Source organism: Ovis aries, chromosome 18 (assembly GCF_016772045.2).
Source record: "Ovis aries strain OAR_USU_Benz2616 breed Rambouillet chromosome 18, ARS-UI_Ramb_v3.0, whole genome shotgun sequence".
In the NCBI taxonomy this organism is placed as follows: domain Eukaryota; kingdom Metazoa; phylum Chordata; class Mammalia; order Artiodactyla; family Bovidae; genus Ovis; species Ovis aries.
Genome location: NC_056071.1, coordinates 23,623,339 through 23,695,427, shown reverse-complemented (window position 1 = coordinate 23,695,427; position 72,089 = coordinate 23,623,339). Strand labels below are relative to the sequence as shown.

The following is a 72,089-nucleotide window of genomic DNA, read 5'->3' as shown; positions in this document are numbered from 1 at the left end:
TTTTAATTTCATGGCTGCAGTCACCATCTGCAGTGATTTTGGATGCCAAAAAAATAAAGTCTGACACTGTTTCCACTGTTTCCCCATCTATTTCCCATGAAGTGATTGGGACCAGATGCCATGATCTTCATTTTCTGAATGTTGAGCTTTAAGCCAACTTTTCGCTCTCCTCTTTCACTTTCATCAAGAGGCTTTTTAGCTCCTCTTCACTTTCTGCCATAAGGGTGGTGTCATCTGCATATCTGAGGTTATTGATATTTCTCCCGGCAATCTTGATTCCAGCTTGTGCTTCTTCCAGCCCAGTGTTTCTCATGATGTACTCTGCATAGAAGTTAAATAAGCAGGGTGACAATATACAGCCTTGATGTACTCCTTTTCCTATTTGGAACCAGTCTGTTGTTCCATGTCTAGTTCTAACTGTTGCTTCCTGACCTGCATACAGATTTCTCAAGAGGCAGGTCAGGTGGTCTGGTATTCCCATCTCTTTCAGAATTTTCCACAGTTTATTGTGATCCACACAGTCAAAGGTTTTGGCATAGTCAATAAAGCAGAAATAGATGTTTTTCTGGAACTCTCTTGCTTTTTTCATGATAAGATTGCCGGGAGAAATATCAATAACCTTAGATATGCAGATGACACCACCCTTATGGCAGAAAGTGAAGAGGAGCTAAAAGCCTCTTGATGAAAGTGAAAGAGGAGAGTGAAAAAGTTGGCTTAAAGCTCAACATTCAGAACACGAAGATCATGGCATCCACTCCTGTCACTTCCTGGGAAATAGATGGGGAAACAGTGGAAACAGTGTCAGACTTTATTTTTTTGGCCTCCAAAATCACTGCAGATGGTGACTGCAGCCATGAAATTAAAAGACGCTTACTCCTTGGAAGAAAAGTCATGACCAACCTAGATAATATATTCAAAAGCAGAGACATTACTTTGCCAACTAAGGTCAGTCTAGTCAAGGCTATGGTTTTTCCTGTGGTCATGTATGGATGCCAGAGTTGGACTGTGAAGAAGGCTGAGCGCCAAAGAATTGATGGTTTTGAACTGTGGTGTTGGAGAAGACTCTTGAGAGTCCCTTGGACTGCAAGGAGATCCAACCAGTCCATTCTGAAGGAGATCAACCCTGGGATTTCTTTGGAAGGAATGATGCTAAAGCTGAAACTCCAGTACTTTGGCCACCTCATGCGAAGAGTTGACTCATTGGAAAAGACTCTGATGCTTGGAGGGATTGTGGGCAGGAGGAGAAGGGGACGACCAAGGATGAGATCGCTGGATGGCATCACGGACTCAATGGATGTGAGTCTGAGTGAACTCCGGGAGTTGGTGATGGACAGGGAGGCCTGGCGTGCTGTGATTCATGGGGTCGCAAAGAGTTGGACATGACTGAGCGCCTGAACTGAACTGATGGATCATCTGTTTGATAGATATCAACATATATATGTCAATTCCAAACTCTTAATTTACCCGGACTGTATCTGGAGGTCAGGGTCTCTGCAGGGGCAAGAGGCACTCTGCCTGCTGCCCACTCCAGTCCCCGGACACTCCAGCATAGGTAGTCCAAGCAACAGGCTCCGGGAATGTGACACCAGCTCATGGCACTATGGCCTGAGGGGAGTAGAGGCAGCATTTAAAAAATGTTTTTATTCTATTATTTGAATTGAGGTATATTGGTGAATTACATTCTTGTGGTTTTTTTTTTTCCCTCGTTTTCAGTCTAATGCAAATTGATTCGCTTCTACATAGATGTATCTATGGGTTTTGGGGGTTATTTTTCCATAGAGGTCATTACAGAGAGTTGTGTAAGTTTCCTTGTGTTACACAGTGGGTCGTGGTGACTTATTTTCTAGATAGTAGTGTGCATGTTGGTCTGAAACAACTCATTTCTCCCTGACCCACATCATTCTTCCTTGGTTACTAGAAGTTTCTTTCCAAAGTCTGAGAGGTTGTGTCTCTTTGGGAAAGAAGTTCATTTGAATCCGTCTTTAAATTACACCTGGAAGTGATATCATATATTTGCCTCTCCCTGACTCCTCTACTTCACTCGGAATGATCATCTCTACTTTCTTTTCTATGGCTGAATTTGGCATTATTTCCTACTTCTTTATGGTTGAGAAATACTGCATGGTGTCCATCATCTGTATCCATTCATCTGTATTTTCTACCATTAGCTTGCTTCCCGGACTTGGCTATTGTACCTTGTGGGGCCAAGATTGCAAGGGTACCAGTGTCTTTCAAATTTTGGAATTGCTCCAGAAGCCTGCCCTGGCATGGGACTGCTGGGCCCTATTGTTGTGGAATATCTACTACAGTTACAGGTTTCTGTGCGTATTGGAGAAAAGTATTTCTGTGTCTAAGGCATGCAAGAACGGAAGAAAGGAAGGCAGGAGATCATCCTTGTGGATCATCTAAATCATGCATATATTTGTGTTTGTATCTCATAATCCCTTTTGTGTAGTAAATTACTTTGCCTGTATCTCTTTCATTTCACCTAGAAGGAACATCATCTGGTCTTTGCTTCACTGTTGCTGACTTTATTTAGAGTATGAGCCTCAAAAGCCCATCCTTGCGGGAAACATTGGAATAATTGCAGTGGTGGGTCCATGTCTGAGTAGTGGCCTGCTGTACACTGTGCACTGCATTTCTGTACGATTTAGCCTGTTGATGGACTTCTTCTTGGGTCTGTGTCTTGAGTACTGGAGGTACCACTGCAGTGAAGGTTGGAGTACACGTGTCATTTTGAATGACGTTTTTTCCGTAGTATATGCCCAGGTGTAGGGATTAAAATCTTAGGCTTAGCTCTCTCGAAATTTTCTGTTTGGCTGATGGGGCTGCCCTTTCTAGTGGCTGTTGCTAATGTCCATTCCCGTGGAGCGTGTAGGGAGCGTTCCATGATCTCCTGGCTCTCTTCCCCATTTACTGTTTGCAGACAGGATGGACATTCTGTCAGGTGGGATTTGATTTCCTGTCGTCATTTTGGTTGGCATTTCTCCTGTAATAATTAGGAATGCTGAGCATATTGCCGTGTGTGTGTGTGTGTGTGTGTGTGTGTTTTCCCTTGTTGTGTGAGGAAAATCTACCTGTTGCAGTTGGCTGCTTGAAAGTTGGTTGTGTTTGGAATTTATTTATGCAATACCAGTAACAGGACCTTTTCTGAGGACAGTTGTCAGTCACAGAGCCCTAGGCCTTGTGAACAGGAGTGGAGATGCCAAGAAGTACCGGTTACTGGCAAGTTGCAGTTACAGGAAATGACCACAAGGCGGCAGCACTTCTTCATACCAACTCTGAAACAACCAGAGTTTTAGGAATAGTTGGCTTCCTGGGCTGTGCATTAGAGAGGGATGTGGCTGAGCAAACACCCAGGGGTTTAAATATCACTACTTCTTCCCCCTAAAGCTTTACCCCTCCTTTCCAGACTCATGACTACCTGGGGCACTGCTCCCTGCCGAGGTGCCTAGGAGGCTGCACCCTCAGGAAGGAGCCCTCAGCTGGGGTCCCAGTGCCAGGGCCCTGGATACTTGGCGACTTTATCCTGGTCCTCAAGGCCAGAGGGTCAGACCACCATCGTTGGGGTGCACTAGGGATTCTGGTCCCACCCAGAGAAAACCAGACAGTACAGGTTTAAGAGGAGTCTCAATGCAGCGCACCCTGCCAGGCTGTATCGGCCCCACCCAAGTCCAGCTCTGGGACTCAAGCCTACTCAGATTCCAGGGATCAGATAGCATCCCAAGTCAGGGAGGCTGGAGGGACTAAACTAGGCATAACTTTTCTTTCCTTTAATCTCAAGCCAATGGTATGTTGAAGTATAGTTGATTTGCAGTTTTGTGCTCATCCTCAGTGTAAAAGGCACTGATTCAGTTATGACATATACTTACAGCATATTTGCACTTAAAAAAATTTTTTTTGCCATAGAGGTTATTGAACAAGGTGGAGTAAATTTCTCAGTGCTAAACATCAGATCCTTGTGGAGTATCTGTTAGAGATACAGATGTGCAAGATATGAAGGAGATAGTCCTTTTGGATTATCTATTACAGCTACAGATTTCTATGTGTATGTTAGAGATAAACCTTTCTTTGTACATGGAAGGAAAGACGAAAGAAAAGGAGGAAGGTAGGAGATAATCCCTGTGAATTACCTAGTAAAGATTTCTGTGGGTATGTTAGAGATTTCAGTGCATATGTGGAAGGAAGGAAGGAGATAATTCTTGTGGATTATGTATTATAAATACTGATTTCTGTGTATATGTTAGTGCTGACCTCCTAATTCATGCCTGGTCTTTTCCTTTTTTGGAAAGCTTTGTGTTTTAAACTTAGTGTCTCTTGTTGTGTGGTAAATTCTTCCCCTGTATATCTTTTTTTTTTTTTTTTTTTTTTGTGAAGAAGGGACATCATCAGCTATATTTTTTCTATGTTGCTGTCTACACTCAATATATGATCCTTTAATTAACATCCATCTTTATCTGGACTAATGGCATAATTTCATGGTGCTTTTTCATGTCTGAGCAAAAGCCTAAGGTATATGTACCACATTTCTTTCAGTTTTAATCTTTCAATGGAGTGTTTCTTTGGTCTGTTTTTTTCACTGCTGGGAGTAGCCCTGCAGTGAACGCTGGGGTGCGTGTGCCATTTGAATGATGCTTTTTTGTATTATAGGCTCAGGTGTGGGTATTAAGATCCTAGGCTTAGCTGTCTTGCAATTTTCATTGTTGCCTGTGGAGGCTGTCCTTTCTAGGGGCTGTTGCCAATGTCCATTCCCATGGAACATGTACAGGGGGATTCCATCATTTCCTAGTTCTCTCCATTTCCTGTTTGCTTGCAGTCAGGATAACCATTCTCTCGGGTGGAATTTGATTACTTGTCATCTTGATTGGTATTCTTTCTGTAATAATTAGGGATGCTGCGCATCTTGTCCTGTGACTGTTTGGTTTTTTTCTTTTTTTTCCTTAAAGGATGTGAGGAAAATTTACCTGTTACAACTGGCTTCTTGAAGGTTGGTTGTGTTTGGAATTCATGTCTGCAATACCCACTGTAGGACCTTTGCTGAAGGCAGTTGCCATTCTAGCCCCACACGTGTGTGTGCAGGCTAACTCGCTGTAGTCGTGTCCTACTTTGTGCAAGCCCGTGGGCTGTAGCCTGTGAGGCTCCTCTGACCATGGGATTCTCCAGACAGGAATACTGGAGTGTGTTTCCATGCCTTCCAGGGGATTTTCCCCACGGGACTTGTGAATTGGAGATGCCAGTAAGCACCTGTGGTCAAGTTGTAATCATAGGAAATGTCCACAAGGCGGCAGTACTTCTTCACGCCAACTCTGGTTCCATCTGCAACCAGATTCTTAGGGAAAGTAGGCTTCCTGGATGGTGAATTAGAGTGGAATGTGCCTGAGCAAACACCCAAGGGCCTGAGTCTCACTACTTCTTGCCCCTAAAGCTTCACCCCTCCCCTCCAGACTCATCAGTACTTGGGGAATGGCTCCCTGCTGAGGTGCCTAGGAGGCTGCCCTCTCAGGAAGGAAGCTTCAGCTGGGGACCCCAGCACCAGGAGACCTGGTACCCGGTGAGGTTACCCTGGTCCTCAAGACCAGAGGGTCAGGCCACCATCGTTGGGGTGCACTAGGGATTCTTGTCCCAGCTAGAGTAAAGCAGACAATAGAGGCTTAAGAGGAGTCTCCATGAAGAGCACCTTGGAGGGTTGTCTTGATCCCACCCCAGTCTGGCCCTAGGACTCTGGTCTACTCAGCTTCCGGTGATAGGATAGCAGCCCAAGTCATGGTGGTCAGAGGGAATAAACTAGGCATCACTGTTCTTTCCTTTAATCTCATACTATGAGATGATGCTATGCTGAAGTACACTCGATTTGCAGTGTTGTGCTTGTCCTAAACGTGCAATGGACTGATTCCATTATATATATATATACACACACACAGCATATTTGTACTTAAAAAAAATTCTTTTGCCATAAGGATTATTGAACAAGTTGAGTAAGTTTCTCTGTGTTGAACACCAGGTGCCTGTGGAACATTTATTAAACCTTTTTCTGTTCATGTGCAAGGAATGAAGGAAGGAGATTATCCTTGTGATTCTACTTGTGGATTATCTATTACAGCTGTAGATTTCTATGTATATGTTAGAGATAAGTATTTCTGTGTTTATGTGCATGGAAGGAAGGATGGAAGGAAGGAAGGCAGGAGATAATTTTTGTGGATTACCTAATATAGATACTGATTTCTGTGGGTATGTTAGAGATAAAGATTACTGTGCATATGTCAAAGGAAGGAGATAATGATTTTGGATTATCTATTACAGATTCTCTGTATATGTTAGAAATAGAAGTTTCTGTGTACATTTGGAAAGAAGGAAAGAGATAATCCTTCTGGATTAGCTATTACAGATACAGATTTCTGTGTATATGTTAGCCCTGACCTTCTAATTCCTACTTGCTCTTTCACTTTTTCTTGGAGACTTCGAATTGTGTTTGAATTCTGAGTCACTTACTGTGTTGTAAATTTGTTCCTTTGTATCTCTTTTAAAATTTTGCCTACAAGGGACATCATATGCTATTTTTTATTCTCTGTCTGGCTGACTTCACTTAGTCTACAATCCTCCAGGGCCCATTCCTGTGACAGTTAGTTGCATAATTGAATAATTCCAGTGGCCATTTTTCATGGCTGATAATAGTCCATTGTATATACACACCACATCTTTAGCCTTCAATCTGTCAAAAGACATCTTGCTGGTTCTGTCTTGGCTGTTGTAACTAGTGCAGTAGTGAACGCTGGGGGTGCATGTGACACTTTGAATGATAGTTTTCTCGGATACAGGCCCAGGTATGGGTATGTCTGATCATGGGCTGAACTCTCTTGGAATTTTATTTTCAGGCCTACAGAGGCTGTTCTAGTGGCTGACCATGTAAGGGAGTTCCTCTTCTCCCATCTCTCTCCTGCGTGTAATATTTGTAATCGTGTGAGAGTGCCCATTCTGGCAGGTGGGATGCGATTTCTTGTCGTTTTGACTGACATCTTATTTAGGGATGTAGAGCATCTTGTCCTGTGGCCATTTTTTTTTTCTTTTCATTAAAGGGTGTGAGGAAAATTTACCTGTTACAGTTGGCTTCTCGAAAGTCAGTTGTGTTTGGAATTTATTTCTGCAATACCTGCCCCAGGACCTTTCTAGACGGTGGCTGTCATTAACAGCCCCACAGGCCTTGTGAACTGGAGGTGCTCATAAGCACCAGAGCTCAAGTTGTAGTTATAGGAAATGTCCACAAGGCGGCAGCACTTTTCATGCCCAATTCTGCTTCCTTGGGCAGTCTGATCCTTAGGGATCAGATCATGCGTGTGAATTACAATGGAATGGAGAAGGCAATGGCAACCCACTCCAGTACTCTCGCCTGGAGAGTCCCATGGATGGAGGAGCCTGGTAGGCTGCAGTCCATGGGGTCTCTAAGAGTCGGGTATGACTGAGTGACTTCACTTTCACTTTTCACTTTCATGCATTGGAGAAGGAAATCGCGGCCTACTCCAGTATTCTTGCAGAGCCTTGGTGGGCTGCTGTCTATGGGGTCACACAGAGTCGGACACGACTGAAGCGACTTAGCAGCAACAGCAGCAGCAGCAGCAGTGTCTGAGCCAGCACCCAACGGCTGGTGTCTCACTACTTCTTCCCCCTAAAGCTCCACACCTCCCCTCTAGACCCATCCATACCTGGGCCAGGGCACCTGGTGAGGTGCCTAGGAGGCTGTGCTCTCAAGAAGGAGGCTTGAATTGGGGTCCCCAGCACAAATTAGACTTGGTCTAGGTTACTTTTCCAGAGTTTGAGGCCAGATGGTCAGGTGACCATCCTTTGGTTTAACTAGGGACTCTGGTCCCAGCCAGAGCAAACCAGACAATACTCAATTAAGGACACTCTGCCCAGTTGTTTGGCCCTACTACAGGGCAGTCGTGGGTTCCAAGGCTGCTCAGAATCCAGGGATGGGATAGCAGCCCAAGTCAGGAAGGTGGGAGGAAATTAACTAGACACTGATCTTCTTTCCTTTTCTTTAATGCTAATGCTATAAGGGAATATAGTTGATTTGCCATTTTTTGCTTGTCATCAGTATACAATCGCCTGATTCTGTTATGACTTATGTTTATGTACAGCATATCTGTTCTTTTTTGGATTGTTTTGCCCTAGAGGTTATTGTAGAATTTCCAGCAAAGTTCCCTGTGCTGAACATTAGGTGTTTTTTGAGTATCTGTTGGATATACAAATTTCTGTGCAAATGTGGATGGATTGAAGGAAGGAGATAATCCTTGCAAATTGTCTATTACAGATACAGATTTCTCTGTATATGTTAGAGATGCAGATTTTGTGTTTATGTGGGTGGGAGGAGCAAGGAAGGAGATATTCCTTGTGGATTATCTACTGAAGATACTGATTTATGTGTATATGAGGAAGGAAGGAGGTAATCCTTGTGGATTTTCTATTACAGATTTCTGTGTATATGTTAGAGATACAGATTCTTTGTGTATGTGGAAGGAATGAAGGAAGGTAGGTAGGAGATATTCCTTGTGGATTATCTATTACAGATTCATGTTCCTATTTATATGTTAGTCCAGATTTTCTAATTCATCCTCAGCCCTTCACTTTTTTTTGGGAGGGGGGACACTTTGTGTTTGAATTCTCAGTCTCTTTTTATGTTGTAAATTAGTTCCATTGCATCTCTTTTTTCATTTTGCATAGAAGGGAGATAGTGTACTATTGTCTTTCCTTGACTGGTTGACGTGGTTAGTGTTAAGATTCTTCAAGGTCCATCCCTGTGGTGACCACGGGCATAGTTTCATAATTTCAGTGGTGTTCTTCATGGTCCATTTTATCCATGCACTGCCTCTTTAAGCTTTAATCTATCAGTGGACATTTTCTGGGTCTGTGTTTTGCTGTTGTAAGTAGGGCTGCAGTGAATGTTGAGGTGCATGTGTCTTTTTGAACGGTGGTTTTTCGGATATAAGCCCATATAGAGGTATGTTGGATTCTAGGCTTAGTTTTCTGAAGATCTTTTTCTAGCATGTGGCGGCTGTACTTTCTAGGGCTGTTGGCAATCTCCGTTCCCACTGACTGTGTCAAGTAGGTTCCATCACTACCCAGCTCTCCCACACGTGTATTGTTGCAGACTTGTGAGGATGGCCGTTCTGGTGGGTTGGATTTGATTTCTTGTTGTCATTTTGATTGGCATTTCTCCTGTAATAATTAGGTACAATGAGAATATTACCCTGTGACAGTTTGGGACTTTTTTCCTTACAGGTGTGAGGAAAACTGACCTTGTGCCATTGGCTTCTTGAAAGTCGGCTGTGGTTGCAATTTATTTCTGCAGTATTCACTGCAGGACTTTTCCTGAGGGTGAGCGTGTCTGTGTGCTAAGTCGCTTCAGTCGGGTCCCACTATTTGTGACCCTGTGGACCATAGTCCACCAGACTCCTCTGTCCATGGGATTATCTAGGCAAGAATACCAGAGTGGGGTGCCATACCCTCCTCCACTGGATCTTCCTGACCCAGGGGTCAAACCAGTATCTTTATGTCTCCTGCACTGGCAGGCAGTTCTTTACCACTGGCGCCATCTGGGAAGCCCTCAGTTCACTTCAGCCACTCAGTCGTGTCCGACTCTGCGACCCCATGAATTGCAGCACGCCAGGCCTCCCTGTCCATCACCAACTCCCGGAGTTCACTCAGACTCGCGTCCATCGAATTGGTGATGCCATCCAGCCATCTCATCCTCGGTCGTCCCCTTCTCCTGCCCCCAATCCCTCCCAGCATCAGAGTCTTTTCCAATGAGTCAACTCTTCGCATGAGGTGGCCAAAGTACTGGAGTTTCAGCTTCAGCATCATTCCTTCCAAAGAAATCCCAGGGTTGATCTCCTTCAGAATGGATTAGTTGGATCTCCCTGCAGTCCAAGGGACTCTCAAGAGTCTTCTCCAACACCACAGTTCAAAAGCATCAATTCTTTGGCGCTCAGCCTTCTTCACAGTCCAACTCTCACATCCATACATGACCACAGGAAAAACCATAGCCTTGACTAGACGGACCTTAGTCGGCAAAGTAATGTCTCTGCTTTTGAATATATTATCTAGGTTGGTCATAACTTTTCTTCCAAGGAGTAAGCGTCTTTTAATTTCATGGCTGCAATCACCATCTGCAGTAATTTTAAAAAAATAAAGTCTGACACTGTTTCCACTGTTTCTCCATCTATTTCCCATGGAGTGATGGGACCAGATGCCATGATCTTCGTTTTCTGAATGTTGAGCTTTAGGCCAACTTTTTCGCTCTCCTCTTTCACTTTCATCAAGAGGCTTTTTAGCTCCTCTTCACTTTCTGCCATAAGGGTGGTGTCATCTGTACATCTGAGGTTATTGGTATTTCTCCCAGCAATCTTGATTCCAGCTTGTGTTTCTTCCAGCCCAGCGTTTCTCATGATGTACTCTGCATATAAGTTAAATAAGCAGGGTGACAATAGAATCCTAAAAAGTCATTAACAACTCACCTTGTCATACAGAAAGAGGTTAAGCTGTAACACCAGGGCAAACTGTTAAACCTCAAGTGGAATGGTCACACTGAAGCCTGAGATGTGGGAAGTGTCTGTTGACGTGGTGGTCTCACTGTGTGCCTCCTTGGCTGTGTCTGTATTGGCTCAAGGAACAGCTTTCATTGGTCCCACCAGAAGCCTTCCCTTTGAAGGGAGCAGTGCACATCTTTAAAACTGCTAAAAAATCCAAAAATGAGCCCATCGCCTTGAGTAACATGATAATGAATGTCCCTGTAGTTAGACTAAGAAGAAAGGAAATAACTAAATATTTCATAAATCATTATCTGTGAAAAAGATCGTCAAGTTGGGATTTCAAACCTAATTTATTTTACGCATCTGAAAATTAAAGATTCATCCTGAATGCTCCTCATTGTTAATTATTAAAGAAATGCAAATCAAAACTTCGATGAGGTACCACCTCAAACTGGTCAGAATGCCCATCATTTAAAACTCTCCAAGTAACGAGTGTTGCGGAGGGTGTGGAGAAAAGGGAACCCTCCTACACAGTTGGTGGGAATGTAAATTGGTGTAGTCACTGTAGAGAACAGTATGGCGCTTCCTCAAAAAAACTAAAAATAGTTACCATGTGATCTAGCAATCCCAATTCAAGCCATACATCCAGACAAAGCCATAATTCGAAAAGATACATACAGTATTCTAAAAGAATTTGTGCATACCAGCTGCGGATCTGACGAGAAACCTTACTCTCACATCTGAGATGTCGAATTTGTTTTCACATATTGGCTGCTATGTTTAGACCCTTGGTTCATACTCCATGTAACCCCAGAGTGTCATAATTAAATCCAATTTGAATTTTAGTCTTATTTTTTGGATGTGGTTTCCCTCCAGCAGCATAGGAGCATTCCCTTTTCTCCAGGTCCTGTTTCCTTCTATGGCCTGTTACTTGTTGATATGAATGTCAATTTCATTCTAGCTCAGTTTGAACAAAGAAGCAAAAAAATCAAGGGGCCTAAGTTTTCTGTTTTCTTCATGGAGGATGAAACTGTTAGAAGACTAAGTCCCTGTAGCTTATATGCTCTTTGAACCACTAATTGTTTGCAGGAGTTTGATTTTTATTTTCAAGTGTGACCTTTTATTCATATAATAACAAATAACAGAATTAGAAGAAAGTAATTTGAAATTATGGCTTGCTTCTACCTAGAAAATCTGAACCAAAGGAACAATGGAAACTGTAAAATCATGTTTCCAAACTTTTAAGAATATTTTAGGTTTGCAAATAACTAGTATGCTTGGAATTAAACCAGTGTATTTTTATTCTGATAAAGAATGTACTTTTCCAGAAGACTTCCAGTGTGGCTGCTTCCTGCTGAAAACCTGGGATACTGGAATCAGGCCACTTCCTGTCTGTTTGTACAGGACACGGGGAGGCACTGTAAGAAATTCCTGGATCTCCCCTGGGTCCTGACCATCATGTGGCCACAGAAGTTGGTAGCATTCAGTTTCCTGATGTGTGTGAAGTGTGGAGCCCAGTGATGATTTCTTCTTCAAGAAATGTACATCCTAGTTCCCACATGAAGGTGAGCCCCCTGTCCAACCATGAGAGACCCTGCATGGGTGTGACCTGTGCCTCCTGGGAGACCAGCCCTAGACTAGTTTGAACCTGACCAAGTTCCGTCTACATGGTAGGTTTAGACCTCTTTAAGTCTCTTGAGAGTCCCTTGGACTGCAAGGAGATCCAACCAGTCCATTCTGAAGGAGATCAGCCCTGGGATTTCTTTGGAAGGAATGATGCTAAAGCTGAAGCTCCAGTACTTTGGCCACCTCATGCGAAGAGTTGACTCATTGGAAAAGACTCTGATGCTGGGAGGGATTGGGGGCAGGAGGAGAAGGGGACAACCGAGGATGAGATGGCTGGATGGCATCACTGACTCGATGGACGCGAGTCTGAGTGAACTCCAGGATATCGTGATGGACGGGGAGGCCTGGTGTGCTGCGATTCATGGGGTCGCAAAGAGTCAGACACAACTGAGTGACTGAACTGAACTGAACTGAAGTCCTGTCTACACTGATTATGTTTAATGAGACCGTGTGCTTTCTGCAGTGAGGACATTTAGACCTGACTATTTTTGGAAGGAATGATGCTAAAGCTGAAACTCCAGTACTTTGGCCACCTCATGTGAAGAGTTGACTCATTAGAAAAGACTCTGATGCTGGGAGGGATTGGGGGCAGGAGGAAAAGGGGATGACAGAGGATGAGATGGCTGGATGGCATCACTGACTCAATGGATGTGAGTTTGAGTGAACTCCAGGAGTTGGTGATGGACAGGGAGGCCTGGAGTGCTGCGATTCATGGGGTCGCAGAGAGTCGGACACGACTGAGTGACTGAACTGAACTGATTCTGTCTGCACTGGGGCATGGGGACCCGGGTGCAGGCCTGGCCTGGCCTCTGTCTGGGAAACTCCGTGCCTGCGTCTGAGCATCAGTGCTTAGATGTCTGGGCTCTGGGGCTGGGTGGGCTTCTCTGGGAACCGTGCTCTCCCTCTGAGTGGGCTTCCCTGGCCCTCCCAGGGGTCAGTGCTGCGGTCGGGCTCCTAGTCTGTCCCCTGCCAGATTCACCTTCCCTGGGGCTCCTGGAGACCCCTCATGTGGCTACCTGGTAATCATTCCAATGTTCCAGCACATTCAGGTTGAGTAGGGAGACAGGTTCACCTGGTGAATTGGTTCCAGGGCACAGGGATCAAGCAAAAAGTCAATGGGCAGCAGGTGAAGCTGCTGCTGTGATCTCCTTCGAGTCGACACTCTCCTTCGAAGAGAACAGAGCTGCCCCTCATCTCTCAGCCCAGCTCTCCGTGTTTTCTCAGCACCTCAGCGGGACCAGAAAGACAGAGCCTGTCAGAACCAAGGTAGAGTGTTCACCTCTAGCACGAGCTTTCAAACAAGGGACCATATGATTATGGTACCAAAGTGAAAACAGGAGGGGCCTGACTTCTCAGGAACAATTGTGGGGGAGGAGATGGACCCTACACTTCTTTCTAGGATCCCAGGAGGCCCCAGGATCCTGGCTTGTTCACACACTGAGGGCCCGCCAACCACAGCCACGGTGTCCTGACTGAGGGGATGTGTGACCCCAGTTTGGAGGTCTGGGCACTGTGTGGGTCTCACCCCATCCACATGGGCAAGGAATCTGTACCCAGAGACCCCATATCTGTTCTTTACTTGCAGTGTGTCTTGTCTCAGAGATTCCCAGCCAATGAATTGAGGGTGCTGCCGTGATTAACCTGTGGTCCTTTTTCTTCTCTTCACCTTGTCACATTCACACGAGGTTAGGCACCTCTGAGTGGGTTGCTGCTGTGTTCTGCAGAATGAAAAGCTTTGGTGGTGTCATATTAATATCATAGCAGAGCACATGTCTAATTCGTAGGTCACCACTGTCTAGTTTCCCCTTCACTAAGCTCGGGTAATTTAACTTTTATTTTAGAGTGGGGTAGAATTTATTTCCATTATTTCATTGGTTTTAGGTGTACAGGAATTTGATTCGATTTTACATGGACGTACATCTATTCCTTTTCCTTTTTGTTCCTAATATAGGTTATTACAGTTTTCTCAGTAGAGTTCACTGTTCTATACAGTAGATTCTGTTTGATTATCAGTTTGATAGCTATTAGTATGTATATTTTCATCTGAAACTCTTAATTTATTCCTTTCTTTTAACTTTCTTTTAAAAAATTTATTTTAATTGGAGGCTAGTTACTTTACAATATTGTGGTGGTTTTTGCCACACATTGACATGAATCAGCCACGGGTGTACATGTGTCCCCCATCTTGAGCTCCCCTCCCACCTCCCTCCCATCCCATCCCTCAGGGTTGTCCCAGCGCACCGGCTTTGAGTGCCCTGTTTCATGCATCGAACTTGGACTGGTCAGGTATTTCACATATGGTAATATACATGTTTCAATGCTATTCTCTCCAATCATCCCACCCTCACCTTCTCCCACAGAGTCCGAAAGACTGTTATTTATGTCTCTTTTGCTGTCCTGCATATAGGGTCATCATTATCACCTTTCCAAGTTCCATATATATGCGTTAATGTACCGTATTTGGTGTTTTTCTTGCACTTACTTCACTCTCTATAATAGGCTCCAGTTTCATCCACCTCATTAGAACTGATTCAAATGCATTCTTTTTAATAGCTGAGTAATTAACTTTCTTTTGATAATCACAATTTGGTTTTCTCAATCTGTGAGTCCATTGTTTCGTAAAAGTGTTTCCTGGTATGAATTTATAGATTCCAACTGTCTGCAGTGTCTTATAATACTTGTCTTTTTCTCTCTGACTTGCCTCCCTTAGTATGAAAATTTCTCAGTCCAGCCATGCTGCTGCCAGTATGATTATTTTTTCTCTTTTCTGGCTAAGCAGTATCTCGCTGTATAAATGCATCACGCAGTCTTCATTTTTCTGTCAATAGTCATTTTTTGTGGGTTCTATGTCTTGGCTACTGTAAATAGCGCTACGGTGAAAACTGAGCGCATGTAGTTTGAATGATGAATTTCTCTGGATCTAAGCCTGGGATGGGATTGCAGGATCATGCGATACCTCCACGCTGTTTTCCACAGGGGCTTCACCATTATATTCACACCAACATTGTAGGAGGACCCTTTTTCTGTACATCCTGTGCAGTATTGATTTTTTGTAGATGTTTTTGAGGATGGCCGTTGTGACCAATGTGAGGGGATACTTCATTGTAATTTTGATTTGCATTGATAATTCTTGATGTGGAGTATCTTTCCATGTGCTTTCATCATTTTACACCTTGAATCTGGCTTGCTGAAACTTGGCCCTGTTTGGAATTCTTTTCTGATGATTTACCTTAGGACACTTCTTGAGGGCAGCTGTCATTTTCAGCCCTTTTTGACTTTTGAGAGCATATCAGCACCTGTTTTACTGCGTATCTGTTATTCTGAACCAGCTGATTGCTCTCTGCCCCTTTATTTTTGGTAAGGTAAGTTTGTTTTGTAAGTCTCTGAGGCTGATTCTCTTTTGTAAAAAGTTCATTTGTATCCATTTTTAGATTCCACCAGAAATGGTGTCCTATGATAACTATCTTTCCCTGTCTTACTTCACCTAGTGTGATCATCTCAGATTTCTTCCCTGTAACTGGAAATGGCATTATCTCATCCCTCTTTATTTCTGAGTATTATTGCATTGTGCATATGTACCCCATCTCTGTGTCCATTCATCTGTCCGTGTACATTTAAGTTGCTTCCCTGTATTTACTATTGTACCTTGTGTTGCCATGATCATTGGGGTGCAGGTATCTTTAAAAAATATTTTTTTTTCTGGATCTAAGCCTAGGTCTGGGATTTCTGGGTAACTTGGTACTTCTATTTTCAGTTTTTTAGAGAGCCTCCATAGTGTTCTCCCTTGTGGATGTACCCATTTACATTCCCATCCACACTGTCAGAGGGCTTTCTTCTCTCCACACCTGCTGCAGAATTTACTGCTGTAGGTATTTTGAGATGGTCATTCTAATCGTTGTGAAGTGTTACCTCATTGGACCATTGAGTTACCTTTCTCTAGGAACTAATGATTCTGACCATCTCTTTTTGTACTTTATGGCTATCTCTATACCTTCTGTGGCGAAATGCATATTTAGATCTTTGGCAACTTTTCACTGGATTCTTTATTTTTTGATATTGAGCTTTATGAGTTGTTTGTATGTGTGGAGAGAAATTCCCTGTGAGTATCGACATTTGCTAGAATTTCCTCCATTCTAGGTTGTCTTTTTCTCTCACTGATGATTTCCTTTGCTGTGCAAATGCTTTTAAGGTCTATTAGGTCCCATTTGTTTATTTTTGTTTTATTTGTCCTGATTCTAAGGGGTGAATCAAGACAGAACCTTGCTGCACTTCATGTCACAGCGTGTTCTGCTCTTTTCCTTAGGGGTTCCATTGTATCTGTCCTTTTATTTAGCCCTTTATTTGCAGTTTATTTTTGTGTACGATGGTAGGTTGCAGTCTAATTTCATTCTCATCTTCATTGCTGCGGAACCTGCCTGGTGTCCTCCACAGTGGGCGCTCCGTTTCCATCCTCAGCATCAGTGTGGGAGGGTTCCCTGTGCTCTACGCCCTCTCCAGGATTTTATTGTCTGTAGAGTTTCTGCCCATGGCCATTGTGAGTAGTGTGAGGTTGTACCTCATTGAAGTTTTGTTTTGCATTTCTCTCATATTTAGCAATACTGGCATTTTTTCATGTGATTTTTTTAACAGTGTGAGTAAAACTTATTCAAATTGGCTTCTTGAATGCCTTCCCTATTTTGAATATTGACCTTGTTTAGGACATTTCTTGAGGGCAGGTGTTTTTTTATTTATAACCCCTCAGGCTAAAGCTCAACATTCAGAAAATGAAGATTATGGCATCCGGTCCCATTGCTTCATGGGAAATAGATGGGGAAACAGTGGAAACAGTGTCAGACTTTATTTTTTTGGCCTCCAAAATCACTGCAGATGGTGATTGCAGCCATGAAATTAAAAGACACTTACTCCTTGGAAGAAAAGTTATAATCAACCTAGATAGCATATTCAAAAGCAGAGACATTACTTTGCCAACTAAGGTCCGTCTAGTCAAGGCTATGGTTTTTCCTGTGGTCATGTACGGATGTGAGAGTTGGACTGTGAAGAAGGCTGAGCGCGGAAGAATTGATGCTTTTGAACTATGGTGTTGGAGAAGACTCTTGAGAGTCCCTTGGACTGCAAGGAGATCCAACCAGTCCATTCTGAAGGAGATCAGCCCTGGGATTTCTTTGGAAGGAATGATGCTGAAGCTGAAACTCCAGAACTTTGGCCACCTCATGAGAAGAGTTGACTCATTGGAAAAGACTCTGACGCTGGGAGGGGTTGGGGGCAGGAGGAGAAGGGGACGACCGAGGATGAGATGGCTGGATGGCATCACTGACTCGATGGACGTGAGTCTGAGTGAACTCCGGGAGTTGGTGATGGACAGAGAGGCCTGGCGTGCTGTGATTCATGGGGTCGCAGAGAGTCGGACACGACTGAGTGACTGAACTGAACTGAGGCTTTGTGAATGTTAAGCGCCGATGAGCATTGGTTTTACAGTTGTTATGGGAAATAGCCACCAGGGGGCAGCATGTCTTAATGCCTAATTCGAGTTACTGGGGGAATCAGACCTTAGGGAAAGTCCTGTTCCTGGTTTGTCAATTAGAGAGGAATGTGCCATAAGAAACACTTATAGCTTGTGTCCCATTCCTTCTTCCTTCCTTACGCTGTCCCCTGGACACATCCAAGTTTCTGCAGCACCACTCTGGGGAGGGTGCTTTCATCTACAGGTGGTGCGATCCTAAGGAAGGAGGCTGAAGTTAGGAACCCCACCACCAGGAGACATGGAGCCCACAGGGCTTTTCAAAGCTCTTCCAGCCCAGAGCCTCCACATCCTTTGGGTGCAGTAGGCATAGTTTCACTGCAGGAGGACCCTCCTGGAACTGGAGGTTGTGGGCCTGTGCAGAAAACAGGCTCACCAGGGCCATGCGGCAGGGCTCATTGGCTGGTACATCCTCCTCAGCTCCATCAGCCCCGTGACAGCCCATCCTTGGGAAACCAGCCTGCCCAGGCTTCAGGGCTGTGACAGCAGCCCAGGTCACCAAGGCCTGAGGGGAACAGAGTTGACACTCACTCTTTATAACTTGTATTTATTGGTGTATAGGTGACTTACAATGTTGTAGGGTTTGTTTTTAGTTTTCGGTGGACAGCAACATGATTCACTTATGCGTGGATGTGTACATGTCCTTTATTGGGTTCTCTTCCCATATAGTTTATTGTGTGCTATTGCGTGCACAGCAGTGAGGGGTCCTCGTTGATTATCTCATAGAGAGTAGTGTGTGTATGTTCATCTCCACCAGCTCATTTCTCACTGCCCAACACATTTCCCGTTTGGTAACCATAAGGTGCTTTGCTATGTTGTGGGCTTCCCTGGTGGCTCAGCTGGTAAAGAATCTGCAGTGTGGGAGACCTGAGTTCGATCCCTGGGTTGGGAAGATCTCCTAGAGAAGGGAAAGGACCCACTCCATATTCCGGCCTGGAGAATTCCATGGACTGTATAGTCCATGGAGTGGCAAAGAGTTGGACACGACTGAGTGACTTTCCCTTGCTATGTTATAGGGCCATTTCTGCTTGTAAAGAAGTTCATTTGTATCCATTTTTAGAATCCAGCTCCAAGAGATATCGTATGATACTTGCCTTCCTTTGTCTCACTTCACTTAGTATCCTCTCTACTTCCTTCCTTGTTTCTGGACATGACATAATGTCACCCTCTTATGACCGAGTAATAATGCTCCGTGTGCGTGTACCCCATCTGGTTTATCCATTCATCCGTCCTTATCCACTCAGGTTGCTTCCAAGTCTTGGCTGTTGCACATAGTGCTGCCAAGAACATTGGGTGCACCTGTCTCTTAAAATAATGGTTTTCTCTGGATCTGCGCCCAGTAATGGGATTGCTGGGTCCTACAGAAGTTCTCTGTTTAGTTTTTTAACGAACCATTACCTGTTCTCCTTCATGAACATATTGACTTTTATTCTCACCAAACAGGTAGGCGGTTTCTGTTTTCTACATACCCTCTCCAGAATTTATTGCTGTAGGCTTTTGGTTCTGACCATTCTGACCCTTGTGAGGCATAATACATCGTACTTCTGAGTTGCAGGTCTCTAATGCTTACAGATGCTGAGCATCTTTCCATGTATTTCATGGCCACGTCTATGCTTTCTTTGGAGAAATGTCCATTTAAATCTTGTGCCCCTGTTTGATTGCATTTTCTTTGATATTGAGGTGCATAAACTATATGTTTGGAGATAAATTCCTCCTGGGTGTTTGTTTTTTTTTTTGCAAACATTAGATTTTGAGCGTTGTCTTTTTGTTGTCTTTATGGTTTCCTCTGCTCTGCCATCATTTCTAAAAATTTTAATTGGAGGCTAATTACTTTATTGTGGTGGTTTTTGCCATGCATTCACATGAATCAGCCATGGGTGTACACGCGTTCCCCATCCTGACCCTCCCTCCCCATCCTATCCCTCAGGGTCATCCCAGTGCACCAGCCCTGAGCACCCTGCCTCATGTATCAAACCTGGACTGGCGATCTATTTCACATATGATAATATACATATTTCAATGCTGTTCTCTCAAATCATCCCACCCTCGCCTTCTCCCACAGGGTCCAAAAGTCTGTTCTTTACACCTGTGTCTCTTTTGCTGTCTCGCATATAGGGTCATCGTTACCATCTTTCTAAATTCTATATATATGCATTAATACACTGTACTGGTGTTTTTCTTTCTGGCTTACTTCACTCTGTATAATAGGCTCCAGTTTTATCCACCTCATTAGAACTGACTCAAATGCATTCTTTTAAATGGCTGAGTAATACTCCACTGTGTGTATGCACCACAGCTTTCTTATCCATTCGTCTGCCAGTGGACATCTAGGTTGCTTCTACATCCTGGCTATTGTAAACAGTGCTGTGATGAACATTGGGGTACACGTGTCTCTTTCAATTCTGGTTTCCTTGCTGTGTATGCCCAGCAGTGGGATTGCTGGGTCGTATGTCTGCCATCATTATTAAGGGGGAATTCGGTCCCAGTTATTTATTTTTATTTTTCATGATTCTAAGAGGTGAGTCAAACTAGAACTTGCTGCGTCCTATGTCAAAGTGTGCTCTACCTTTTTCCTCAAGAGTTTCATATTCTCTGTCCGTTGGGTCTTTAATCTATTTGCAGTTTATTTTTGTGTATGCTGTTAGGGAGTATTCTAATCTGACTCTCATTTCTTGAAAACCTGTGCACTGTTCTCCATGTGGCTGTTGCTGGTCTACCTTTTCACTGGCAGTCTAGGAGGGTTCCCTTTTTCTCACAGTTTCTCCAGCATTTATTGTTTCTCCAGTTTTGGACAGTGGCTGTTGTGAACCATATCAGGATATGCCTCATCATAGTTTTGATCTGCATTCCTCTAATAAATAGCAATGTTGACATCTTTTCATGTTATATTTTTTAGACAGTATGAGTTAAACTTATCTCTTCAATTGGCCACTTGGATGCCTGCCTTGTTCCCATCTACACAGATGTATGTGTGATTTGTTGGTTTTTTTTCTTTATAGGTTAATACAGATTGTGGAGGAAGTTTCCTTGTGTGACACAGTAGGTCCTGGTGACTGATCTTATAAATAGGGTTGTGCATGTATTAGTCTGAAGAAGCTCATTTCTCCCTGCTCCACATCTTTATATCTTGGTGATGGGAAGTTTCTAAGTCTGTGATTCTGTGTCTCCAGGCAATAAGTTCATCTGTATCCATCTTTAGATCACACCTAGAAGTGATATCGTACAATATTTGTCTGTCCTTGTCTCCCTTACCTGGAACGATCATCTCTACTTTCTTTCCTGAGGCTGGACTTGGCATTACTTCCAGCTTCTTTAGAGTTGAGAAACACTGCACTGTGTACAAGCTCCCCATCATATGTTTCCATTCATGTGCTTCTACAATCATCTTGCTTTCCTGTCTTACCTAGTGGGGCCAAAATCACAGGGTTGCCTGTCTCGATTAAAATGTTGGTTGTCTCCACCTGGCTGCCTCGATGCGAAGATGTCTCGCTGTCCAAATGTGAAGATGCAAGCCTGCTCAGGGATGGGAGAGAAGCCCAGGTCAGGGAGGAGGGAGGGAGGAAGCTCGGCATTGCCTTTTCTTTAATCTCATGTCTATGCTTTGTTGGAGTACAGTCGGTTTGGAGTTTTGTGTTTGTCTGCAGGGTACTGCCCCCTGCATCGCCTGTGCCATATGCTCACAGCATATCTGTTCATTTTGGATTCTGTTGCCGTAGATGTTATTGCAGAAGGTAGACCAAGTTCCCTGTGCTGAACATCAGATCCTTCTTGAAGATACAGATTTCTGTGTATGTGTGGAAGGAAGATAGGTAATGATTTTAGATTGTCTGTTACAGATACAGATATCTCTGTACATGTTTGAGATACAAATTTCTGTGTATATTTGGAAGGAAGGAAGGAAAGAAGAAAAGAGATAATCCGTGTGGATTCTCTATTACAGATACAGATTTCTGTTAGACCTGACCTCCCAATTCATCCTTGCTCTTTCACATTTTCTTGGAACCCTTTGTTTGTGTTTGAATTCTCAGAGTCTCTTTTTGAATAATAAGTGTGTTCCTTTGTATCTCACTTTTTATTTTGCCCAGAGGGACTTTAGATGCTATTTTCTTTATCTTTTTGGCCGACTCCACTTATCTATGATTCTCCATCGTTGTGACAATTAGTGGCATAATTTCAAAATTTCAGCGGTGATTTTTCATAGCTGAGTAATACTCCACTGTATATATGTACCACATCCTCTTTAACTTTTAATCCATCAGGCGACCCCTTGCTGGTCCTGTGTCCTGGCTACTGGTAAGTGGTGCTGCACTGAACGTTGGGGTGCACGTGACTTTTTCAGTGATGGATTTCTCAGGATATAGGCCAGGTGGGGTATGTCGGGTCATGGGCTGAGCTATTTTGCAGTTTTATTCACAGGACAGCCTGTGAAGGGATTTTGTCAATGTCCATTCCCACTGACTGTGCAGGGGGTTTCCTCTCTGCCCAGCTCTCTGCTGCATCTATTCTTAGTGGACTTGTGAGGATGGCTATTCTGATAAGTGTGATTTGATTTCTTGGTGTCTTTTAGTTTTTTGGTTACATTTATGTGCAAGGAGATCCAACCAGTCCATTCTGAAGGAGATTAGCCCTGGGATTTCTTTGGAAGGAATGATGCTAAAGCTGAAACTCCAGAACTTTGGCCACCTCATGCGAAGAGTTGACTCATTGGAAAAGACTCTGATGTTGGAAGGGATTGGGGGCAGGAGGAGAAGGGGACGACCAAGGATGAGATGGCTGGATGGCATCACTGACTCGATGGATGTGAGTCTGAGTGAACTCTGGGAGTTGGTGATGGACAGGGAGGCCTGGCGTGCTGTGATTCATGGGGTCACAAGGAGTCAGACACGACTGAGCGACTGAACTGAACTGATGTTTATTAAGAACTGTTACAAACTCTTGTTGTCTTTTAGATTGGGATTCCTCCTGTAATAATTAGGGATGTTGAGCAACTTGTCCTGTGGCCCATTGTTTTTTTTCTCTTAAAGAGTGTGAAGAAAATTTACCTGTTTGTTCCATTAAAGTGCTGGACTCAATATGACAGCAAATTTGGAAAACTCAGTAGTGGCCACAGAACTGGAAAGGTCAGTTTTCATTCCAATCCCAAATGACGACAATGCCAAAGAATGTTCAAACTACCACACAATTGCACTATTTTCACATGCCAGCAAAGTAATGCTCAAAATCATTCAAGCTAGGCTTCAACAGTACATGAACTGAGAAATTCTAGATGTATAAGCTGGATTTAGAAAAGGCAGATGAACCAAAGATCAAATTGCTGACAGCCATTGGATCATAGAGATTTGCAAATTTGCTGTCATATTGAGTGTAGCACTTTAACAGAATCATCTTTTAGGATTTGAAATAGCTCGGCTGGATTTCAATCACCTCCACGAGCTTTGTTCAGACGTTCAGTCGTTTCCAACTCTGCAACCCCATGGACTGCAGCACACCTGGCTTCCCTGTCCTTCACCATCTCCCAGAGTTTGCTCAAACTCCTGTCCATCGAGTTGGTGATGCCATCTAGCCATCTCGTCCTCTGTCATCCCCTTCTCCTCCTGCCTTCAATCTTTCCCAGCATCAGGGTCTTTTCTAATGAGTCGGCTCTTCACAGCAGGTGGCCAAAGTATTGGCGCTTCAGCTTCAGCAATTTCGTTCCAATGAATATTCAGGATTGACTTCCTTTAGGACTGACTCGTTTGATCTCCTTGCTGTCCAAGGGGCTCTCAAGAGTCTTCTTCAACACCACAGTTCAATTGCATCAGTTCTTTGGCGCTCAGCCTTCTTTAAGGTCCATCTCTCACATCCATACATGACTACTGGAAAATGTATAGCTTTGACTATATGGACCTTATCTATTAGAGACAGACATTTTTGTGTATGTTAGAGATACAGATTTCTGTGTATATGTGGAAGAAAGGGAGGGAGGGAGATAATCCTTGGGTTTATCTATTGCAGATTCACATTTCTATATTTATGTTAGTACAAAATATAGAGGCTGCACTCTCAGGAAGGAGGCTTCAGCTTGGGGAGTCTACCCTGTATCCTCGGGGCCAGAGGGTCAGGCCACCAACGTTGGGGTGCACTAGGGATTCTGGTCCCAGCCAGAAGAAAACAGATAGTACAGGTCTAAGAGACCCTAACACTATGAAGTGTGTCTCTGTGAAGGGCACCCTGCCGGGCCATCTCACCCCACTGCAGGCCAGCCCTGGGACTCAGGCTTCCTCAGGTCCAGGGATAGGATAAGAGCCCATGTCTCAGAGGTCAGAGGGAATAAAGCAGGCATTACTTTTCTTTCCTTTTCCTTAGTCTCATTCCAGTGCTCTGTTGAAGTCTAGTCAATGTGCAGTTTTGTGCTTGCCCTCAGCATACAACGAACTGATTCAGTTATGACAGATACATTCAGCATATGTAGCTGTTTTGGTTTGATTTTTTTTTCCATAGAGTTCTTTGAACAAGGTCCAGTAAAGTTCTCTATTCTGATCATCAGGTCCCTGCAGACTATTTATTAGAGATACAGATTTTTTGTACACGTGCAAGGAACCAAGGAAGTAAATAGTCCTTGTAGATTATCTATTCCAGCAACGGATTTCTATGTCTGTGCTAGAGATAAATACTTCTGTGTATATGTGAAAGGAAGGAAGAAAGAAACCAAGGAAGGAAGGCTGGAAGTAAGCCCTGTGGATTAGCTCATACAGATACAGGTTTCTGGATATATGGTAGATACACAGACTTCAGTGCCTATGTGAAAGGAAGATAGGAAGGACGGAAAGAAGGAAGGAGGAGATAATCCTTGTGGATTATGGAGACACAGATTTCTGTGTACGTTAGTACTGAACTCCTAATTCATCCCTGGCCCTTTCCTTTTTCTTTTTTTTAAAACTACTTTGAGTTGGTATTCTCAGAGTCTCTTTTTGTAAAATTAGTTCCCCCGTATCTCTCTTTTATTTTAAATTTTGTGTAGAAGGGTAAGTTCAGTCACTCAATTGTGTCAGACTCTTTGGGACCCCTGGACTGCAGCACACCAGGCCTCCTTGTCCATCACCAGCTCCTGGAGTTTACTCAAACTCATGTCCATTGAGTCAGTGATCCCATCCAACCATCTCATTCTCGGTCGTCCCCTTCTCCTCCCACCTTCAATCTTTCCTAGCATCAGGGTCTTTTCCAAGGAGTCAGTTCTTCGCATCAGGTGGCCAAAGTATTGGAGTTTCAGCATCTGTCCTTCCAATGAATATTCAGGACTGATTTCCTTTAGGATGGACTGGTTGGATCTCCTTGCAGTCCAAGGAACTCTCAAGTGTCTTCTCCAACACCACAGTTCGAAAGCATCAATTCTTCAGTGCTCAGCTTTCTTTATAGTTCAACTCTCACATCCATACATGACTACTGGAAAAACCATAGCTTTGACTAGATGGACCTTTGTTGGCAAAGTGATGTCTCTGCTTTTTAATATACTGTTTAGGTTGGTCATAACTTTTCTTCCAAGGAGCAAGCATCTTTTAATTTCAAGGCTGCAGTCACCATCTGCTCTGATTTTGGAGCCCAAAATGATAAAACCTGTCACTGTTTCCACTGTTTCCCATCTATTTCCCAGGAAGTGATGGGATCAAATACCATGATCTTCGTTTTCTGAATGTTGACTTTTAAGCCAACTTCTTCACTCTCCTCTTTCACTTTCATCAAGAGGCTTTAGTTCCTCTTCATTTTCTGCCGTAAGGGTGGTGTCATCTGCATATCTGAGGTTATTGATATTTCTCCCGGCAATCTTGGTTCCAGCTTGTTCTTCATCCAGCCCAGCGTTTCTCATGATGTACTCTGCATAGAAGTTAAATAAGCAGGGTGACAATATACACCCTTGATGTACTCCTTTCCCTATTTGGAACCAGTCTGTTGTTCCATGTCCAGTTCTAACTGTTGTTTCCTGACCTGCATACAGGTTTCTCAAGAGGCAGGTCAGATTCCCATCTCTTTCAGAATTTTCCACAGTTTGTTGTGATCCTCACAGTCAAAGGCTTTGGCATAGTCAATAAATCACATAGTTTTCTGGAACTCTTGCTTTTCAATGATCCAGTGGATGTTGGCAATTTGATCTCTGGTTCCTCTGCCTTTTCTAGATCCAGCTTGAACATCTAGAAGTTCACGGTTCACATACTGCTGAAGCCTGGCTTGGAGAATTTTGGGCATTACTTTGCTAGCATGTGAGATGAGTACAATTGTGCAGTAGTTTGAGCATTCTTTGGCATTGCCTTTCTTTGGGATTGGAATGAAAACTGACCTTTTCCAGTCCTGTGGCTACTGCTGAGTTTTCCAAATTTGCTGGCATATTGAGTGCAACACTTTCACAGCATCATCTTTCAGGATTTGAAATAGCTCAACTGGAATTCCATCACCTCCACTTTCTTTGTTCATAGTGATGCTTCCTAAGTCCCATTTGACTTCACATTCCAGCATCTCTGGCCCTAGCTGAGTGATCACACCATCGTGATTATCTGGGTTGTGAAGATCTGTTTTGTACAGTTCTTCTGTGTATTCTTGCCACCTCTTTGTAATATCAACTGCTTCTGTTAGGTCCCTACCATTTCTGTCCTTCATTGTGCCCATCTTTGCATGACATGTTCCCTTGGTATCTCTAATTTTCTTGAAGAGATCTCTAGTCTTTTCCGTTCTATTGTTTTCATCTATTTCTTTGCATTGATCGCTGAGGAAGGCTTTCTTATCTCTCCTTGCTATTCTTTGGAACTCTGTATTCAAATGGGTATATTTTTCCTTTTCTCCTTTGACTTTCACTTCTCTTTTCATAGCTGTTTATAAGGCCTCCTCAGACAACCATTTGGCCTTTTTGCACTTCTTTTTCTTGGGGATGGTCTTGATCACTGTCTCCTGTACAATGTCATGAACCTCCTTCTGTGGTTCTTCAGGCACTCTGTCTATCAGTTCTAATCCCTTGAATCTATTTGCCACTTTCACTGTATAATCATAAGGGATTTGATTTAGGTCATACCTGAATGTTGTTCAATTTAAATCTAAATTTTGCAATAAGGATTTCATGATCTGAGCCAGTCAGCTCCTGGTCTTGTTTTTGCTGACTGTATAGAGCTTTTCCATCTTTGGCTGTTAAGGATGTAATCAATCTGATTTTTACTGTTGGCCATCTGGTGATGTCCATGTGTAGAGTTTTCTCTTGTATTGTTGGAAGAGAGTGTTTGCTATGACCAGTGCAGTAGAATGGTTATCATCTGCTATTTTCTTCCTCTCTTTCTGACTTCATTTAGTGTATGGTCCTCCAAGGTCTACTGTTATGGCAACCAGGGGCGTAATTTCATAATTCCAGGAGCAGTTTTTAATGGCTGAGTAATAGTCCATTGATATATATACTACGCCTTCTTTAAGCTTTCATATCTCAGTGGATGTTTTCCTAGGTCTGCACTTGGTTGTTGTAAGTGGTGCTGGAGTGAAAGTAGCGTGCTCGTCTTTTTGAATGATGGCTTTAGTTTTGGAATATAAGCACAGGTGAGGGTATGTCAGATTCTAGGCTTAGCTTTTTGAAAGACTTTTCTCTAGTATGTAAAGGCTGGCCTTCGTAGAGGCTATTTGCAACGTCCATTCCACTGACCTTGTTGGAAGGGGATTCCATCATCTGCTGACGCTCTCCCACATTTATTGTTTGTAGAATTGTGAGGATGACCATCGTGATGGGTGGGATTTGATATCTTGTTGTTTTAATTGGCATTTCTTCTATAATAATTAGGGATGCTGAACATCATGTCCGGTGGTCATTCGGATTGTTTTTTGCATTTTTTACCTTAAAAGGGTGTGAGGAATATTTATGTGTTGCAACTGCCTTCTGGAAGGGCAGTTGTTTTTGGAATTTATTTCTGTAGTGCCCATCCCAGGAACTTTCCCCAGGGCAGCTGTCATTAATAGCTCTCCAGGTCTTAGTTGGAGGTGACAGTGAGCCCTACTGATCAAGTTGTAGTTACAAGAAATGTCCATAAGGTGGCAGTACTTCTTCATGCCCAACACTGGCTCCTTTGACAGCCAGAACCTTAGGGAATGTTGGCTTCCTGAGCTGCAAATTAAAGGGCAATGTGCCTGAGCCAACACCCAAGGGCTTGTATCTCAGTACTTCTTCCCCCTAAAGCTTCACCCCTCCCCTCCAGGCTCATTCCAACCTGGGCCACAGCCCCTGCTGAGGGGCCTAGGAGGCTGCACTTTCAGGAAGGAGGCTTGAATTGGTGACCCCAGCACCGGGAGACTTGGAGGCTAGGTGACTTCTCCAAGGTCCTAGAAGTCAGAGGGCTGAATTATCATCGTTTGGTTTACTAGGGATTCTGGTGCCCATCAGGGCAAATAAGACAGAACAGGTTAAAGAGAGGACTCAATTCAGGATGCTCTGCTGGGCTGTTGGACCCCATTCTTGGCCAATCGTGGGTTCCGAAGCTGCTCAGACTCCAAGAATGGGATAGCAGCCCAAGTCCGGGAGGTCAGAGAAATAAGCTAGGCATTGATTTTCTTTCCTTTTCTCACTGCTAAGTGGGAATATAGTTGATTTGCCCTTTTGTTCTTGGCAGTATATAGCCATTTGATTGAGTTATGGTATATATTTACATATAGAATCGGTTCTTTTTTGAATTGTTTGCCATATAGCTTATTGCAGAATTTCGAGCAAAGTTTCCTGGCCTGAACATTGGGCGTTTGTGGAGTACCAGTTAGATATACGTACATGTGTCAACACGGAAGGAAAGAGAGAAGGGGGTAATCCTTGTGGATTATCTATCAGAAATACAGATTTCTGTGTGTACATTAGTTCAGTTCAGTTGCTCAGTCGTGTCCGACTCTTTGCGACCCCATGAATCGCAGAATGCTAGGCCTCCCTGTCCATCACCAACTCCCGGAGTTCACTCAGACTCACGTCCATCAAGTCGGTGATGCCATCCAGCCATCCCATCCTCTGTCATCCCCTTCTCCTCCTGCCCCCAATCCCTCCCAGCATCAGAGTCTTTTCCAATGAGTCAACTCTTCGCATGAGGTGGCCAAAGTACTGGAGCTTCAGCTTTAGCATCATTCCTTCCAAAGAAATCCCAGGGCTGATCTCCTTCAGAATGGACTGGTTGGATCTCCTTGCAGTCCAAGGGACTCTCAAGAGTCTTCTCCAACACCACAGTTCAAAAGCACCAATTCTTCGGTGCTCAGCCTTCTTCACAGTCCAAATCTCACATCCATACATGACCACTGGGAAAACCATAGCCTTGACTAGATGGACCTTTGTTGGCAAAGTAATGTCTCTGCTTTTGAATATGCTATCTAGGTTGGTCATAACTTTTCTTCCAAGGAGTAAGCATCTTTTAATTTCATGGCTGCAGTCACCATCTGCAGTGATTTTGGAGCCCCTAAAAATAAAGTCTGACATTGTTTCCACTGTTTCCCCATCTATTTCCCAGGAAGTGATGGGACCAGATGCCATGATCTTAGTTTTCTGAATGTTGACTTTTAAGCCAACTTTTTCACTCTCCTCTTTCACTTTCATCAAGAGGCTTTTGAGTTCCTCTTCACTTTCTGCCATAAGGGTGGTGTCATCTGCATATCTGAGGTTACTGATATTTCTCCTGGCAATCTTGATTCCAGCTTGTGTTTCTTCCAGTCCAGCGTTTCTCATGATGTACTCTGCATATGAGTTAAATAAGCAGGGTAACAATATACAGCCTTGATGTACTCGTTTTCCTATTTGGAACCAGTCTGTTGTTCCATGTCCAGTTCTAACTGTTGCTTCCTGACCTGCATACAGATTTCTCAACAGGCAGGTCAGGTGTTCTGGTATTTCCATCTCTCTCAGAATTTTCCACAGTTTATTGTGATCCACACAGTCAAAGGCTTTGGCATAGTCAATAAAGCAGAAATAGATGTTTTTCTGGAACTCTCTTGCTTTTTCCATGACCAAGCGGATGTTGGCAATTTGATCTCTGGTTCCTCTGCCCCTTCTAAAACCAGCTTGAACATCAGGGAGTTCACGGTTCACGTGTTGCTGAAGCCTGACTTGGAGAATTTTGAGCGTTACTTTAGTAGCATGTGAGATGAGTGCAATTGTGTGGCAGTTTGAGCATTCTTTGGCATTGCCTTTACCGAACTCCTAATTCATCCCTGGACCTCTGCATCTTTTTTGGAATCCTTTGCCTGTGCTTGAATCTCAGAGTCTCTTTGTGTTGTAAATTACTTCCTCTGTATCTCTCTCTCTCTTAAACATTTTCTCTAGAAGGGACATGATCTGCTATTTTCTTCATCTGATGCTGACTTCGTATAGTGAGTTCTCCTCCATAGCCTATCCATGTGGGGACCATTGGCATAAATTCATAATTTCAGTTGTGGTTTTTGAAGTATGAGTAATAGCCCATTAAACATATATATCACATTTCTTTAAGATTAAGTCTGTAGAACTTTTCTTGGGTCTGTGTTTTGGCAATTAGAGGTACCACTGCAGTGAACATTGGGGTTCATGTGTCATTTTGAGTGATGGTTTTTTCATAATAATGGCAAAGGTGTGGGTATTCAAATCCGTGATTTAGCTCTCTGGAAGTTTATTGTTCTGACCTCTGGAGCCTGTATATTCAAGTTGTTGCCAAAGTCTATTCCCTGGGGACATGAAGAGGGGGTTCCATCATCTCCCTTCAAGAAGCCAGTGGAAACAGGTAAATTTTGCTCTCACCCTTTAAGGGAATAAAGAAAAAAAAAACACATAAAAACCAATCAGTGAGAAAACAGGATGTTCAGCAACCCTAATTATGACAGGAGGAATGGCAATCAAAATGACAAATAAGCAAATCCAATCTGCAGCCTGGCCATCCTGACTATCTGCAAACAGTAAATGATGGAGAGAACAGGGAGGTGATGGAATCCCCCCCCCCGCAAGTGCTATGGGAGTGGGTATTGGCAATAGACCCTAGAAATGACAGCCTCTACAGGCCAGAACTAAAAATTTCAAGAGATGTAAGCCTAGGATTTTAATATACACATGTGGGCCTCTGTTATGAGAAACCATCACTCAGAATGACACATGCACCCCAACATTCACTGCACTGAAGCATAAAACAGCCAGAACAGAGACCAAGATGAAGCCCATGGACAAATCAAATCTTTCAGAAATGTGTGCATATACACAGTGGGCTTATTACTCAGACTTGAAAAACTGGCACGAAAATCACCAAAATAGGCCAATGGTTTCCCCTAGATGGGGCCTTTGAACAACAACATTAAGTGAAGCCAGCAATTAACAAAAATGGCAGACATCATCCCTTCCAGGCAAAATAAGAAAGAGGTACAGGGAAAGTGATGTAAGACACAGAAAGAAAGTTTGACTTTCAAATACAAAGAATTCCAATTTAAAAAAAAAAGGGGGGGGGGAAGGGCAGGGATGAATTAGAAGGTTGCTACTAACCCATAGACAAAGATCTGTACCAGTAATAGATAATCCACAAGGATTATCTCCTTCCTTCCATGTATGCCCTGAAATCTGTATTTCTAACATGCTTGTTGTTGTTTAGTCGGTAAGTTGTGTCTGGCACTTTGCAACCCCATGGACTGTAACCCACAGGCTCCTCTCCAGTGGGATTTCCCAGGCAAGAATACTGGAGTGGGTTGCCATTTCCTTCTCCAGGATCGCTAACATACCCAGAGAAATAGGCATCTCTATTAGCTAATCCACAAGGATTCTCCTCTGCCTGCCTGCCTTCCTAATTCATTCCCGGTAGTTTCCTTTTATTTATTATTTTTTGGAATCCTTTGTGTTAGAGCGGCAGATTCTCCTTTTGTGTTGCACACTACTTCCCCTGTACGTCTTCGTTATTTTGCCTAGAAGGGACATCATCTGCCATTTTCTCCCTCCACTGCTGGCTTCACTTTAGTGTATAATGCTCCAAAGTCCATCCCACTGCAGCAAACGCTGGGCTGCATGAATCATTCTGAGTGATGGTTTTTCGTAACAGACGCCCAAGTGTGGATATTAAATTCCTGGGCTTAGCTCTCTTGAAATTCTTAGTTCTGGCCTGCAGAGGCTGTCCTTTCTAGGGGCTGTTGCCAATGTCCTTTCCCACGGCTCTTGTCGGGGGTTTCCATCATCTCCCTACTGTCTCCACCGTTTACTGTTTGCTGACAGTCAGGATGGTCATTCTGTCAGATGGGATTTGATTTCTTGTCGATCTGATTGCCATTTCTCCTGTCATAATTAGGCTTGCTGAGCATCTTGCTGATTCGGTTTGGTGTTTTTATCTTTTTTCCTTAAAGGGTGTGAGGAAAATTTACCTGTTGCCATTGGCTTCTTGAAAGTTGGCTGTTTTGGGAATTTATTTCTGCAAAACCTGCTGTGACGGCCTTAGGCAGCACCACAGGCCTTGTAAACCTGAGGTGCAGTTAGAACCCGGGGTCATGTTGTAGTTACAGGGAATGTCCACAAGGCGGCAGTACTTCATGTCCAACTCTGTTTCCACCTGCAACCAGAGCCTATGGTTTCAGAGCACAGGTTTCAGTGGCTACGTGAAAGGAAGGAGCTAATCCTTGTGGATTATCTATTTCAGACACAGATTTCTGTGTATACATTAGTACTGACCTCCCAATTCATCTCTGACTCTACATTCCACCCCTCACCCCCGCCCCGCCTTGGAATTCTGGGTTTGTGTTTACATCTCAGAGTCTCTACGTTGTAAACGATTTCCTCTGTCTCTCCTTTTTTCAGTTTCGCCCTCCAGGACATCTGCTATTTTCTTCCTCTGTTGCTAATTTCTCTTAGCGTATTTTCCTCCAAGGTCCATCGCTGTGGGGACCATTGGCCTAATTTCATAATTTCATTGTTGGTTTTTCAAGTCCGAGTAAAAGCACATTTTCTATATGTAACCACATTTGTTTGAGATTTCATCTGTCATTGGCCCTTATCTTGGGTGTCTTGGCAATTGGAGGTACCACTCCAGTGAATGTTGGGGTGCATTTTTCATTTTGAATGATGGTTTTTCTTAATATAGGCCCATGTGTGGGTATCAGAATCCAAGTTCAACTGCCTTGACATTCTTTTTCTGGCCTGTGGAGGCTGTCCCTTCACGGGGTTATTGCCCATGTTTATTCCCAGGAAATGTGAAATGGGGTTCCTTCATCTTGTTGCAGGGAGAAAGCCAATTCTGACTCCATGTTGAAAACTGTTTTTTTGACTTGCTTTTCATTACTTACTATAATCATACTCAATGGCCTGCCTGGAGGTCCCTATCCCCTTTCCTGACTGTAAACTAAAGTCCCTTTGTTCAGTTCAGGGAGAGAGAATTTGTTCCTGCCCACCTGGAGATAGAAGAGATTAATATACCCCTTCAGAAGGGTTTTCATTCCCTTGGAAAAGTTTTGCAAGACTGGAGACTTTCTCACTTTACTTCCCCACTGCATCTCCCTCTCCTCCTGCCTTTTGACTTTAGTTACTCCTTGCTTCTTTCTCTCTGGTCTGTAAAACAGCCTGGCATCCACACCCTGGCCATTTTCTTGGTCTGCTGGCTCCCCGATTAAAGTCCCTTCCTTGCCTCAACATCTCCTCTCTCGGATTCATTGTCTATCGTGCAGTGAGCAGAGTGAGCTTGGACTCGGGAACAATTTGGCTTAGCCAGTTAGGAGCCTTACTGCTCATGGCTAGCTGGCCCCAGTCAGGGAATACTGGGGCAAGACCCTAGCGGCTGCTGGGACCATTTGTTGTCCTGAAGTTCTTTCCTTCAAGATTCCACGAAGTGGCACCAGCTACCCCCAGCACTCGGCAGCTGAGACAAGGAACCGATAAATTTCTAGAGTCGAGGGACTCAATTTCGTTTGTAAGGTAAGTATACGCAATTTGATAGCTGGTTCAGCCAGTATGATATTTTGTGTGTCTTTTTGTGTTACGAGCCAATGGGCTCGATTTTGGAGGGTAAGTCACTCTGGTGAGCACACGGGAACACAGTTTCCCCTCAATCTGGTCTTTTCCTTTATGGAATAAGCATATTTGGTTGGGTACCCATTTGCAGAGAGGAGGCGGTGTTGGACTCTACCCTGAACCGGTTCATTGGGAATTAGTCCTCGTGGGGCGTGCCCACCCTAGTTACAATTACCTCAATTGTAGGGTAAATTTATTTACCTGACTTGGGAAGTGGCCCAGTTGGAACCAGTTCATTTGGGAGGTAAATCTTGTGGGGGTGGGTAGCCTAGTTGGAATTAGTTCATTTGTTTTATAGGGTAAATCATTTACCCGGTCTGGGAATCAGTTCATCTGGATGCATCAATGCTGAATCTGTGCCAGTTTTGTTGGAATTTGTCTGGGTCTTCTGGGTTTGGCATTATACTGTGGATGAAAGTGGGAAAACTTTCAGCAATCACAAAGGAAAGATCTTTGGGGTGCACATTAGATATGTTAACATCAGAAGAACAAAGCCCCTGAATGACTCAGAAATAAACAATCTGGCCTCATAGGTACAGACCAGGTTAGCATCAGCCTATAGACCTCATAATTCCCACAGGCTGAGTGTCTGCCTAGAGGCCTCTCAGACACACACGATCCGAGCGTCAGCAGAGATGCCAGTATATGGGCACAGCATCTGCCCAGGGCCTCACAGACACACACAAGCCGGGCACCTGACCACAGACCTCATAGTCATGCATCCGGTGACCATCCCACTAACAGTCTCAGTGGCAGAGGCGTGCTACGTGTTGTCCTCAGTTCAGTTCAGTTCAGTCGACCCCATGAATCGCAGCATGCCAGGCCTCCCTGTCCATCACCAACTCGCGGAGTTCACCCAAACTCATGTGCATCGAGTCAGTGATGCCATCTCATCCTCTGTCGTCTCCTTCTCCTCCTGCCCCCAATCCCTCCCAGCATCAGAGTCTTTTCCAGTGAGTCAACTCTTTGCATAAGGTGGCCAAAGTATTGGAGTTTCAGCCTCAGTCCTTCCAATGAACACCCAGGACTGGTCTCCTTTAGGATGGACTGGCTGGATCTCCTTGCAGTCCAAGGGACTCTCAAGAGTCTTCTCCAACACCACAGTTCAAAAGCATCAATTCTTCGGCACTCAGCTTTCTTCACAGTCCAACTCTCACATCCATACATGACCACTGGAGAAACCATAGCCTTGACTAGATGAACCTTTGTTGGCAAAGTAATGTCTCTGCTAGCATAGTAATATGCTAGCTAGGTTGGTCATAACTTTCCTTCCAAGGAGTAAGCGTCTTTTAATTTCATGGCTGCAGTCACCATCTGCAGTGATTTTGGAGTCCCCCAAAATAAAGTCTGACACCGTTTCCACTGTTTTCCCATCTATTTCCCATGAAGTGATGGGACCAGATGCCATGATCTTAGTTTTCTGAATGTTGACTTTTAAGCCAACTTTTTCACTCTCCTCTTTCACTTTCATCAAGAGGCTTTTAGTTCCTCTTCACTTTCTGCCATAAGGGTGGTGTCATCTGCAGTCAGCAAAAACAAGACCAGGAGCTGACTGTGGCTCAGATCATGAACTCCTTATTACCAAATTCAGACTTAAATTGAAGAAAGCATCTTCCTAGAGGCCTCTATATACACACAGGCTCAGCATCTGTCTGGATGCCTTATACTTACACAGGAGCTGAACATTAGCCTGGAGGTGGCTAGATAGAAGTGAGCTGAGCCTCTGCTTAGAAGCCTCATAGTCACAAGCTGAGCATCAGCATAGAGGCCTCTAGTTAGATACAGGCAAGCTTCTGCCCAGGAGCCTCATAGAAACACTCAAGCTGAACATCAGCCTAGAGTCCTCTAGAGAGAACCAAGCTGAGTGTCTGTCTAGAAGCCTCCTAGTCATACACGAGCTGAGCATCAGCCTGGAGACGTCTACGTGTACAGGAACTGAGTATCTGCCTAGAGGCCTCCTAGACACAAGATGAAGTGCTGCCCCCTAGAGATCATTTCCTGTCACAGCAGCCCTCAGGAAAGGTCCTGCCACAGGTATTGCAGAAATGAATTCCAAACACAACGGACTTTCAAGAAGCCAGTTTCTAAGGTCAATTTTCCTCATACCCTGTAAGAAAAAAAAAATAGAAAAGAGAACCCAAATGGCCAAGGACAAGATGCTCAGTGTCCCAAATTATTACAGGACTGATGCCGATCAAAACAACAATAAAAAAAATCAAATCCCATCTGACAGAATTGCTATCCTAACTGTCTGCAAAGAGTACATGGAGAAGAGAGCCAGGAAATGATGGAACACCCCTTCACATTCCCTGCAGACAGACACTGGCAGCAGTCACTTGAAGGGACAGCCAAAAAACGTCGAGAGAGCTAAATCTAGGATTCTAATACCCACACCTGGGCCTACATTACAAAAAGCCGTTATTCAAAATGACACATGAACCCCAACCTTCACTGCAGTGGTGCTGCCAAGACACAGACCCAAGAAAAGGCCCACTGACGGCTAAACAAATGTGGTGCATATATAGAAGGGGCTATTGCTCAGACCTGAAATATCACCACTGAAATAATGCCAGTGGTCCCTACAAGGATGGCCCTTGGAGGAAAGTACAGTAAGTGAAGTCAGCAACAGAGGAAGAAAATAGCCGATTATGTCCCTTGGGGGCAAAATTGAAAGAAAAAAGAAAGATACAGAGGAAGTAATTTACAACATAAAAAGAAACTCTGAGATTCAAACACAAAGAATTCAAAAAAGAAAGCAAAGTGCCAGGGATGAATTAGGTTGTTACTACACTATGCAGAGAAATTCTATATCTATAATAGTAATCCACAAGGATTGTCTCCTTCCATGTATGTACTGAAATGTGTATCTCTGTCATTGTTGTTTGGCCTCCAAGTTGTGTCCCACATGTTGCAAACCCCGTGGACTACAGCCCACCAGGCTCCTCTGCCCATGGAATTTCCCAGGCAAGAATACTGGAGTGGGTTGCCTTTTCCTTCTCTGATATCTCTAACATACCCACAGAAATATGTGTCCCTATGAACTAATACATAAGGATTATCTTTCGCCTTCCATACTTCCCTTCCTTCCATTCATTCTTCTTTCCCTTGTTCTGGACACATATACAGAGAAATATTTATCTCTAACATATACAATGAAATCTGTAGCTGTAACAGATAATCCACAAGGATTATTGCCTTTCTTTGCTGCTTGCATATGTACAAGGAAACTGTACCTCTAATAAATGTCCCATGGGGATCTGATATTCAGCACAGAGAACTTTACTCAACTTTGTTCAATAACCTCGATGGCAAAAGAATCAATAAAAAATACTAAAGCCTATATGTATATGCTGTAGCTGAATCAGTCCATTGTACCCTGCGGACAAGGACAAAACTGCAAACCAACTAGATTTCAACATAGCATCAGTGTGAAATTAAAGGAAAGAAAAGTAATGCTGAGTATCTGCCTAGAGTCTATAGATGCTAGTTTCTTCCCTGCGACCTGCTTGACTTAGGATGCTATTTGAATCCTGGCACCTGAGTAGACTTCAGTTCCAGGGCTGGATTGGAGTGGGGTTGAGACAGCCTAGCAGGGTGTCCTTCATATTAGCCCCCTTAAACCTGCACTGTCTGGTTTGCCCTGGCTGGGGCCAGAATCCCTAGTGCACCCAAATCCTAATAGGCTGACCCTCTGACTTAGAGGAACATGGAAAATCACCCAGACCCCAGGTCTCCTGGTGCTGGGGTCCGCAGCTCAAGACTCCTTGAGAGTGCAGCCTCCTAGGCACCTCAGCAGGGAGCGGTGCTCCAGGTAGGCACGAAGCTAGAGGGGAGGGAGGGGTGAAGCTTCACGGGGAAGGAGTCCTGAGATACAAGCCCTTGGGTGTTTACTCAGGCACATTCCACTCTAATTCACAGCCCAGGAAGCCGACTTTCCCTAAGGTTCTGGTTGCAGGTGGAGCCAGAGTTGGGCGTGAAGAAGTGCTGCCGCCTTGTGGACATTTCTTGTAACTACAACTTGCGCATCAGTGCTGACTGAAAATAAAAGTGAAGTCATTCAGTCGTGTCCGGCTCTTTGTGACCCCGTGGACTGTAGCCTACCAAGCTCCTCTGTCCATGGGATTCTCCAGGCAAGAATACTGGAGTGGGTTGCCATTTCCTTCTCCAGGGGATCTTCCCAACCCAGGGATCAAACCTGGGTTTCCCACATTGGAGGCAGACGCTTTAACCTCTGAGCCACCAGGGAAGCCTTCAAAAGGCCCGTGGGGCAGTTAATGACAGCTGCCCTCAGGAAAGGTCCTGCCACAGGTATCGCAGAAATGAATTCCAAACACAACCGACTTTCAAGAAGCCAATTTCAGAGGTCACCTTTCCTCACACCCTTTAAGGAAAGAAAAAAAGAAGAGAGAGAGAAAGAACCCAAAGGGCTACAGGGCAAGATGTAGAGAAGAGCTGAGAGTCTTTCTAGATGCCCATAGTCTCACAGGAGCTGAGCGTCAGCCTTGAGGCCTCTAGAGAGACACGAGCTGAGCGTCTGCCTGGAGGTGTCATAGACACAAGGAGCTAAAAGTCTGTCTCGAGGCCTCATAGTCACACACGAGCTGAGTGTCTACCTAGAGGCCTGTTCTTGCCTGGAGAGTTCATGGAAAGAGGATCCCAGTGAGCTTCAGTCCTTGGGGTCCCATAGAGTCAGAATAGATACTTCAGAAGGACATAATGTTCAGCACAAGGAGTTTTCTGGACTTTGCTTAATAACCTATCTGGCAAATGATTGAAAAAGAACGGATATGCAGTATGTATATGGCATAACAGAATAAGGAGCCTGTATACTGACAATAAGGACAAAACTGCAAATCAAATATAGGGCTACATTGTTTCAGCATTAGGTTAAAGAACAGAAAAGAGTGATGCCTCTTTTATTCCCTCTGATCTCCCTGACATGTGCTGTTTGCCATACCTAGACCCTGAGCAGGCTTGGGTCCCATGACTGGACTGGAGAGGATTTGAGAAAGTAGGACCAGGTATCCTTAATTTTGAGTCCCCTCTTAAACCTGTACTATCTGGTTTGCCCTGGTTTCGACTATAGACCCTAGTGCATCAAAAATGGTAGCCTGACCGTCTGACCACAAGAACTTTTGAAAAGTCACCTGGCCTGCAGGTCCCCTGGTGCTGGGGTCTCTAGCTGAAGCCTCTTTTCTGAGAGTGCAGCCTCCTAGATATTTCAGCAGGGAGCAGTGCCCCAGGTTGGGATGAGTCTGAAAGGGAGGGGTGAAGCCTTAAGGGGAAGAAGTAGTGAGACACAGGCATTGAGTGTTTGCTCAGGCGAGTTCCACTCTAATTCTCAGCCCAGGAAGCCAACTTTCCCAAAGGCTCAGTTTGCCTGAAGAACCAGAGTTGGACATGAAACAGTGCTGCTGCCTTTTCCTATAACTACAACTTAAACATCTTGCTTACTGACAACTCCAACTGACAAGTTCTGTGAGGTTGCTAATGATAGCTGCCCTCAGGAAAGGTCCCGGGGTAGGTATTGGAGAAATAAATTCCAAACATGACTTTCAAGAAGCCAGTTGCAACAAGTACATTTTCCTCACACAATTTAAGGATGAAAAATAATCCCTAAACGGCCACAGGACAACATGCTCAGTATCCCTAATTATTACAGGAGAAAAGTCAATCAAAATAGCAAGAAATCCAATCACACTAGTCAGAATGGCCATTCTAAGAAGTCCACAGACAATAAATGCAGTAGTCAGCTGGAAAGAGATGTAACACCTGCCTCCTCTACCCGACACAGTGGACACTGGCAACAGTCACTGAAAGGAGAGTGTCTGCATGTCGGAAAAAAACTTTCAAAGGAGCTAATCCTAGGATCTGACATACCCACACCTGGTCATATATCTCAGGAAAACCATCATTCAAAAAGACAGATGCACCCCACGTTCACTTCAGCACCACTTACAGGAGCCAGGAAACAGCCAAGCAAATGTCCACTGACAGATTAAAATCTAAAGAAAAAGTGGTGCATGTATACAATGGACTATTACTCAGCCTTGAAAAGCCACCACTGAAATTATGAAATTATGCCAAAAGTCACTACGAGGAAGAACCTTGGGGGATCATACACTAAGTGAAGTCAGTGAGACAGAGGAAGACAAAAGCATATGACATCCCTACAGGCAAAATTTTTAAAACATATGAAGGAAAATCATTTAAAACTCAAAAAACTTTCTCTGAAAATTCAAACACAAACTAACAATCCCCCAAAAGTAACAGTAAAGGGGCAGGGATAAATTCAAAGGGTCACAACTAACAGACACGGGAATCTGTATCTGTAATAGGTAATCCACAAGGATTATATTTTTCCTTTCCTCCTTCCAAATTACACAGAAATCTGCATATCAACATATACACAGAAAATGATGCCTGCAATAGATAAGTCACAAAGATTATTTCCTCCCTTCCTTTCACAGATACAAAACATCTGCATCTCTAAAGATAATCCCGATGGACATGATTTTCAGCAGATGATACTTTCCTCGGCCTTCTGAAATACCCTCTGTGGAAAATGAATCCCTCAAGCAAGAGATATGCTGTAATGTGTATGTCATAATTGAATCAGGCGGCTGCCCACTGACAAGAAGCACAAAACTGGAGAGTAAAGAAAAGTAAAAGAAAAGGGATGTCCATTTTGTTACCTCCAGCCTCCCTGACTTGGGCTGCTATCCCATCCCTGGAACCTGAGCAGGCTTGGGTCCCACTGCTGGACTGGATGGGGCAAATAGCTGGACAGGGTGCCCTTAATTGAGGCCCCACTTAAACCTGTATGGTCTGGTTGGCCTGGCTGTGAACAAAGTCCCCAGTGCACCCAAAAGATGGTGGCCCAACTATCTGACCACCAGGACCTTGGAAAAGTAACTTAGCCTCCAGGTCTCTGGTTGATGATGTCCCCAGTTCAAGCTTCCTTCCTGAGAGTGCAGCCTTCTAGGCACCTCAGCAAGGTGCTGTGGCCCAGGTTGGGAGGAGTATAGAGGGGAGGGGTGAAGCTTTAGGGGGACGAGTAGTAAGACACAAGTCCTTGGGTGTTTGCTCAGGCACTTTCCACCCTAATTCACAGCCCAGGAAGCTGGTTTTCCCTAAGGATCTCATTGCCCAGTGAAGCAGGGTTAGGCATGAAGAATTACTGTTGCCGTGTGGATATTTCCTATAACTAAACTTTGACGGTCAGTGCTTAATTGGAGGTTTAATTCACATGCCTGGGGTCTGTTAATGACAGCTGTCCTCAGGAAAGGTCCTGGGGTGGGTACTGCAGATATAACTCCCAAACACAGCTGACTTTCAAGAAGCCAACTGCAACAGGTAAATTTTCCTCACACCCTTAAAGAAAAAAAAAAAAAAACCAAAATGCCCAAAGGACAAGATGCACAGCATTTCTAATTATTACAGGAAGAATGAAAAAATGGCAACAAATATCACCACAAATACCACACCAGTCAGAATGGCCATCCACACAAGTCTACAAGCAATAAATGTAGGAGAGAGCCAGCAGGTGAGGGAACCCCCATACACGGTTGGTGGGAATGCACGTTGGCAACAGTCACTAGAAAAGACAGCCTCTGCATGTCAGAAGTTAAAGTTTTAAGATAGTTAAACAAGGTCTGACATTCCCACACTTGGGCTATATTCTGAGACAACCATCACTCAAAAAGATACCTGAACCCCAGTGTTAACTGCAGCATTACTCACAATAGACAAGACACAGAAACACAAAATTTCCACCCACAGCTTAAAGCTTAAACAAGATGGTGTACATATTAACCAGGGCCCATTACTTAGCGATAAAAAAAAGCACCACTGAAATTGCGATATTAGGCCACTGATCTCCACAAGGGTGGACCTTGGAGGATCATACGCTAAGTGAAATTTGCAGGACAAAGGAAGAAAATAGCAGACGAAGACCTTCTAGGCAACATAAGAAATGAAAAAAGAACTAATCACAGCACAAAAGGATCCTCTGAGAATTCAAACACAAAAAAAGAATTGAAAAAAAAAAAAAGTGGCCAGGATGCATTCGGAATAGGTTGGGACTAACATATACACAGAAATCTGTTAGTCCAACATATGCCCTGAAATCTGTATCTGTAATAGAAGCTGCACAAGGATCTGATGTTCAGCAAACGGAACTTTCCTGTACCTTCTGCAATAACCATTATGGAAAAAGAACCCAAGAAAGGGCAGATATGCTGTGTGTATACATCATAACTGAAAAAAGCAGCCATACACTCATGACAAGCACAAAACCACGGATCAACTATATTCCAACATGGCAAAAGCATGAGATTACAGAAAAGAAAGGGAAATAAAAGAGGTATCTATTTCATTGCCTCTTGCCTCCCTGAAGTGGGCTCCAATCCCATTCCTGGAGCCTAAGGAGGCTTGGTTCCTATGGCTGGACTGGGGTGGGGTCATGACATCAGAAAGTGTGCCCTTAATGGCACCCCACTCCAGTCCTCTTGCCTGGAAAATCCCATGGGCGGAGGAGCCTGGTAGGCTGCAGTCCATGGGGTCACTAATCGTCAGACACGACTGAGCAACTTCACTTTCACTTTTTGCTTTCATGCATTGGAGAAGGAAATGGCAACCCACTCCAGTGTTCTTGCCTGGAGAATCCCAGGGACAGGGGAGCCTGGTGGGCTGCCGTCTATGGGGTCGCACAGAGTCGGACACGACTGAAGCGACTTAGCAGCAGCATGACACCTAGGACCACACGCCCCAGGGCACCCAGAGAATGGTGGCACGACCCTCTGAGCTCAAAGGCCTGGGAAAAGTCATGTAGCCTCCAGGTCTCCTGGTGCTGTGGTCCTCAATTTAAGGACCCTTCCTGGGACTGCAGCCTCCTGGGCCCCTCACCTGAGGTTGTGTGGCCAAGGCTGGGATGAGTCTCCAGGGGAGGGGAGAAGCTTAGAAGCAGTGAGACACAAGCCCTTGAGTGTTTGCTCAGGCACGTTCCACAGCCTAAGAAGCAGTTGCTCCTTAAGGTTCTGGTTGCAGAGTTGGGCATGAAGAAGTGCTGCCGTCTTGTGGACATGTCCTATAACTACAACTTGTACACCTGTGCTTACTGGTACCTCCATTCACAAGGCCTATGGGGCTGCTAAAGACAGCTGTCCTCAGGAAAGGTCCTGGGGAAGGTATTGCAGAAATGAATTCCCAACACAACCAACTCAAGGAGCCAATTGCAACAGGTGAATTTCCTCAAATCCTTTGTGAAAAAAAAAAAAGGTACTGGAGAAGATGTTCAGCATCCCTAAGTATTATAGGAGGAAAGACAATCAAAATGATAACATGAAACCAAATCCCACTGGTCAGAATGGAGATCCACCAAAGTCTACAAACAGTAAATGTGGGAGAGGGCCAGGAGCTGATTGAATCCCAATACAAGGTTGGTGGGAATGGACATTGCCAACAACCCCTAGAAAAGACAGCCTCTGCATGCCAGGATACAAACGTTTCAAGGGAAACGTTAGCTGCTGCTGCTGCTAAGGCACTTCAGTCGTGTCCGACTCTGTGAGACCCCATAGACTGCAGCCCACCAGGCTCTGCCGTCCAGGGGATTCTCCAGGCAAGAACACTGGAGTGGGTTGCCATTTCCTTCTCCAGTGCATGAAAGTGAAAAGTGAAAGTGAAGCTGCTCAGTCGTGTCCGATTCTTCGCAACCTCACGAACTGCAGCCTACCAGGCTCCCCCATCCATGGAATTTTCCAGGCAAGAGTACTGGAGTGGGGTGCCATAGCCTTCTCCAAGAAAAGACAGCCTCTGCATGTCAGAATACAAACATTTCAAGAGAGCTAAGCCTAGTATATGACATCCACACCTGGGCCTATATTCCCAGAAATCTATCATTCAAAAAGACACATGCCCCCCAATATTCACTGTTGTACTGCTTATAATAGCCAAGATACAGAATGACAAAATGTCCTCTAGCAGACTGAAGCTTAAAGACATGTGGTGAATAAATACATTGGACTATTAGCCATGAAAAAGCAGCACTGAAATTATGAAATTATGCCACTGGTGGCTACAAGGATGGATGTTGGAGGGTCACACACTAAGTGTATTCAGGAGACGGAGGAAGAAAATAGCATATGATGTTCCTTCCAGTCAAATAAAAAAGACACAAAGAAACTAATTCACAGCACAGAAAGAGACTCTGAAAATTCAAACACAAACAAGGAATTCCAAAGAAAAGAAACAATAAAGGGCCTGGGGCTAAATAGGAATTCAGAACTACATATACACAAAAACCTGTGTCTCGAACATATATACAGAAATCTGTATGTGTAATAGATAACTCACAAGGATTATCTTCCTTCCTTCCACATGTACACAGAAAACTGTGTGTCTAACATATACGCACAAATCCATATGTCTAACATATACACAGAAATCTATATCCGTAAAAGATCATACAAAGGATTATCTCCTTTCTCCTTCCCTCCACATATAGAAAAAATCTGTACCTCTAATAGATACTCAGCTTCCCTGGTGGCCAAAGGGTTAAGAACATGCCGGCAATGAGGTAGATGTGGGCTCAACCCCTGGGTCCAAAAGATCCCCAGGAGAAGGGAATGTCTACCCACGCCACTATCCGTGCCTGGGGAATCCATGGAAAGAGAAACCCTGGGCTATACTGTCCTTTAGGTAACATAGAGTCCAAAAAGATACTCCAGAAAGGCATGATGTACAGCACCCTGTCCAATAATCTCCATGGCAAAGAACTGAAAACAAGATCTATGCTGTATGTATATGCCATTACAGAATCAGGAAGCTATACACCGACGAGAACAAGACTGCTAATCAAATATAGGGCAACACTGTATCGGCATGAGGTTAAAGGGAAAAAAGCAATGCCTATTCCCCACCCCCAGCCTCCACCCCCCACACACACTGATCTCCCTGACCTGGACTACTTTCCAATCCCTGGAACATGATCAGGCTCAGGTCGCATGACTGGACTGGAGAGGGGTCGAGCCAGTTGGGGCAGGTGCCCTTAATTGAGCCCCTCTTAAACCTGACTGTCTGGTTTGCCCTGGCTGGGACCATAAGACCCTAGTGCCCCCAGAGGATGGTGGCCTGACCCTCTGGCCACGAGGACCTTGGAAAAGTCACTTAGCTTCCATGTCTCCTCATGTCGGGGTCCCCAGCTGCAGGCTCAGCAGGCAGAGGTGCCCCAGGCTGGGATATGAAAGGGAGGGGTGAGCCTTAAGGGGAAGAAGTAGTGAGACACAAGGCCCTGCGAGGGGGTAACAGGCAGGAAGGCCAGGGCTCTCCAAACAGAGGAAACAGGCTGCAAGTGTCAGACTTTTTTCTCTCTCTCTTAAGCAGCAGGAGGAAACAAATGTCAGATTTTCCCCCCTCTCTGTACAAAATTAAAATGAGATTCCTCCTAAAATTCTGTGTTGCCATGACGACACCTGGCTCCACCTGAACTCGATTTTTCTCAAATCTTGAGCTAACCAATGTGTTTTTCTTATGGAAATGTTTGTCTTAAGCCATGTTAATGAACTATGTATTTACCCTAGACTCTGTCTTTCTTCAAGTCTGTTAAGACTCAGAACCAATAATGGCTCAACAAACCTGTATGTTTTACTCATACAATGCTCGCCTAATCTATGTTAATGAAACTACGTATTTGCTTGGAAACCTGTCTTTCTTCAAGATTCATGTCGATTGTTTTATGGCCCGGGATGACTCACCTTGTGCCAATGTTATCTCAAAATGCATGTTGCGGGTGAGGGGCCTGGTGCCACTCTGAGTTTTGAGACATCTCCTTTCTCTAATGAACAGCTTGTTGATAGGTATATAATATCCAGCTGAAGACTAGCAGGGGGCACTCTTTCTGTCCCCTTCTGATGTCTATGTCCGAAGCTTTCTCTATCTCTTCTATACTTTAATAAAACTTTATTACACAAAAGCTCTGAGCAATCCAGCCTCATCACTGGCCCCAAATTGAAATCCTCTCCTCCGGAGGCCAAGAATCCTGGCATCTTTCATGGCTCAGCAACAACCTTTCACTGAGATGTTTGCTCAGGCACATTACACTCTAATTCACAGCGCAGGAAGCCAACTTTCCTGAAGTCTCAGTTTGCCTGAAGAACCAGAGTTGGACATGAAACAGTGCTGATGCCTTGTGGACATTTCCTGTAACTACGATTTAACCACCTTGTTTATTGGCACCTCCGATTGACAAGGCCTGTGGGGTTGCTAATGACAGTTGCCTTCATGAATGGTCCTGGGCTGGGTATTGCAGACATAAACTGCAAACACAATGGACTTTCAAGAAGCCAACTGCACCTGGTAACTTTCCTATACACACTTTAAGGAGAAAAAAAGAAAAGAAACAATCCACAAAGGACCACAGGACAAGATTCTCAGCATCTCTAATTATACAGGAGGAAAGTCAATCAAAATAACAAGAAATCTAATCACACTGGTCAGAATGGCCATTCTAAAAATTCTACACACAATAAGTGCAGTAGAGAGCTGGCAAGAGATCTAACGCTCCCTCCCCCCATCCCGACTTGGTCTGTGGTATGCACGTTGGCAACAGCCATTGAAAGGATAGCCTCCATGTGCCAGAACAAAAACATTTCAAAGGAGCTAGGCCTAAGATCTGACATGTATGGGACTGTATCCTGAGAAAACCAGCATTCCAAAAGACACGTGCACCCAAACTTTCACTGTAGCACTACATACCGCAGCCAAGACACAGATTCAAGAAAACGTCCACCAACAAATTAAAGATTAAGAATGTGATCCATATACACACTCGACTATTACTCAGCCGTGAAAAGCCACCACTGAGATTATGAAATTACGCCATCTGTCACTACAAGGATGGACCTTGGAAGATCATACACTAAGTGCAATCAGCTAGACAGAGGAAGAAAATAGCACATGACAGTCCTTCTGTGCAAATGAAAAGAGATACACATGAACTGCTTTACAACAGAGAAAGAGACCCTGAAAATTCAAACACAAACAAGGAACTACAAAACAAAAAAGAAACAGTAAAGGCCAGGGGTGAATTAGGAAATCAGAACTGATATATACACAGAAATCTCTATCTCTAACATATACATAGAAATTTGTATCTCTAACATATACACAGAAATTTCTACATGTGATATATAATCTGCAAGGATTCTCTCCTTCCTTCTACATATGCAGAGACATCTGTATGTCTAACATACACACACAAATTCGTATGTCTAACATACACAGAAAAATCTGTATCTGTAACAGATAATTCACAAGGATTATCTCCTTTCTCCTTCTCTCCACATATATAAAAAATCAGTATCTCTAATAGATACTACGGGCTTTTCTGGTGACACACAAAAAAAGGGTAAATAATATGAAGGCAATGCGGGAGACCTGGGTTCAATGCCTAGGTCCAAAAGATCCCCCAAAGAAGGAAATGGCTACCTACTCCAGTATTTGTGTTTGGAGAATTCCATGGAAAGAAGAACATAGCAGGCTGCAGTCCTTGGTGCCGCTTGCATATAGATACACCAGAAGATACACGGTCAGAACAGATATACCAGAAGGACATAATATTCAGTCCAGGGAGGTTACTTGACCTTGTTCAATAATCTCTATGGCAAACAATTGAAAAAAGAACAGATACGCTGTAACCTATACGGCAAACCCGAATTAGGAGCCTGTTCACTGACAACAAGCACAAAACTGCAAATCAAATATAGGCCAACATAGCATCTGCATGAGATTAAAGAAGAGAAGAAAGCAATGCCTATTTTATTCCCTCCCATCTCCCTGGCCTGGGCTGCTTTTCAGTCCCTGGACCCAACCAGGCTTGGGTCACATGACTGAACTGGAGAGGAGCCCCAGCAGCTGGGAGGGGTGGCCTTAATCAGGCCTGCTCTTAAACGTGTACTGTCCGGTTTGGCCTGGCTGGGGCCATAGACCCTAGTGCACACACAGGATGGTGGCCTGACCTCTGGCCACGAGGACCTTGGAAGTCACCTAGCCTCCAGGTCTCCTGGCACGGGGGTCCCCAGCGGAAGCCTCTTTCCTGAGAGTGCAGCCTCCTAGGCACGTCAGCAGGGAGTGGTGCCCCAGGTTGGGATGAGTTTGAAACGGAGGGTGACGCATTAAGGGGAAGAAGCAGTGAGACACAAGGCCTTCGGTGTATGCTCAGGCACATTCCACTCATTCACAGCTGCGAAAGTCGACTTTCCTTAAGGCTGTTTGCCTGTAGAACCAGAGTTGGCATGAAACAGTGCTGCCGCCTTGTGGACATTACCTATAACTACAACTTGAACACGGATCCCTAATGCCACTTCCGACTGACAAAGCCTGTGGGGCTTCTAATGACAGCAGCGCTCAGGAAATGACCTGGGGTGGATATTGCAGGAACAAATTCCAAACACAACCGACTTTCAAAAAGCCAACTGCAACACGTAAATTTTCCTCACACCCTTTAAAGAAAAAAAAAACCTACCCCAAACTGCAACAAGACAAGATGTTCAGCACCCCTAATTATTGCAGGAAGGAAGACAGAATGACCACAGATATCACCCTACACCCGTCAGAAAGGTCATCCACACAAGTCTATAAGGAATAAATGTAGGAGAGAGCCAGGAGCTGAGGGAACCCTCCTATACGTCACTGGAAATGGACATGGGCAACAGTCACTAGAAAAGACAGTCTCTGCATGTCAGAAAAATAAAATTCCAAGTACAGGATCTGACATTCCCACACTTGGAGTATATCCTGAGAAAACCATCGTTCTAAAAGACACATGCGCCCCAACTTTCACAGCCAAGACACAGAACAACGAAATTTCCACCCACAGCTTAAAGTTTACACAAGGTAGGGCACACACTTACCATAGACTATTCCTTGGCCGTAAAAGAGTACACCTGGAATTCTGAAATCACGTTACTGGGCGCTACAAGGGCGGGCCTTAGAGGGTCATACGCTAATTGAAATCAGCCAGACAAAGGAAGAAAATCCCAGCTGAAGAACCTTCTGGGCAACATAAAGAGAGATTAAAAAAGAACATAATTCACAGCAGAAAAGAAGCTTCTGAGAATTCAAGCACAAAGAATTAGGGAAAAAAATAAAGGGTCAGGATGTTTTCATAGGCGTTTGGGACTGACAAATACACAGAAATCCATCACTCTAACATATACACCAAAATCTGTAATAGGCGATCTGTGAAGATTATCTTTTTCCCTCACTCCTTCCTTCACCCACAAAAATACCTGTATCTGTAATGCCCTAGTGCCACCCAAAGGGTGGTGGCATGACCCTCTGACTTTGAGGACCTTGGAAAATTCATGTAGCCTCCAGGTTTCCTGGTGCTGGGGTCCTCAGTTCAAGGTTCCTTCCTGAGAGTGCAGCCTCCTAGGCCCCTCACCAGGGGCTATGGCCCAGGTTGGGAGAGTTCTGGAGGGGAGGGGAGTAGCTCTAAGGGGAAGCAGTGAGACACAAGCCCTTGAATATTTGCTCAGGCACTGCTGCTGCTGCTGAGTCGCTTCAGTCATGTCCCACTCTGTGCGACCCCATAGACGGCAGCCCATGAGGCTCCCCCGTCCCTGGGATTCTCCAGGCAAGAACACTGGAGTGGGTTGCCATTTCCTTCTCCAATGCATGAGAGTGAAAAGTGGAAGTGAAGTCGCTCAGTCATGTCTGACTCTTAGTGACCCCACGGACTGCAGCCCACCAGGCTCCTCCATCTATGGGATTTTTCAGGCAAGAGTACTGGAGTGGGGTGCCATTTACATCCCACTCCAATTCACAGCCCAGGAGGCTGGCTCTCCTTAAGGCTCTGGTTGCAGGAGGCCCAGAGTTGGGCATGAGGAAGTGCTACCGCTTTGTGGACATTTTCTGTAACTACAACTTGAACACACCCATCATGTCACCTCCAATTCACAAAAAGCCTATGGAATTGCCAAAGCCTTTGACTGTGTGGAACGCAACAAACTCTGGAAAATTCTGAAAGAGATGGGAATACAGACCACCTGACCTGCCTCTTGAGAAATATGCATGCAGGTCAGGAAGCAACACTTAGAACTGGACATGGAACAACAGACTGGTTCCAAATTGGGAAAGGAGTACGTCAAGGCTGTATATTGTCACCCTGCTTATTTAACTTCTATGCAGAGTACATGATGAGAAACGCTGGGCTGGAAGAAGCACAAGCTGGAATCAAGATTGCCAGGAGAAATATCAATAACCTCAGATATGCAGATGACACCACCCTTACGGCAGAAAGTGAAGAAGACTAAAGAGCCTGTTGATGAAAGGGAAAGAGAGTGAAAAAGTTGGCTTAAAACTCAACATTCAGAAAACGAAGATCATGGCATCCGGTCCCATCACTTCATGGGAAATAGATGAGGAAACAGTGGAAACAGTGTCAGACTTTATTTTGGGGGCTCCAAAATCACTGCAGATGGTGACTGCAGCCATGAAATTAAAAGACGCTTACTCCTTGGAAGGAAAGCTATGACCAACCTAGACAGCATATTAAAAAGCAGAGATATTACTCAACAAAGGTTTATCTAGTCAAAGCTGTGGTTTTTCTGGTAGTCATGTATGGATGTGAGAGTTGGACTATAAAAAGCTGAGTGCAGAAGAATTGATGTTTTTGAACTGTGTTGTTGGAGAAGACTCTTGAGAGTCCCTTGGACTGCAAGGAGATCGAATCAGTCCATCCTAAAGGAAATCAGTCCTGAATATTTATTGGAAGGACTGATGCTGAAGCTGAAACTCCAATAATTTGGCCACCTGATGTGAAGAACTGACTCCTTGAAAAAGACCCTGATGCTGGGAAAGATTGAAGGTGGGAGGAGAAGGGGATGACAGAGGATGCGATGGTTGGATGGCATCACTGACTCAATGGACATGAGTTTAAATAAACTCCAAGAGTTAGTGATGGACAGGGAGGCCTGGCGTGCTACAGTCCATGGGGTTGCGAAGAGTTCAGCATGACTGAGCGACTGAACTGAACTGATCTGATAGGGCTGCTAATGGCAGCTGCCCTCAGGAAAGTTCCTGGAGCAGGTATTGCTGATAAATTACAAACACAACCAACTTCCAATAAGCCAGCTGTAACAGGTAAAGTTTCTTCACACCCTTTAAGGGGAAAAAAAGGACAAAAACAGTCCTCAATGGCCACAGGACAAGATGCTCAGCATCCCTAATTACACAGGAGGAAAGTCAACCAAAATAACAAGACATTAAATCACACTAGTCAGAATGGCTATTGAAAGAAGTCTACAAACAATAAATACAGTAGAGGGCTGGCAAGAGATGTAACTAACCCTGCTACCCCACTGCCAGACACAGTCAGTGGGATGGACATTGGCAACAGCACTGAAAGGACAGCCTACGAATGTCAGAAAGAAAAAAAAAAACCTTTCAAGAGAGTTAAACCTAGGATCTTACATACCCACACCTGGTCCTATATCCCAAGAAAACCATGATTCCAAATAGACACGTGCACCCCAGCATTCACTGCAACACTACGTAACAACAGCTGAACACAGACCCGAGAAAATGTCCACCACTAGATTAAAGCTTAAATATGTGGTACATATATGCAACGGATTTTACTCAGTCATGAAAAGTCACCACTGAGATTATGCTATTGGTTGCCACAAGGATGGACCTCAGAGGATCATACACTAAGTGACGTCAGCCTGAAAGAGGAAGATAGATAAGAATATGATATCCCTGACAAGCAAAATTTTAAAAATATACAAAAGAACTCATTTAAAATACACAAAAATCCCTAAGAAGTCAAAACCAAACAACCAGTCTCAGAAAAAGAAACAATAAAGGGGCAGGCATAAATTCGGAGGTAAGTACTAACATACACAGGAATCTGTAATTTAAATATATAATTCAAAATGATTATCTTTTCTTCCTTTCTTCCTTCCAAATATCCACACACATCTGGACCTCTAACGTATACACAGAAATCTCTATCTGTCATAGAAAATTCGCAAGGATTCTCTCCTCCCTTCTTTCTTTCCACAAATACAAAAAAATCTGTATACCTAATAGATAATCCAGAAGGACATGATTTTCAGCAGAGGGAACTTTGTGCAACCTTCTGCAATAACCTCTGTGGCAAAAGAATCCCCAAAACAAGATATATGCTGTTTGTGTAAGTCGTAATTGAATCCGGTGGCTGCACACTGACCTAAAACAAAGGACTGGAGATGAAAGAAAAGTGAAAGAAAGAAAAGGAGTGCCTATTTCGTTCCCTCCGAACTCCCTGACTTAGGCTTCCAACCCACCCCTGGAGCCTGAGTAGTCTTGGGTCCCATGGCCAGACTGGATGGGGATGAGACATCTGGGCAGGGTGTCCTTAATTGACCTCCCTTTTAAACCTGTACTGCCTGGTTTGCTTGGCTGGGAACAAAGTCCCCAGTGGGGGACTCAGACAGTGGCTCAGCCTCCAGGACCGTGGAAAATTCACCTCACTTCTTGGTCTCTTCATGGTGGGGTCCCCAATTCTAGCCTTCTTCCTGAGTTGCAGCCTCCTAGGCACCTCAGCAGGGTGCTGTGGCCCGGGGGGGAGGTGTCTGAAGGGGAGGGTGGAGCTTTAGGGGGAAGAAGTAGTGAGACACAAGCCCTTGAGTGTTTGCTCACACTTTCCACTATAATCCACAGCCCAGGAGGCCAGTCTTTCCTAAGGATCTCTGTGCTCCAGGAACAACAGTTGGGCATGAAGAAATGCTGCTGTCTTGTGGACATTTCCTGTAAATACAACTTGACCGGCAGTGCTTAACTGCAAGCTCAGTTCACAAGGCCAAGAGGGCTGTTAACGACAGCTGCTCTCAGGAAATATCCTGGGGTGGGTTCTGCAGAAAAATTTCTAAACACAATCGACTTTCAAGAAGCCAATTGGGACAGGTAAATTTCCTCAAATCCTTTATGGAAAGAAGAAGAAAAAAACCCCAAACAACCACAGGACAAGCCGTTCAGCATCTAATTATTACAGAAGGAATGATAATCAAAACAATAACAAGGAATCAAATCCTACCAGTCAGAATGGACACCGTCAAAGGCCTACAAACGGTAAATGTGGGAGAGAGCCAGGAAACGATTGACCCCCACTACACAGTTGGTGGGGATGGACATTGCCATCACCCCTAGCGAAGACAGCCTTCTCATGCAAGAGAGCAAAGCCTCGTATCTGACATCCACGCCTGGGCCTATATCCCCGAGAAAACCACCATTCAAAAGACACATGCACCCCAACATTCACCGCTGCACTGCTTACTGTAGCCAAGACACAGAACCACACAGTGTCCTCTGACAGAATAAAGCGTATCAAAGATGTGGTGCATAAATACATTGGTATTAGTCAGACATGGAAAAGCAGCGCTAACATGATGAAATCATGGACCAGGGAGGATCAAACACTAACTGGATTCAGACAGACAGGAAGAGAATAGCATATGGCGTTCCTCCTAGGCAAATAAAAAAAGAGATACCAACAAAGTAATTTACAACACAGAAAGAGACTCTGAAATTTAGATAGAAACAAGGAATTCCAAAAAAAGAAACCATAAATAGCCAGGGACGAATTATGAATTCAGGTCTAATGTATACACAGAAATCTGTATCTGTAAGAGATATTTCACAAGGATTATTTCCTTTGTTCCTGTCCCTCCTTCTTCCTTCCTTCCTCATACACTTAAATCTGTATCTCTAACATAAACATAGAAATTTCTATCTCTAACATATACACCGAAATCTGTACCTAAAACAGATGATTCACAATGAATATCTCCTTCCTTCCTTCCACATATACAGAGAAATCTGTACCTGACAAGATGGTTGGATGGCATCACCAACGCAATGGACATGAGATTGAGCAAGCTCTGGGAGATGGTGAAGGACAGGGAAGCCTGATGTGCTGCAGTCCATAGGGTTGCAAAGAGTCGGACAAAACTGAACAATTGAAAGACAAAAAATAGATAATTCAAAGGATTATCTCCTACCTCCTTTGTCGGGAGCCAGCGTGAGGAATCCCACCCATGACAAGGTCATGCGGAAGGAAGCCTGACAAAACGCAAGGACGTGTTTGGCTTCAGGGGTTCCCCCTGGAATTTCCAGAGCATCCACCCCCCAAGACCAGAATCTGCCTGCTTTACTGTGTTATGCTTTCCACATACTCTTCTGACATTAACAGGGGGCTGTCCCCCCCCCCACCTTTTTCTGGAAAAAAATTAGAGCTTTTAGATAATAAATCTCCTGGGCATAATAGAAGTGTTTCAATCCAAAAACCCCTCTGATGGCTTTCTAGCCTGCCTGCAGGACTTGTACAGCTGCGCATGTGATTGTTTGAGGCCTCCCGACTGCAGGAGGCACAGGAAGCTTAAAACATCCTAGGAATACAGGGGCTTCCGAGGAGTCAAAATCATTAGAATAGGACTGATTAAAGGTTTCATTTGTTGAGCCAATACTTGCTGCCAAGTTTTCATATCTTTTATTTTTAGGTATAGTTGGTATATAGAAAAACAGGTAGTAGACCTGGTATTAGCAACACTAGATCTTTCAGTTAAGTACTTTCTTTGTTATAACCCACTGCACCTTTGTTCTACAGGAATGTAACTTTTTCGTACTTTGAGGGTGATGCAGAGTAAAGAAAAAACACTTCTAGGGAAAAGGAGTTTTCTGGACAATTATCCAGGAAGAGAGCCATAAAAATGTTAACAAGCCTCTTGGCCAGAAGATAATGTAAACCACCTGAGACCTTTTGTATATGGGAGGATATGCAAAAAGAAAGCCTTGTCTCAATGAGGGTCAGGACTGCTGCCCCTGCATAACTCTGTTTCTTTATGTACAACTTGGGGTATATAAGCTGATTTTGAAAAATAGTTTTTGGAGTCTTGCACCGATGCTGGGCTTCCCCATGTCGTTCTTTTCCTTTTCCGGCTGAATTCCCATCTGGAGCAGGGAGGCTCATCATGTCTACTTATTTGTCCCGGCTTCTAAGATCCGTAAGAGAGAGAGCCCAAGGCGGGGCACTCCCCGATATTCAGCCGGGCGCCGGTGGCCTAACGTGGATGGTGCAAGCTCCTTGTCTGGAACTTTATTGGTTTTCCACATAATCCAAGTTATTCAGCCCTTTTTCTCTACTTAATTTTCCTACTATACTGTTGTTTCTTAATCTAATCGTATATTAATAAACAAATAAGTTTTTCTCACGCCAAAGCCGTCCCCGCTTCGAATTCCCTGGATCCACCGGGCAGGACCCCGGCACTCCTTCCTTCCACATTTACGAAAAATCTGCATCTCTAATAGATACTAGGGGATCCTTGGAGGCTCAGAGGGCAAATAATATGACAGCAATGTGGGAGGCCTGTGTTCAACCCCTGGGTCCAAAAGGTCTCCAGGAGAAGGGAATGGCCACCCATTCCAGTTTTCATGCCTGGGGAATCCATGGAAAGAGGAAGCCAGAGGGTTACAGTCCTTGATGTCGCATACAATCAGAAGAGATACCTCAGAAGGATATAATGTTCAGCACAGGGTGCTTACTCAACCTTGTTCAATAATCTTTATGACAAAAAAAAAAAATTGAAAAAAACCCCAGATACCCTGTGTGTATATGTCATAACTGAATTAGGAGCCTGTACACTAACAGCAAGCACAAAACTCCAGAACAAATATAGGTCAAGATTGTATCAGCATGAGATTGAAGAAAAGAGAAGACTATTGCCTATTTTTGCCCCTTGGATCTCTCTGACTTAGGCTGCTTTCCAATCCTTGGAACCTGACCAGGCTTGGGATCCATGAATGATTGGAGAGGGGTCGAGACAGTAGGGGCAGGTGCCCTTAACTGAGGGGTGGGAGCCCCACTTAAACCTGACTACTTGGTTTGCCCTGGCTGGCACCACAGACCCTAGGGTACCCAAAGGATGGTGACCTGATGCTCTGGCTATGAGGACCTTGGAAAACACCTAGCCTCCAGGTCTCTTTACTGCTGGCGGCCCCAGAAGAAACCTTTTTCTCTAAGTGCAGCCTCCTTGATGCTCAGCAGAGAGCACTGCCCCAGGTTGGGATGAGTCCGCAAGGGAGGAGTGAAGCCTGAAGCAGAAGAAATAGTGAGACACAAGGCCCTGGGTATTTCTCAGGCACAGTTCAGTTCAGTTGCTCAGTCGTGTTCGACTCTTTGTGACCCCATGAATCGCAGCACACCAGGCCTCCCTGTCCATCACCAACTCCCGGAGTTCACTCAGACTCGCGTCCATTGAGTCAGTGATGCCATCCAGCCATCTCATCCCCGGTCGTCCCCTTCTCCTCCTGCCCCCAATCCCTCCCAGCATCAGAGTCTTTTCCAATGAGTCAACTCTTTGCATGAGGTGGCCAAAGTACTGGAGTTTCAGCTTTAGCATCATTCCTTCCAAAGAAATCCCAGGGTTGATCTCCTTCAGAATGGACTGGTTGGATCTCCTTGCAGTCCAAGGGACTCTCAAGAGTCTTCTCCAACACCACAGTTCAAAAGCATCAATTCTTCGGCGCTCAGCCTTCTTCACAGTCCAACTCTGGCATCCATACATGACCACAGGAAAAACCATAGCCTTGACTAGACAGACCTTAGTTGGCAATGTAATGTCTCTGCTTTTGAATATGCTATCTAGGTTGGTCATAACTTTTCTTCCAAGGAGTAAGCGTCTTTTAATTTCATGGCTGAAATCACCATCTGGAGTGATTTTGGAGCCCCCCAAAATAAAGTCTGACACTGCTTCCACTGTTTTCCCATCTGCTGCTGCTGCTGCTGCTGCTGCGTTGCTTCAGTCGTGTCCGACTCTGTGCGACCCCATAGACGGCAGCCCACCAGGCTCCCCCATCCCTGGGATTCTCCAGGCAAGAACACTGGAGTGGGTTGCCATTTCCTTCTCCTGTTTCCCCATCTATTTGCCATGAAGTGATGGGACCAGATGCCATCTTCGCTTTCTGAATGTTGAGCTTAAAGCCAACTTTTTCACTCTCACTTTCATCAGGAGGCTTTTAGTTCCTCTTCACTTTCTGCCATGAGGGTGGTATCATCTGCATATCTGAGGTTATTGATATTTCTCCCAGCAATCTTGATTCCATCTTGTGTTTCTTCCAGTCCAGTGTTTCTCATGATGTACTCTACATATAAGTTAAATAAGCAGGGTGACAATATACAGCCTTGATGTACTCCTTTTCCTATTTGAAACCAGCCTGATGTTCCATGTCCAGTTCTAACTGTTGCTTCCTGACCTGCATACAGGTTTCTCAAGAGGCAGGTCAGGAGGTCTGGTATTCCCATCTCTTTCAGAATTTTCCACAGTTTATTGTGATCCACACAGTCAAAGCTTTGGCATAGTCAAGAAAGCAGAAATAGATGTTTTTCTGGAACTCCTGCTTTTTCCATGATCCAGCAGATGTTGACAATTTGATTTCTGGTTCCTCTGCCTTTTTTAAAACCAGCTTGAACATCACGAAGTTCACGGTTCACGTATTGCTGAAGCCTGGCTTGGGGAATTTTGAGCATTACTTTACTAGCATGTGAGATGAGTGCAATTGTGCGGTAGTTCGAGCATTCTTTGGCATTGCCTTTCTTTGGGATTGGAATGAAAACTGACTTTTTCCAGTCCTGTGGCCACTGCTGAGTTTTCCAAATTTGCTGGCATATTGAGTGCAGCACTTTCACAGTATCATCTTTCAGGATTAGAAACAGCTCAACTGGAATTCTATCGTCTCCACTAGCTTTGTTCATAGTGATGCTTTCTAAGGCCCACTTGGCTTCTCATTCCAGGATGTCTGGCTCTAGATGAGTGATCACACCATCATGATTATCTGGGTCATGAAGATCTTTTTTGTACAGTTCTTCCATGTATTCTTGCCACCTCTTCTTAATATCGTCTTCTTCTGTTAGGTCCAGACCATTTCTGTCCTTTATCGAGCCCATCTTTCCATGAAATGTTCCCTTGGTATCTCTAATTTTCTTGAAGAGATCTCTAGTCTTTCCCATTCTGTTCTTTTCCTCTATTTCTTTGCATTGATCGCTGAAGAAGGCTTTCTTATCTCTCCTTGCTATTCTTTGGAACTCTGCATTCAGATACTTATATCTTTCCTTTTCTCCTTTGCTTTTCGCTTCTCTTCTTTTCACAGCTATTTGTAAGGCCTCCTCAGGCAGCCATTTTGCTTTTTTGCATTTCTTTTCCATGGGGATGGTCTTGATCCCTGTCTCCTGTACAATGTCACGAACCTCATTCCATTGTTCATCAGGCACTCTGTCTATCAGATCTATGCTCTTGAATCTATTTCTCTCTTCCACTGTATAATCATAAGGGATTTGATTTAGGTCATACCTGAATGGTCTAGTGGTTTCCCCTACTTTCTTCAATTTGAGTCTGAATTTGGCAATAAGGAGTTCATGATCTGAGCCACAGTCAGCTCCTGGTCTTGTTTTTGTTGACTATATAGAGCTTCTCCATCTTTGGCTACAAAGAATATAATCAATCTGATTTCGGTGTTGACCTTCTGGTGATGTCCATGTGTAGAGTCTTCTCTTGTGTTGTTGGAAGAGGGTGTTTGCTATGACCAGTGCATTTTCTTGGCAAAACTCTATTAGTCTTTGCCCTGCTTCATTCTGCATTCCAAGGCCAAATTTGCCAGTTACTCCAGGTGTTTCTTGACTTCCTACTTTTGCATTCCAGTCCCCTATAATGAAAAGGACATCTTTTTTGGGTGTTAGTTCTAAAAGGTCTTGTAGGTCTTCATAGAACCATTCAACTTCAGCTTCCTCAGCGTTACTGGTTGGGGCATAGTCTTGGATTACCGTTATATTGAATGGTTTGCCTTGGGGCGGCTGTGAGGATACACCTTGTCCAAGGTAAGGAGTAGTGGCTGTGCTTTGCTGGAGCAGCCGTGAAGAGATACCCCATGCCCAAGGTAGTGTTACTGTTAGTCGCTCAGTCATACCTGACTCTTTGTGACCCCATGGACTGCACGTCCAAGGTAAGAGAAACCCAAGCCAGATGGTAGGTGTTGCAAGAGGGCATCAGAGGGCAGACACACTGAAACCATAATCACAGAAAACTAGTCAGTCTAATCACACTAGGACCATAGCCTTGTCTAACTCAATGAAACTAAGCCATGCCGTGTGGGGCCACCCAAGACGGGAGGGTCACGGTGGAGAGGTCTGAGAGAATGTGGTCCACTGGAGAAGGGACTGGCAAACCCCTTCAGTATTCTTGACTTGAGAACCCCATGACCAGTATGAAAAGGCAAAATGATAGGATACTGAAAGAGGAACTCCCCAGGTCAGTTGGTGCCCAATATGCTACTGGAGATCAGTGGAGAAATAACTCCAGAAAGAATGAAGGGATGGAGCCAAAGCAAAAACAATACCCGGTTGTGGATGTGACTGGTGATAGAAGCAAGGTCCGATGCTGTAAAGAGCAATATTGCATAGGAACCTAGAATGTCAGGTCCATGAGTATAGGCAAATTGGAAGTGGTCAAACAGCAGATGGCAAGAGTGAACGTCGACATTCTAGGAATCAGCGAACTAAAATGGACTGGAATGGGTGAATTTAACTCAGATGACCATTATATCTACACTTGTGGGCAGGAATCCCTTAGAAGAAATGGAGTAGCCATCATGGTCAACAGAAGAGTCCGAAATGCAGTATTTGGATGCTATCTCAGAAATGACAGAATGATCTCTGTTCATTTCCAAGGCAAACCATTCAACTCTCCCTTCTAGGCAGAGTTAAAAAAAAAGAGATACAGTGGAAGTAATTTACAACACAACAGGAGACTCAATAGGAGACTGAGTATTGAACATTGAATAGGAGATTCAAACACAAACAAAGAATCCAGGGGGAAAAAAAAAGGAAATAGCTAGGATGAATTAGGAGGTCAGTCCTAACGTATACACAGATATCTGTATCTGTATTAGCTAATCCACAAGGATTAACTCCTGTCTGCCTTCCTTCCTTTTTGCCTTCCTTCCTATCTTCCATTTACATATACACAGAAATACTTATACCTAACATATAAATAGGTACCTGTTGCTGTAATAGATAATCCAAAAGGAGTGTTTCCATCCTTTGTTCCTTGCACATATAAAAAAATCTGTATCTTTAATAGTTACTTAACAGGGACCCGATGTTCACCACAGAGAACTTTACTCCACCTTGTTCAATAACCACTATGGCAAAAGAATCCATGCAAAGTATGTAAGATGATGAATATGATATATGATTAAGTCATAACTGAATCAGTCTCTTGTACACTTGTTGCAGTGAAAGGGAAAAAAGAGGAGTGAGTTTTTCTCTTTCCCTTTTCTGAGAACAAAGACGATAAAGAGAAGAGTGAGCAGGCCTGAACATTCCTAGTTTTTTTCACTTTAACTGCTCGTAACTCTACAGGTCTGTAACCAAGTTTGTTTTTCTGCCCCCTAAATCTGCAGGAGCTAAAATTCACATTTTTGCTTTTGACTCTATGCTAAATACATCCCCTATCTGCTTATGGCACCCTTCCCTTATAGTTACACATCAGAAAGAAGGCCACAGAGCCACTGAACTACCAGCCTCAATGACTGAGTTCCTGACGCCAGCCTGGGACTGTCTTTGAAACAATGCATGAGGTAGAAATCAAGATCCTGTCACCTTTGTCCCTCATCTTATGTAAGCCCTGGACTCCTCATGGAGCGGGGGCACAGTTCTTGAGGCATGAGACTACTGTGTTCTGCTCTCTGCCAGCTGAGAATTAAAGCCACTTTTCTACTTCCTCCAAACTCTGTCTCCATATTTTTTGTTTGGCTTCAGTGGGCAGAGTCACCAAGCTTTTGGTCAGCAACACTCTGAGGAGAAGCACAGAACTGCAAATTGACTGCACTTCAAGATAGTATGGAGATTAAAGAAAAGGAAAGAAGGTAATGTTTAGTTTATTCCCTCCCACCTGCTTGACTTGAGCTGCTGTCTGATCCCTAGAACCTGAGTAGGCTTGAGTCCCAAGGCAGGACGGGCATGGAGTCGACACAGCTCAGCATAGTGCCCTTCATTGAGATCTGTCTTAATCCTATTATGTCTGATTTGCCCTGGCTAGCACCGGAACTCCTAGTGCACACCAAAGATGATGGTCCAACCATCTGGCCTTGAGGACAAGGGTGAAGCCACCAAGCATCCAGGTGCCCTGGTGCTGGGGTCCCCATCTGAAGCCTCCTTCTTGAGAGTACAGCCTCCTAGGACATCAGCAGGGAGCAGTGTCCCAGATACAGAAGCCTAGTGGGGAGGGGTGAAACTATAGGGGAAAGAAGGGCGTGTGAGACACAAGCCCTTAGATGTTTGCTCAGGTGTGTTCCACTATAATTCATAGCCCAGGAAGCCCACTTTCCCTAAGGCTCTGGTTGCAGGTGGAACATGAGTTGGGCATGGAGAAATTCTGCCGCTTTGTGGACATTTCCTGTAACTACAACTTGGCCGCCAGTACTTACTGGCACCTCCAATTCACAAGGCCCCTGGGGCTGTTAATGGGGTGGGTATAGAACTTAATTTCAAACACAACTGACTTTCAAGAAGCCAGTTGCAAAGGTAAATATTCCTCACTCTCTTTAAGGAAAAAAAAAAAAAAGAAAAGGCCTCAGGATAAGATGCTCAGCCTCCCTAATTACTACAGGAGGAAAGCCAGTCAAAAACAAGAAATCAGGTTCCATATGACAGAACCGGAACCCTGACTGTCTGCAAACAGGAAATGGGGAAGAGAGCCAGGAGATGATGGAACCACCATACAAGTTCCATGGAAATGGGCACTGACAACAGCCCCTGGAGAGCACAGCCTCCACTGGCAAGAAGAAAAAATTTCAAGACAGCTAAACCTAGCATTCTAATACCCACACCCGGGCCTATATTACAGAAAACCACCATTCAAAATGACACATGGACCCTGACATTCAATAGCCAAGGCACAGACCCAAGAAACGGTCCATAGACACGTTAAATCTTAAAGAAATGTGCATGTATACAATGGACTTTACTCAGACATGAAAAACCACCACTGGAATTCTGCCAAGGGTCCCCACTAGGATGGCCTTTGGAGGATCATGCACTAAGTGAAGCCAGCAACAGAGGAAGAAACTAGCAGAAGGTGTCCCTTGTAGGCAAAATTTAAAAAAGAAATACCGGGGAAATAACAAAACACAAAAAGAGACTCTGAGGACTGAAACACAAAGAATTAAAAAAAAAAAAAAGAAACGTCAGGGGTGAATTGGGAGGTTGATGCTAAGATACCCAAAAAGCTGTGTCTGTGCAGGTAGTCCACAGGGACTGGCTCCTTCCTTCGTTCTTCCGCCTTTACACAGGATCTGTATTTCGGATGCTGCACAAACACCTGACATTCACCACGGCGAACTTTGCCTGAAGTTCTGCAATAACCTCCAGGGCAAAACAACCCCAAAAGAACAGTTTGTTAATATATGTCATACTGAATTAAGCAAGCTGTATACTGATGACAAGCACCAAACGGGAAATCAACTATATTCCCATATAGCATTGCCGTTAAAGAAAAGCAAAGAAAATCGAAGCCTAGTAATGTCCCCTCACTCCCTGACTTGGGCTGCTATCCCATCCCTGGAGTCTGGGCAGCCTTGGATCCCATGACTGGCCTGCAGTGGGACTGAATAGCCATGCTGGCTGTCCTTAATTGAGCCCCACTTTAACCTGTGCTGACTGGCTTGCTCTGGCTGCAACCACACATCCTAGTTCAACCAAAGGATGGATGTCCGACCCTCTGACCTTGAGCTTCAAAAAGTAACCGAGACTCCAGGTCTATTGGTACTGGGGTTCCCAAGTCAATCCTCTTTCCTGAGAGTGCAGCCTCCTAGGCACCTCAGCAGGGAGTCGTGTCCTACGATGATGGGTCTGGAGGGGAGGGGTAAAGCTTTAGGAGGAAGAAGTAATGAGACTCAAGGCCTTGGGTATTTGCTCAGGAACACTCCACTCTAATTCACAGCCCAGGAAGTCGACTTTTCCCTAAGGCTCTGGTTCTGGGAGGAACCTGAGTTGGACATGAAGAAGTCCTGCCGCCTTGTGGACATTTCGTATCAGTTCAGTTCTGTTCAGTCGCTCAGTCGCGTTCGACTCTTTGCGACCCCATGAATCGCAGCACGCCACGCCTCCCTGTCCATCACCAACTCCCGGAGTTCACTCAGAGTCGCGTCCATCGAGTCGGTGATGCCATCCAGCCCTCTCATCCTCAGTCGTCCCCTTCTCCTCCTGCCCCCAATCCCTCCCCAGCATCAGAGTCTTTTTCAATGAATCAACACATTTCCTATAACTACAACTTAATCATTGGTGCTTATTGGCACCTCCAATTCACAAGGCCCATGGGGTTGTTAATGACAGTTGCCCTCAGGAAACGTCCTGGGTTGGGTATTGCAGAAAGAAATTCCAAACACAACCAACTTTCAAGAAGCCAGGTAAATTTTCCTCACATCATTCATGTAAAAGAAAAAAGGAAGAAAAAACCCCAAATGCCACAGGACAAGATGCTCAACATTCCTAATTATTCCAGGAGGAATGCCAATCTAAAAGACACCAAGAAATCAGTCCCCACCTGTCAGGATGGCCGTCCTCACAAGCCTACAAACAACAAACAGGGGAGAGAGCCAGGCGGAGAGGAAACCCCCCTAGCCGGTCAGTGTGAATGGACGCTGGAAACAGCCCCTAGAAAGGACAGTCTCCTCAGGGCAGAAACTAAAGTCTCAAAAGGGCTCAGCCCGTGGCCTGACATACCCACACCTGGGGCTGTATCCTAAGAAAACCGCCAGTGAAAAAGACACAGGCACCCCATCATTCGCTACAGAGCCAAGACACAGAACCAGCCAGATGTCACCCGACAGATCAAAAGGTTAAAGAAGATGTGTACATACATACAATGGACTATTATTCAGTCATGAAAAACGGCCACTGAAATTGTGCCACTAATTGTCACAAGGATCGAACTTGGAAGGTCATAGACTAAGTGAAGTCAGTCACACAGAGAAAGACAATAGAATATGATGTCCCTTGCAGGCAAAAAAAAAAAGAAAAAAAAAGGAATAAATTTACAACAAAAAAAGTGACTGAGAATTCAAACAGAATCAGGAGTTTCCAAGAAAAAGTGAAAGAGCAAGGATGAATTAGGACTAAGGGCTAAGATATACACAGAAGTCTCTATCTATAATAGGTAATCCAGAAGGATTGTCCCTTTCCTTCCTTCCTTCCAAATATACATAGAAATCTGTATCTCTAATAGACAGTCAGGAAGGACCTGATGGTGTCAGCACAGGGTACTTTGCTTGACTTTCTGCCATAACCTCTGTGGCAACAGAATCCAAAAAAGAACAGATAAGCTGTCTGTATATGTCATAACTGAATCAGGTGGCTGTACCCTGAAGACAAGCACAAAACTGAAAATTGACTCTACTCCAGACAGCACAGACATGAAACTAAAGAAAAGGAATAGAAAGCACTGCCTGTTTTATCCCCCACGACCTCCCTGAGTTGGGCTGCTTTCCCATTCCTGGAGCCTGAGCAGGCTTGTGCCTCGTGTCTGGACTGGGCTGGAGTCAGGACATGAGGCAGCCAGGTGGATACAACCAAAATTTTAACAGAGATGGGTAGCCCTGCGATTTCGGCCCCACTAGGTACAACAGCCAGGACAGGAAAGCAAGCTAGCTGTAGAAGCACAGACGAATGGATTCAGACAATGGCGTCCATGTACACAACGGACTATTTCTCAACCATAAAGAAGTAGGAAATAATGCCAAGTCCAGCTCCAGGAAAGAAAGTAGAGACAATCATTCCAAGTGAAGTGAGGGAGACAAGGAAAGACAAGTATCATATGATATCTGTTCAGTTCAGTTGCTCAGTCGTGTCCAACTGTTTGTGACCCCATGGACTGCAGCACACCAGGCTTCCCTGTCCATTACCAACTCCTGGAGTTTACTCAAACTCATGTCCATCAATCCGGTGATGTCATCCAGCCATCTCATCCTCTGTTGTTCCCTTCTCCTCTCGCCTTCAATCTTTCCCAGTATCAGGGTCTTTTCCAAGGAGTCGACTGTTTGCACCAGATGACCAAAATCCTGGAGCTTCAGCATCAGTCCTTCCAATGAGTATTCAGGGTTGACTTTCCTTAAGGTTGACTGGTTTGATCTCCTTGGAGTCCAAGGAACTCTCAAGAGTCTTCTTCAACACCACAGTTCAAAAGCATCAATTCTTCAGCCCTCAGCTTTTTTTATAGTCCAAATCTCACACCCATACATGACTACTGGAAAAACCATAGCTTTGACTAGACTGACCTTTGTTGGCAAAGTAATGTTGCTGCTTTTTAACATACTGTCTAGGTTGGTCATAGCATTTCTTCCAAGGAGCAAGTATCTTCTAATTTCATGGCTGCAATCACCATCTGCAGTGATTTTGGAGCCCAGCAATAGTCTCCCACTGTTTCCATTGTTTCCCCATCTATTTGCCATGAAGTGATGGGACCAGCTGCCATAATTTTGGTTTTCTGAATGTTGAGTTTTAAGCCAACTTTTTCACTCTCCTCTTTCACTTTCATCAAGAGGCTCTTTAGTTCTTCTTCGCTTTCTGCCATAAGGGTGGTGTCATCTGCATATCTGAGGTTATTGATATTTCTCCCGGCAATCTTGATTCCAGCCTGTGCTTCCTCCAGCCCAGCGTTTCTCATGATATACTCTGCATATAAGTTAAATAAGCAGGGTGACAATATACAGCCTTGATGTACTCCTTTCCCGATTTGGAACCAGTCTGTTGTTCTATGTCCAATTCTAACTATTATTTCTTGACCTGAATACAGATTTCTCAGGAGGCAGGTCAGGTGTTTTGGTATTCTCATTTCTTTCCACAGTTTGTTGTGATCCACACAGTCAAAGGCCTTGGGATAGTCAATAAAGCAGAAGTGGATGTTTTTCTGGAACTCTCTTGCTTTTTTGATGATCCAGTGGATGTTGGCAATTTGATCTCTGGCTCCTCTGCCTTTTCTAAACCCAGCTTGAACATCTGGAAGTTCACAGTATGGTATCTCTTCTAGGTATAAACTAAAAATGGATGCAGATGAACTTATTGCCTGAGACACAGGCTCACAGACTTAGAAAAGAAACTTCTGGTCATGAAGATATAAAGATGTGTGGCATGGACAGATGATATTCTGTCTAATAAATGCACACTACTATTGATAAAGTAAGTGACCAAGGCCCACCGTGTATCACAAGGAAACTTACTCCACCTTATATTAACCTATAAAGAAAAAAACCCCAGCAAATCTATATACACCTATATGGGTGTGAAACAATCTATGGTAGAAGAAAAAGGGAAAAACAAAATACCAACAGGATTGTAATTCACTGTATGCTCCAGTTCAAATGATGGGATGGAAACAGAAAAAATTAAAAAGAAATACTGACTCTGTTCCCCTCAGGACATCCTGAGCTGGGCTGGTGTCACACCCATGGAGCCTGGCTGGTGTGGTTCCCAAGGCTGGTGCTTCCTGGGAGCATGTAGCAGGCAGAGTGTCTCCAAAATGGACCTGGAATGCTTGTTGCCTCTGGAGAGTCCCCAGACTCCAGATACAGGCAGGAGAAATTAAGAGACTGAGTTAACATACACATACTAATATATATCAAATAGATGATAAAAACTACCTATTGAATAGCTTAGGAAAGTTGATTGAACATACTGTAATCACCTATATGGGAAAAACCCTAAAGAGAATAGATAAACGTCTATGTGTAACTGAATCTAGCTCCTGTACACCTATAACAAACACAAAATCAGAAATCCATTCTAAGCCAATAGAAAATAACAAGAAATTTACAGGGAAAACAAAAATGTGGCATGAAGTAGTGCTGCCGCCTTGTGGCCATTTTCTGTAATAACATGCAGAGCTGTGCTGTGGGAATTAAACACTCACAGGGATCCAGGGGCTGTAAGTAAAAAGCACCTGCCCTCCTGAAATGTCCTTGAGGTTGTCATCAAAAAAGAATCCAAAACAAGGCAAGCGTTAAAGAAGCCAATTTCAAGATGTAAGTTTAATTCACCCTCTTTAAAAAAAATCACAAGATTGTCAACATCACTACACATTCAGTTCAGTTCAGTTCAGTACACATTAGTGAAATGCAATCCTAAGCTACAATGAAGTATCACATCACACTGTTCAGAATGGCTATTGCCAAATACCCTACAAACAATAAGTGCAGAGAGGGTGTGCAGACAAGGAATCCCTCCTCCACCGATGCTTGGGATGTAAATGGGGAACAGCCACTCGGGAGGACACTGTGAGGATTCCTTCAACCATGAAAATGAGAATGAAATTAGAAAACATCCTAACACCAAACACAAAATAAACCCCATAGAGTATAAATATCTAAATGTAATGATGGATACTATGAAATCCTTGAGAAAATATAAACAACACACAATTTTACATAAAATGCAGCAAGTCTTTATGGATCCATCTCTTAGAATAATGAAAAATAAACCACAAATCAGAAACTGGGACTGAATTAAAAGCATTTGCAAACCTAAAGCAAACCCTCAAGGAAAGCCAAGGACAATCCTCAGAATAGGAAAAAAATTTGCCAAAGAAGATATCCACAAGAGATTCATTTCCAAAACATACAAACATCTTGCACAACTTAATATCAATGATACATACAACCAAGAACAAAATGGGCCAAAGGTTGAAATGGTTATTTCTCTGAGAAAGGCCTACAGACTGCACTTAGGAACGTGACACTGTGCATCACTAATTGTTAGAAAAACACAAATCAAAGTCCAAGGAGCTAAGCAGTCACATTGGTCAGAATGGTCATCTCAAAACATCTTTAAAGAATAAACGCTAGGACTTCCCTGGCGGTGCAGTGTGAAGAATGTGCCTGGCAATGCAGGAGACGCGGATTGGAAACTTGGTCTCAGGAGATTCCACATCAGTGGGGCCACTAAGCCCCCGTGTGCCACAACTGCGGAGCCTGCGCCCTAGAGCCCCCGGACTACAACTGCTGAGGCCTCCCACCGCGACTCCTGAAGCCTGGTGCTCCAGAGCCCGTGTTCTGCAGCCGGAAGCCTCCACAGTGAGGAGCCTCATTCTACAGTGAAACTAGAGAGTAGCCCCGCTCACTGCAGAGAGAGAAAGCTGGATTTTTGCAACCGAGGCCCAGTGCAACCAAAGACAAATGAATAAGTAAAATTATCTAGAAAAAAATAAATGCTGGAGAGGGTGTAGAGAAAAGGAAGCCCTCCTGCACTGATGATCACAATGTACATAGGTCCATTCAGTAGGGAGAACAGTATGGAGAGTCATTTGAAAAATAACACACAGAATTACCTTAGGACTCAACAATCCCATGCTTGGACATAAATCCAGAGAAAATAAAAAAATGCACAAGACACTCCTACAATCTTGGCTCACAAGATACAATAGCCAAGTCTGGGAGATAAGCTAATTGCAGAAAATACAGATGAATGGATACAGACGATGGAGCACATGGACACAATGTGGTATTTCTCAACCATAAAGAAGCAGAAGATGATGCCAAGTTCAGCCACAGGAAAGAAAGTAGAGATGATCATTCCAAGTGAAGTAAGGGAGACAGAGACAGACAAGCATCATATGATATCACTTCTAGGTGTAATCTAAAATTGGACCAAAACGAACTTTTTTCCTAGAGACCCCGGTGCCTGCCTGGGTCCCAAGGCTGGAGTGTCCTGGGGCTGAGGGAACTAGGAGCATGTGGCAGATAGGTGTCTCCACAAAGAATCTAGAGTGCCTTTGTCCTCTGCAGAGCCTCCAAGAAACTGGAGGCAAGAAAGAAGGCGCAAGAAATTAGGAGTTTGGAGTTAACATATATATGTTGCTGCTGCTGCTGCTAAGTCGCTTCAGTCGTGACCGACTCTTTGCAACCCCATAGACGGCAGCCCACCAGGCTCCCCTGTCCCTGGGATTCTCCACACAAGAACACTGGAGTGGGTTGCCATTTCCTTCTCCAATGCATGAAAAGTGAAAAGTGAAAGTGAAGTCGCTCAGTCATGTCCAACTCTTAGTGACCCCGTGGACTGCAGCCTACTAGGCTCCTCCATCCATGGGATTTTCCAGGCAAGAGTACTGGAGTGGGGTGCTATTGCCTTCTCCAACATATACATGAGATGATCAAAAATTAACTACTAAAAAGCAGAGGGAAGTTTATTGAACACACTGTAATCACCTATATGCAAAAAGCAAACCGAAAGAGAATAGATAGGCATCTATATATGACTAAGTTGAATTCCTGTACACCGGAAACAAATACCACATCAGAAATCGACTCTATTCTAATACAAAATAAGGAAATTAAAAAAAAAAAAGTGTGGCATGAAGAAGTGCTGCCGCCTTGTGGCCATTGTCTGTAATTACACCTTGAAGAGCTGTGCTGTTGTGCTTAGTCACTCAACTGTGCCCAATTCGTTGTGACCCCACCAGGCTCCTCTGCCGGTGGAATTCAGCTGGCAAGAATGCTGAAGTGGATTGCTATGCCCTTTCCAGGGGATCTTCCCAACCCAGGGATTGAACCCAGGTCTCCCACATTGCAGGTGGATTCTTTACTGTCTGAGCCACCAGGGAAGCCCAAGAGTTGTGCTGCTGGGCATTTAATATGCACAAGGTATCAAGCTCCGTAAGAAAAAACACATAGGCTCGAGCAATGTCTTACGAGTGGTCATCGAAAAAGAATTTAAAACAAGGCGGGCATTAATGAAGCCAATTCCAAGCGGTAAGTTTAAAAAAACAAAACAAAAACACCCTTAAAAAAAATCACACGAAAAGATGTCAACATTGCCAAATATTAGAGAAAAGGAAATCTAAACTACAGTGAGGTATCACATCACACTGGTCAGAACAGCCATTGTCAAACACTCTACAAACAGAAGTGCTGGAGAGGGTGAGCAAACAAGGAAACTCTCCTGCACTGTTCTTCACCAGGTACATAGGAACATCCAACAGAGAGAGCAGTGAGGAGGTTCATTTGAAAAATGATACAGAAGTTCCTTAGGACCCAATAATCCAGTACCTAGGAAAAAATCCAGAGAAAACCTAAAAATTAAAGGACATGGGCAGCCCTTGATCTCGGTCCCACTAACCAAGACACGGAAGCCAGCTAATTGTAGAAGACCAGAAGAATACACACAGAAGATGGGGTACATATACACAATGCAATATTCCTCAACTATATTCCAATATAAAATAACAGGACATTACAGGAAAATACAAGAGAGTGAGGCTTAAAGAAGTGTTGCTCCTTTGTGGCCTTTTTCTGTAACAATATGCAAAGCCATGGTGCTGGGCGTTTAACATTCACAAGGATCAAGGGGCTGTAAGTTAAAAAAAACACACCTGCCCTGGAGAAATGTCCTAGGGGTTGTCATCAAAAAAGAATTTAAAACAAGGCAAGTGTTCAAGTGGCCAATTTCAGGTGGTAAGTTTAACTCACACTCTTTTAAAAAATCACATTAAAAGATGTCACCATCACTAAATGTTAGAGAAAATCAAATCAAAACTCCAGTGAGGTATTTCCTCACATGATTCACAGTTGCCATTATCCAAAAGTTGACAAACAATAAATGCTAGAAAAAGTGTGGAAAAAAGGGAACGCTCCTACACTGTTAGTGAAAAGGTAAATTAGTAACAGCCACTATGGAGAATGGTGTGCAGGTTTTTAAAGAAAAGATAATGAGAATGCAATTAGAATACTCCCTGATGCATATACAAAAATAAACTCCAAATAGATTAAAGATCTAAATAATAGGATGGATACAATTAAACTCTTGAGGAAAAGAGCAGAACACACTTTGACATAAAATGCAGCAAGTTCTTTTCTGACCCACCTCTTAGAATCATGAAAAATAAAACAAACAAAATAAATGGGACCTAATTACCCTTAAAAGTGTAACAGCAGAGGAAACCATAAACAAAACAAAAAGACAACCCTCATAATGGAACTAATATTTGCAAACAAAGACACCCGCAAGGAATTTATCTCCAAAACACACAAACAGCTTATGCATCTCAACATCAAAGAAAAACCCAATCGAAGAAAAACCCAGTCAAGTAGTGGAACAAGATTTAAATGGACATTTCTGCAAAGAAGACATAGAGATGGCCCTGAAGCACATAAAAGATGCTCAGAACTGTAAATCAGAAGTAAAAAACCTACAACAATAAATGTTCAGGGGGCTATGTAGAAAAATGAACTGTCCTCCCTGTTGGTAGGAATAAAAGTCATGAAATAGATGAAGGAGAACAGGACAAAGGTTCATTAAAAACTAAACAGAGAAGCACCATAGGACCAGTGATCCCATTACTGGGCATAGATCCAGAGAAAACCATAATTTTAAAAGACAGGTGCTCCCCAACGTTCATGGGAGCACTATGTACAATAGTCGAGACTTGGAAGCAACCTAAGTGGATAAGGACAGATGGATGGGTAAACAAGATGGGTACACGCTCACAGCGCATTATCACTCAGGCATAAAAGGGTGACATCACACCACATCCAGCAATAAGGAAGTGGAGACATCATAGTAAGTGAAGTGAGATAAAGACAAGTATCATATGATATCACTTAGTGGTGGATTCTACAAATGGATACAAATGAACTTCTTTACCAAACAGAAATGGCCTTGCAACACAGTAAAGAACCTTATGGTTACCAAAAGGGAAAGGAGGTGGGCAGTGAGAAATGAGCAGGTGGAAATGAACATACACACACTACTCTTTATAAACAATTAACGAGGACTCCTAATCAACACTGCATAATAAATTATATGGGAAGAGAACCCAAAAAAGGATGTGTACACACCTATGCGTAAGCGAATCATATTGCTGTCCACCTAACACTGAAAGCACAAACACACCCCCTACAGCACAGTAAGTCACCTGTACACCAACACGAGATGCAAAGCACAGAGTGAATGCCAGCTCTGTTCCCCTCAGGCCTCGGTGCCCTGGGCTGCTGTCACATCCCCCCCGAAGCCTGGGCAGACCTGGTTCCCAAGGATGGGCTGTCATGGGGCTGACGGAGCTGGGGAGGATGTGCCAGCCAATGAGCCCTGCCCCGCGGACCTGGCATGCCTGCTCCCCTCTGCCCGGGCCCACTACCTCCAGATCCAAGCAGGTCCTCCTGCAGTGAAACTACGCCTACTGCACCCAAAGGATGTGGAGGCTCTGGGCTGGAAGAGCTTTGGAAAGCCCTGTGGGCTCCATGTCTCCTGGTGGTGCGGTTCCCACCTCCCAACCTCCTTCCTTAGGGTTGCCCCACCCACGGATGAAAGCACTCTCCCCAGAGTGGTGTTGCAGGAACTGGGATGTGTCCAGGCGACAGGGGTAAGGAAGGAAAAAGAATG

The 72,089-nt window shown here is 44.2% G+C and overlaps 1 long non-coding RNA gene across 1 annotated transcript; it reads left to right on the top strand.

The window, feature by feature from the left end:
- The first annotated feature begins 11,848 nt into the window (after positions 1 to 11,848).
- On the top strand, positions 11,849 to 45,602 carry LOC121817089 (uncharacterized). The gene is made up of 2 exons (XR_006056828.2): positions 11,849 to 12,088; positions 40,102 to 45,602. It is a non-coding gene; the product is annotated as an uncharacterized LOC121817089 (long non-coding RNA).
- Positions 45,603 to 72,089: the final 26,487 nt, after the last annotated feature.